General features: G+C 37.9%; 1 protein-coding gene across 1 annotated transcript; it reads right to left on the bottom strand.

The window, feature by feature from the left end:
* Positions 1-525: 525 nt before the first annotated feature.
* LOC132142371 (E3 ubiquitin-protein ligase HECW2-like) lies at positions 526-53,761 on the bottom strand. The gene is made up of 29 exons (XM_059552180.1): positions 52,833-53,761; positions 26,467-26,574; positions 25,157-25,251; positions 22,671-22,746; positions 21,816-21,985; positions 21,172-21,314; positions 20,909-21,009; positions 19,871-20,550; positions 18,883-19,198; positions 16,408-16,509; positions 16,066-16,216; positions 14,844-14,944; positions 14,565-14,689; positions 14,039-14,224; positions 13,337-13,471; positions 10,182-10,281; positions 9,910-10,006; positions 9,746-9,829; positions 8,723-8,832; positions 7,580-7,700; positions 7,385-7,498; positions 7,018-7,170; positions 6,723-6,821; positions 5,024-5,153; positions 4,792-4,938; positions 4,271-4,385; positions 3,950-4,035; positions 3,757-3,869; positions 526-2,505 (listed from the first exon to the last, which is right to left on the bottom strand). The coding sequence occupies exons 1-29, from the start codon at positions 53,164-53,166 to the stop codon at positions 2,394-2,396; spliced, it is 4,404 nt and encodes a 1,467-aa protein (XP_059408163.1). The 5' UTR covers positions 53,167-53,761; the 3' UTR covers positions 526-2,393.
* Positions 53,762-72,089: the final 18,328 nt, after the last annotated feature.

The following is a 72,089-nucleotide window of genomic DNA, read 5'->3' on the forward strand; positions in this document are numbered from 1 at the left end:
TGTAATTCCAGTTCATTGTGCAAGATGATTCCAAAGATTCATAAAAAGGAAACAAGTTACAATTATATCTCACAAATCATAATGCAGATGCAAGTACCATTTTGGATGCATTTTATATTCAAATTGCATTATTGATTTATTAAGAATATTGTTTGAACTCATGCTCACAGAAAACATAAACATGTCATTGGTCACTGTGAACAGTGGAAACTTAAAAAGAGCCATGTGATTAACAAGATGATTCACTGAAAAAAAAAAAACAGATTTATTTTTAAAAGTTTTCTTTTCTTTTAAATCAAATTTTGCATTTGCCATGAATGGGTTAAGACCGTTTGTTAATAACAATAAAATAAATACATAAATAAAATAAAATAAAAAACTTACATGGGGGAAAAAATAAAAGGAATGGAATTTTTATATGGTTTGACTACTTGGTTTGACTAATCTGAATACACTGTCATTTAATCAAAACAAGACCAAAAACAGTAATAACCCATCTGATTATGGAATCAAGACTCTGAGGCATTTTCTGTGAGATAAACAGCTTTATAACATCATCTGAGCTGAATCAATAATAATAAAAAATAATAATAATAAAAAAAGAGAAAAACCAAAATGTGGAGCTCTGAAAGCTGTTATCCAATCAACAGTCACCGGTTTCAGAGCACGTGAATGGTGCAAAATTAAAGTGTTACAGAAAGTCAAAAGCAGCAGCTTTCTAGTAATGAACATCAGCAGAAAGCCAGAACTTAAGTGTGATCTCTGTCTGAAGCCTCTGGTCTTTAGAAAGGCAGGGTACATTTTAAAGGAACAGTTGACTTAGAGATGGAAAATTAATTTACTCCCCCTCAAATCTACAAGTCTATGGCAGCCTTAAACCTTTGGTACATTCAGCACAAATACGGTATCAGCATGGCACTGCAAATACCTTAATACAAAAAAGAACGAAGATCTATCTGGTATGTATTAATGATCTAGCCAGCTATAATCAAATTCTTCTGTTGCAATTCCAAAATTTGATGGCCTTCATAAAGCCCCATGGCAGTTTTAACTACACCAGTTTTCACTGGAAGCAATATTCATTTCTTACACAAAATTTAGGTTACAAAACATTCAGAAATAGAGTACAATCCAGCATCCCGCAGCCACGGCAGTGTTTTATAAAAGGCTGGGTTGAGTTAACGCAAATGGAAGTCTGGAATGCCTTGATATGCTGTTGTGGGTTTGATATTCAAGTTTCACATTATACAAGAAAACACTGTCAGACTCGAGAAGAAAGTGAAAAATGAGAAGGTAAGGCGATGGGGGAAGTAAAAAAAAAAAGCTGTGTTCATATCAGCAAACATTAATGTCACAATAAAGATATATAAGGATATGGAAGACAACATGAAATGGCAACAAAAGCCACCTTACTTCATGTTATTAAATGTGATCATAACATATTGAGGCATATTAATAACACAAATCGGATCCGTTTTAATTTCATGTTGACTTTGTTTCTATCGATAGCTTTATTTACTAGGTATGTGACCATTCTCTTTCGAAATGTCATCAGAAATAAAATTAGGTTATCCGAGGACAACAGAAAGGCCAAGGTTGGGCTACAAAGTCAAAAAATCATCTGTTTGTCATTTTTTTATCATTTGCACATAGTAGTCACATTCATGATGTTGTAGTACGTCTGCGAGTGCACTTCAGTCTAACATGCCCTTTGAAAACATTGCGTGTGGGAGTATATAAACAACCAAATTCATTCAAAAGTGTCCCAAATCTGACATGACGGCTCCTTGGATAGCATATGGTGTCAAAACAAACATGACATGGACTAATGTATGAATATGATGAAAAGAAGAGAGAACATATACGGTACATTTCAATTCAATACAGAGGGCAGCGCAGTCATGTGATGTGTGTGATAGTGTTTGAGGCGATCTGAGACATCTGAAAAAGATTTCACAACACAATATTTGTTCTTTCATGTTGCATTTCGATGCTATGTAGAAAAGTCTTTTTTACAGATAAAAAGAGTATGAGAATATCAAAGTCCTTTGGGTTTGTTTTGTTCTTCAGTGGAATCAGTTAGTAACTCATCCTTTCATTTGGATGGTCACATCCTCCTCGATTCAATCAGAGCCGATCAAGTTGGCGTCATCAATGTTTTCGCCTGAAACACATTCAGTGAACATCCACACTGTCAATCCAGTTCAACTCACGTGTGTGACTGACTGTTTTCTGTTTGATTCTTTCCAAGGGAGTATATTTAAGTGATCCGGTGTACAAAATATACAGCTAAGTGCTTCTGGTGTCTGTTTAGATGGATACTTTCTTTGCTCTTCTAGACAGGGGGTGGAAATTAAGTATATATGCTCAGCTCAAAGTGCAAAGGTCAGCATTCACTCCAAACCGAAAGTGCTGGTCTCCTCCACTGCTGTCAGCATCTTCTCATACAGCATGGAGAACGAGGGGTACGGGGGGAGGTCCAGACGATTGAAACATGTGTGAGCTCTACAACGACAAATAAACACAAGTTAAGTATGAATCTTATTTTCTGATCACATAAATTTCGCCCCATACAATTTTTGAGTGACTGTTTTATGAATTGCCAGATTGTGCCATCTTGTGGATTACATAAGCAATGAGATCTGTGGGGGGGGGGGGTTAATTTGGGACAAATGTGCCATTATTGGACTTCATACATTAAACATGAACTGTAATTTCTCTTTTTTAGATTGTTTGTACAATCTTAACACAAACTTTCCCATGTAAGATGGATTTAACAAGTGATTTACATCAGAAATCATTTTCATCAATGAGACCTAATAGATAAATGTGTGCCATTTTTATGTAACACTGGATACATCAGGCTTTTATGCATTTAATAGATTAAAAGTGACATTAATGACATTCATAATGTGATTTTTATTTCACGTGAAAATGCCTTTTGAACTTTTCTATGCATCAGTTTTCACAAAAATATCAAGCTGCACAACTGTTTTCAACATTGATAATAATTAGAAATAATAAGAAGAAATGTTTCTTGAGCAGCAAATCAGCATATTATAATGATTTTTTAAAGATCATGCAACCAAAATTCACAAAATGTGACGTCATGCGCGTTCTCGTCTACTTGGGCTTACAACCGTACGGCACGCCAGCCATTATAGTAAGCAGCGGCAATAGTGTTTTCAAATGGACTCTGTGGATGGAAAGAAGCGACCAGCCTCCAGCACAATTCAGACACCCACGGACACTCCTCGTAAGTAAAAAAAAAAAGAGAGAGTGCGCACTGAGAACGAGCATGAGATTGGCTGCAGTTCCTCTAACGGCCACTGGTGTCAATAACGGTTAGAAATTTCAGAACCTACGCAATGCTCCTTTAAATTGTAATAATATTTCACAACATTATTGTTTTTACTGTGTTTTTGATCAAATAAATGCAGTTGATGAGCAGAAATGAATTTTCAAAGGCATTAAAAAAACTTACAGACCCCAATCTGTTTATAGTCATTTATATGTATATTACATATATTATATATTTTTAGATTCCTATAAATACGTTTTGGTCAAATGCTATTTGATTTTTTTGTAGTTGGCATGATACATGATGAAATGCATTACAAGATGATTGATTTAAACGTGGACGTTAAATATAATACTGGCAGACATAGACTAGTTATGATTTCATGGGATCATAAAGGGCTCTGACATCTATTTAAAACTTTTATAAAACGGATCTTGAATTGAGAAGTACATTACCTGGGCAGAGATGTAATTTTTCCCCATTTCTCTACACAGAAGCGTCGTGGTCCATTGCTGCCCCTTAAGGAGGCGAAGCCCTCGTACGGGATACTGGACGTCCCCGTCACAAACTGAGACAACACAGACATTTCAGCCACAGGTTAAGTGTACAGCTTATAAAAAGAGCTTGCGTTTCTCTTTCATCACTCACTTGGAGCAATCTGAGTCTCTGCTCATTGTTGAACCGCTCCACTGCTGCCCAGAACCAGCGAATCACGATGTGGTTGTCATGGTAACCTGGAGGGAAAACCAATAAACTTGTTCCAATAAACTCCAAATGTGACCTGTACGCCTAGCAGAGGCTGTAAAATCCCACTGTCTATCTGCTGGATAATATTTCAGCCATAAATCATTTGCTTCACATCATGATACCATGGTTGTACCACAGTTTTGGACACCATGATGGTAATATCATAAATATGGTAATCATTTCTTCCATAATTAGTGCTGTAGTGAAGCTGTCAGCCTGTACCTCCTCTGTACTCGGTGTTGTTCCTCCAGTCTGCCAGATCGATCTCCGCTGTTCCAGCGATCACCAGCTCCAGCTCCCGAGCATCAAACACAGACACCAGCCGCGCATCTACAACCTGCAGCCATAAACACAGCCATAAAACATCAGCTTCCAGCTTTATATCTTTTTGGATGTTCTAGTCAATACAGCTGGATAAAACAAAAAAATATATTCTATACCCACTGTATTTGTATAGTAATGTCTTTACTGTCACTTTTAATTGCTGGATAAAAATAATAATTTCTTTAAAATTAATTCTTAATGACCCCAAGTTTTTAAATGGCTTCGTAAAGTCTTAAAGTATTAAAGCAAACAAAAAATTTGAAACCAAAACTGTACATTAAACCAATTCTATCAAACAGAAATCCAATAATAATAATAAAAAAAGACATTCTGTAATATCTCATGGCAACTCTACATGGCAGAAGTGGGATGTTTTTATGTGACTGAAAGCTTCCGGAGTGTTGATTTGATTTCAGTACCTCATAAAAGCCTCGCACCAGACTCTCTGTCTGTTGGACGACACCACGCTCTATACGCCACTTCACCATGCACTCGATGTACTCTTTCTTATTCTTCTCTGACACTGGGATATTTGCACCGCCAGGCTTTAGCTCACGCTCTGTGATCTAACACACACACATACACACACACAATTCTGTGAGCCAATGGCAAGAGCCTGTGCAAGCTTATAAACTGTTTGTGTACACTGACCTGTCCGAACACTTCCTCATTGACCGTGAAGGTCAGGTCCAGCATGTCCTCTATGTCATTGTCCTTCATCCACTGAAGACTCTGATGAAACTCCTCATCAAGATACTCCAGATCACTCAGATCACACGGACTACACACACAGGTAACACACATACAAACATGAAATAATGCTCATGGTCTAGGTAATCACACAGAAAGTCTAAAGTCTATTTCAAGTACCCGCACATGTCAAGTTCACATTAGTATCGGTTAAATACACACACAAAAAAAAGCTGTGGTTGCCGGAATTTTACTTTTTACTGTGAAAAATATGGTAGCAACATTTGAGGTTTTAAGGTTTTAACTTACATTTACAGTTAAATACCATAATTTCATTAATTCATTTAATTTAATTTATGCATTTAGCAGACGATTTAATCCAAAGTGACTTACAGTGCATTCAGGCTATCAATTTTTACATATCATGTGTTCCCGGGGAATCGAACCCCCAACCTTGCGCTTGATAGCGCAGTGCTCTACCAATTGAGCTGCAGGAACACTAACTGATATAATGTTTTTATATCAACCTACTGAAGTACTGAAATCTGTTTTGTACCTTTGTAATACACTGATAACCACCAAAAGCAGGTGGTGATGAGAAAGTCACATGATGAACCAAAACCCATCACAAGCAGCTTTTAAATAATAACATATATAGAAGGTGCACAGTGTTATTCACACAAACACTAAAACCATCATGGTAACACACGAAACCGAAATAATGTTTTTAAAAAGAATGTTTATTGCAGTTTATGTATAACCCTAATGTACAAAACTGATAAGAAAAAACTAAGAAACATGGGTATTTCAACAACAACAACAAAAAAAACATTACATTTGAAATGTAATGCAGGGAATTCTGGGAATGTCAATTTACAGTTATTCACTGTAAATTATACATTCTTTTTCACTTCCAAAAATGGTACACTACCGTAAAATTACATGTAATATCCAATACAGTTTTTTACCGTATATATTAGGGGAATTTACAGTTAACCATTTAACAGGTTTGTACTGTAGCATTTTTACATTCTTTTACCGTTAAATTCACGGTCATTTTTTACTTTTTCTCAATAAAAAATATTCTCAATATTAATATAGTTAGAGATTCATTCTTTTAATATTTTCTATGTTATTTCACACAGTATTTTATCTTAAGCACTGCAAGCCATGCTCATTTTCTTTTGTCATCACTGTATATTTGTTTAAAAAAAAATACAATATATACTTATTAAAATAGTTTTAAGGCACAAATCTTGACACCTGAACAGAACACTTGATTCTAAATAGAGTTGTGCTACCAAATGTCTACCAAATTGGCATCAGACAATGTCTACAGTGAAACATCGCAACGGACAATGACATCGTGGGAAGGGGGGATATCAGTTAAATAGATGGCCAAGTGGCAAAAAACTGAAAACAATTACATCATTAAAATGTAATTCTCATTTTCATATATTTATTTTCATTGATGATGGATGATGGCATCATCTATCGGTCCAACCCTAATGCTAAAGGTTAACTATATATATATATATATACTTTCAACTTTATGTAACTCTATATAACGTTTTTTATATTTTTGCTCAAATTATGAAAAATTTATAAAAAATCTATTTCTAAAAAATTGACAAAAAAGGGACATAAATGCTTAACTTACATTCGAAGTAGGCCTTTGTAAAAAGGTTGTGTGAAGAAGGCATCCAGTAGGTATTGATGGATAAGAGTGAGACCCAGAATACGGCCACTAAACCGAAACCTGACAACAGAACATGTTGAAAAACACATGGGATACATTTCCGCTAGTTTGGTCTATTAAAAGATTTTGTAGGCACAGATCGAGCCAAGCACCTTTTAAACCTTACCTTCAAAATATCGGATGTGCACTGATCAAATCAAGCTTCACATGTAGCAAAAAACTGTAAGCACAGACTTAAAAGCAACTGTGCACTCACCACTCATGATGGTTGTCAACGAAGGCAGACATGGGGCTGATCTGGACGGTGTAAGTGTCATTTGCTGAATACTCAAACAGACCATAGTATGGGTTAAAAAGCTCCCGTGACACCAGAAAGAAAAACTCTCTTGAGGGGCCACTGTAGTCAAGTCTGAACGGGAGCAAAATTTTATAAGTTTAGAATCAAAGCAAAATAAATCAACTCAGTTAATATTTAATTTTTAATTACTTCATTAATAATCATTTTAAATGAAGATAATTACACAATATTTTTAATTTATTTTTTACAATTTAACCTTCTTTATTTATTTAACTGTTATAAAGGGCAAAGTCTGGTTATGTTTTAACATTGTGGAAACACTGACCCTTCTTCTCCAACAAAGCTGACATAGAGTTTACTTCTCTGTAGATCTTTGCGAGAGTAGCACATGATTTGATTGAACGCATCCTCCAGGAGATGATCTCTGCGGATTATCAACCTAAAACAAGGACAACAAGTCAGCGGGAGTTTGACAATGTGTTATAAAACAAGACCTCAGGGTACCTGTACAGATGCTTACTTCACTTTGCCTGGACCCTGACCGTAGCCTTTAGTCTCCAGTTTGCGACAGAAATTCCGAAGTTTGGCTTCAAAGTCCCGTTTGTATGGTGCGGGTGCCCGTGCGTTGGCTCGCTGTGTACCTAATAGGAAGAGATCATAGTTCCAATACAGTACATCTAAAAAAGTGAGAATCTTGTAATCAAACATAAATAAATGTGCAGAAAATGTATAGATAATGCAGAACAATTCCGGCTTTATTTGTCAAATTTGATGACAAATGAGATCTCTTTTATATATCAGTCATTTTTCTTAGACTCAAAATATTTTAATTAAACATAAAAAAATAGACTGAAATTTCCATTATATCTCCTCATATATATATATATATATATACTGTATATATATATATATATATATATATATATATATATATATATATATATATTTTTTTTTTTTTTAGGTTTTTTTTTTTTTTTTTAGGTTTTTTTTTTAATAAATAAAACAAACAAAAATAAATTAAGCTTTAAAAATGTAGACAATATGTAAATAACAACAATAATAATTTACTATTATTATTACTATTAGTAGTAGTGGTAGTAGTAGTATTGTTGTTGTTTCAATGGGGTATGGTCCAAAATTATGCTATTCCTCAGTATGAAGTCCAGCAGAAGTGTATAAGAATGCTTTCTATTCAACCAAAAAAGGAGTGTAGAATTCACAAAACCTGCTATAACCAGCGAACAGTGTAATGCCAGAGTGTCAGCGGTGACTAAAGTCAGATCATGGTGAATTAGACCATGATTCCCTCTGGCAAAGTGATGTCCGCCACTTTCCAAACAGACTTGTGAAAATCTGAGTGTCAGCGTAACGGTTAAAAACCAGCATGCAGAGATTAGCCAAAAACCCTGGACTCCAACTACACATCAAATCCCACTCAGCGGATTTGATGCTTTGGCAGCCAAAAAATACCCAGGAAATCTGGTCGACTGCATGTCAAGCTCTACGACCAAACTAAAGCAATGCTGTGGAAAGATGAGCAGGACCAGAGAATCAGAGACTCTCTTATATTTGCCATTATGAAATGTAAAATATGAAATCATTTTGCAATCCTATTAATAAATGTTTCTTGAATTTTTTTCCAATGTGACTGAGAGGAACGGACCAGGAGAGCTCTGAGGGGAGGAGACCGGAGACCCTCGTGGTGATTGACAGTAGCTGGGGTGCAGTAAGGCATGAGGTGGCACATACGACATCACTTCCTCTTCAAACAAGCTACAGCAAGAAAAAGAGGCAAAGATTATTAGTGTTTGGAGGTAAACACATGTATCCTGGAAAAGAAAAAAAGATACATTTACCTGAGAAGCCAAAATATAATAATTATACCAGATGCATCATATTTGCTGAATGAAATTCAATACATGTTTTGTTTTTTTGTACTAATTTTGGAGTGCTGATTCCAAAAATAGTGCATGTTTTGCTAGATGCTAGACACTTGCTCATGAAACATTTGTATTTTGTAGCATTTTTGCTTTTGAAAACCATCTGTAGGGTGAAGACATCTTGTTGTATCCCTCAATCACAAGAAAAACTGCCACAAAGGCATGATTCATATCTTCCTCTGAGTGACATTTCGACTATTTGTTCTCTATTAATTCTCAGCACATTTTCGAATATGAATGATCTTGCAGACAATATTTAATGCCGAATCCTGATTTTAAGGATAGAATTAAGGCCAGTGACAGAAGAAAAAGCCAACATGGCCCAGATGTTTTCCACTACATCTTTGGGTGATTCACTCAATCCAAAAAGTGACAGACATTTCCAAAGGTTTTTTTTGTGTTTTTTTTTTTTTTCATTAAATTGACCATTTGAACATATTTTTCCACTCCGTTTCAGATTTTAAGTAAAATTATACTGTTTTAAAATACTTATTTCTTTGTCATTAAAACAAAGTTTTAACATATGACTGCTTTTTTATTGGCACTGTAAATGCATTAAAGCTGAAACATATATACTTTGAAAAATCTTCATTCTTTTGTTATAAAAAAAACTATAGGTCATGTAAAGTTTTTTTTTTTTTTTTAACAATATTATTTTGCCAATATTAAACCTTACAAAAATGTGATATTCCTAACATACATTTTTTGCAGGGTAAAAAAAATCATTGAAGTCATTGGACAAGTACCTGAGCAAAATCACCAAGTCTGCATCGCTGGAGAGGCGAGCTAAACCTGACACTCCTTCATTACGAATAAACTGCACCTTCTCCCTGTGGATTAGAAAATTCTACATTTCATAATCAATAGCTCAGGACTGAGGTTTGTTTTGTACGAATTCTCTGAGTCTCACCTGAGTGAGTGATTCCTAATGAGCTCAGACTGCCTCTCCTGAAGGATCTCAAATATGTTCGGCTGCCGCAAAAATGCCACTATTTTATCATTATAGGCTATAAAGAGAGGAACAAAGCAATTAGTGAAATGTCAAATGAAGACTCTTCAAACGTTATAACTTTTGTGGCACCGCATTTTTATAAAACAGTGCATTATGATGGATTTAACAAGATGAACAAATCAAATTCTGTCTAAAAACTTGCTGATGAAGCCTGGCTTGAAATGACTCACCAACAGGAACTAAATCTTGACACTGGTTGCGACTGGCTGTGAAAGTGTTTGAGGGGCGTGGCAGTACAGGGGGTCCAGCATGCCGAGGGTCATCGCCCACCTGAAGCACAGAAACAGAACAGGAAGTGACCACTATGTACTTCACATCCACATCAAGTCACACAAGAAAACACCAGTGTACTGCAGAAATACTGTATGAGTATCACAGAATTAAAAATGCCTTTCCATTTAATATGTATACTGATATGAATATAAAATAAAATAGTCAACTCAAATGTTTAACAATGTTTAACATATACATACATAATAGCTACAAGGAAAGATGTTAATCAATGTATTAATAAACGTATCAAGATACGGATTATGAGGCTTTTGTATAATTCGCTGTGTATTTGCTCCCTAGTGAGTGTACTGTAAAGATGAAAGCTTCATTAAGGGCCCTCTGACTTAAGATCTGACAGTGCTTCTGCTAAAGCTAAGTGGATTGTAAAACTTGAGAAGTGGGACTTTTTTTAATTAAGTGGGTTAATTTGCATTTTTTATGTAATAAGAAAAGATCATTTTAAGATTAGTGGAATAATATTTAGACACAATATGTTTACATGCATCCACATATGGCCCACTGGCTGTTAATAGTGTTCATCGTCGGTTTGACTATGTCTTTTATAAATTTTTCCGAAGATTTCTGCCATATGCACATAAACTGACAGCCACCACTGATAAGCTACTATTAAACAGAGGTGGAAAGAGTACAAAAATATTCTACTCAAGTAAAAGTACCATTACATTAATGAAATTTTACTTAAGTACAAGTAAAAGTACCAGTCTAAAAAATCCACTCAAGTAAAAGTAAAAAGTAGCTCATTTAAAATTTACTCAGAGTAAAAATTACTTAGTTACATTTTAACCAGTGGGAGGGAGTCAAAAATGGGACAGACCAAGGGTGTCAAACTCAGTTCCTGGAGGGCCACAGTCCTGCACAGTTTAGATATAACCATAATTAAACACACCTGATCCAGCTAATCTAATCATTTAGGTTTATTTGAAAACTACATGATATGTGTGCTGGAGCAGGGTTAGGGCTACGGCCCTCCAGGAACTGAGTTTGACACTCCTGGGATAGGTCTATCAATCTCAAACTAGTTGTTTTTAATTAAAGGAATCAGTTATTTAGAATAATAAAACATTTGGGCTGTTATCTGGCAAATCAGTATCAACAAACTCATCTTTTCAATACAGAGGAAATGCAAAAGCTTCATCGGACGTGGCATTTAGATGTATTACACTGTTTAATGCAGGACAAGAATGCATTTAACCTGCAGTTACAAATGCATGAATAATGTTTTGATATGCCAGACATAAAATGTTGAATACTCATTTGAAATTATAAAAACTTAATTATAAAAAAAAAAAAAAATCAAAAGATACTTTAAATGTGAAATTAAAATGGCCAGTATGTGTCAGCAAGTCACTGTTAATCAGTGAGTCATTGCGACTGAACCGAATCATTTAAACGGTTGATTCATTCAGGAACGAAACACTGTCATGTTGCTCAGAGATGCAAAATTTTGCTTTGGTGGCTGTGTTTGGAATAAATTTTTGTTGTAGAAATAGAGCAAAAACAATGGCAATGTGGTGTCTAAAACGCAAGTGTCTTAGTTTACTGTCCTGTTGTAAAAAAAAATATATATATATATATATATATATATATTTCATTTCATTTCATTTTGTAATAGTAAAATATTTAAATTTTTTACAAATATAATTTTACTCTGTTCATTTATGTTTTTACTAAACTTTGTACAGTTTTTGGAGGATTTAAATCTTTTACATTTCTATAAATAAATAAATATTTATTTAAATAGGCTTTTTTTTTTTAACAAAAAAAGAAAAAAGCATTTCAGGTTAAATTCACTTCATAAAAGACCCAGATTTCTAACTTTCAAACATGGGGATACCATGGATAATTTTATAAGGTTTAATGTAAGATTCTTGCCCATTTTTGGGGAAATTCAGTTTAAAAATTTTAATAAATCACTTTAACCACTAGATGGCTATAGTGTGTGTGTGTGTGTGATTATGATTTTTAGAGGAAAAGACAGCATTCTTTGTGTGATTTTGATTCTAAATGATTTTGATTGATTTCATTCTAAATGCATTTCAACAGACTGAATCACACAGTGAAAGAACACTCTAAATGCGCGCGTACATCATTAAAACAACAATTATGATATTATCGCAGACAATATATATCGCACACTCCGCACCAATCTTTTTGGCTAATTTGTGCAAAACCTCTTGCTAAAATGTCAAAGCATCATTTTAACCACCAATGCAATGACGCAATTATTTAGCTCACCTCTATATGCTTACGTGGGGTTGATGTCTTGTCGAGATTTTATAAACTGCTAGTTTGGTCTCCCTAGGCAAGCACAGCATACACAGCATAATAGAGCATACATATGGCCAGGGGTTCACTTCATTTCCTTGAGTTCAACTTCAGAATATGACGGGGTTTCGTTTTCAGCGGTGTCTGCACCACTAACGCCTGTTTTGTCCGTCTGCATCTTTCTTGTGATTTTAGCGCCAGTTTGCCCTCCTGCCCATTATTTACTGACATAGCTTCCAGGGAGCGATTTTTTTTTTTACTCAGTAATTAATGTGTTTTAAAATGTAGCGAAGTACAATACTTCAAACAAAATATACTTAAGTAAAAGTAAAATTACAGATTTAAAAAAATACTTAAAAAAGTAGAAGTACACAAAAAAGCTACTCAATTACAGTAACGCGAGTAAATGTAATTCGTTACTTTCCACCTCTGCTATTAAATATTGTAGAAACTTAATTTTCTCTGAAAGTTGCTTTGCAATCATTTGTATTGTATAAAGCGCTATACAAAACAACTTGAAATTAATTGAATTGAACTGGCAAACATGTTCACACAGGGGACTTTGGATGATGTGAAAATGACACAGTGCATGCTGGGACACAGCGAAAGTCGACGCTATACGAAATTAATCAGCATATCTAAAGAGCCCTGAGAGGGCGATATGTTCTCCACACAACGTGACAGAAGATCAGATTCCCTAATGAGAAACCTGGTAAGAACATTTTAAAACTATCCTTTGCATTTAAACCAGGCATCATGTGCTCACCTCCCCTGCGCTGTGGCTGCGCTGGCGGCTGAGGTGCTGGCAGTGGGCGAGGATGCTGCTGGGACGGGCGCTCTGCAGCGGCAGTCGTGGGTCTATGAAGGTGGTCACCCTGCAGTTATGGTCCACAAAGAAAGGCTGAGGAGAAGACATAATCATGTCAAGCAAGTGGGTCGAAGGATTTAAAAGCACAAACGTAATCCTCACATTCATGTTAAAGCACTTACAAGAATGTATCAGTAAAACACTAGCACATGAAATATTTACATGAAGTGTTAAGGTTGTACTTATTTTAAACATTTATCTGCAGTACCACCTGCTTTGCTGATAAGTGTCCATTATAAGTGTATAACTCTAAAGCTCTTCGCCATAGAAAATAATGAATGTATAGAAAATTAAATAAGAGTGTATAACAATAGTATATTAAATTATAACATTTTACATTTTATTAATATTGTTTGTTTCTTATTTTATAGCGAACTGTTGTTTATATATATATATATATATATATATATATATATATATATATATATATATACTTACTGTAAAATATAAGGTACTAAATGTGAAAGGAATCAAACTTAGAAGAGAAAGTCAGACAATGAATGGCATATAAGAAAAAAAAAAAGCATATAAAAGCATATTTTATTTAGAAATGCACTGTAAAATTAAAAGCAAGGGGAGGAAAGATGGCTGTTTCCAGACCTTTCCCATGTGGTCGTGTTTCATTTCCCAGCCTCGCGGGAGATCTAGCTGTTTGTTGGCGAACATGTTGAGGAAGGCAACCAGGTCTCGATTGTGCTGGTAGCGCTCAAAGTGGTGCGAATCCCGTCGCACTTTACTGATCATGTGTTTTAGACATGTGTTACTTGTAAACATGCGATAGGCACTCTGAGAAAGAAAAAAAAACAGACAAGAGTGTTTCTTAGTCTTTAAGTAGTACTTGTGGCCTTTTAAAAAGTAAAAATTCAACAAAAATTAACAACAAATTCAACAAAAACTTCAACAGTCAATAACAATGATTTATTATGTAACAATATATCACGTGACATTTAAAAGAAACTTTTCAACAAAATTAATGACAGAACCAGATAAAGGGTTTGTGAGAATCAGTTGTTTTTATGGCATGATTTACCACATATTTCTTTCAAGGGTCTGAAAATCGGCTTGTGCTAAAAAAAAAAAAAAAAAAAAAAAAAAGTGTGAATAATTAATGTGTTTGGAGACTAACAGGGTTGGAATGCAGTACGGTAAAGAAATCCGGGCTGATGAGAAACTTGGCGCTGGGGGACTGAAGCAGCAGAGACAATCGGGAGCGAGAGCTAGTAGGCCCAACCACACCATCCCGACGGTACTCTGAAAGAGAATACAACTATAGTGTGAAAATTATGTTGGGTTAAATCAAAAGATCTTTTATTTCTATTCTATATTTACATTAATCTAGATGAACCAGGCTCATCTGAATGCAGTGCATGTACGTGGTGTGTGTATTTCTGTTGTGAGAGAGTACCAGGTATGGAGAGAAGCAGCAGGTCAGTTTCGTCTGTAGGCATCTCTGCAGCCTGTTCGTCTGTCCTCTCATTGGTTATTGTCCTCCGAATACTCTGATACCTGAACAAAACAAAAAGGTACTTAAATTCATTTGCATTTTTCATGTAATAATCTTTTCACAAGGATAATTGTGTTTTATCATTCATAATCATACATTTTTGCTTCTGTAATGTATATGTTATTGCTAAATCTTGGCTGGCAGTAAAGAAAAAAAAACATGTTAACACACAGACACAAAAATGTGAATAATAAATATATTATTAAATTTTATTATTATTATTACAACAGCACAACTGTTTTTAATATATACGTTTTATTATAAGACATATTTCTTGAGCACCAAAACAGCACATTACAATGATTTCTTCAAGGAAATTCTAATTAATTATAAATGTATGAATGTAATTTAATGTAATTTCATTCAATTTCATTTAAATAGTATAAACATAATATTTGCAAATGAAATCAAATGAATGATGCTAAATGAAATTTAATTCAATTAAAAACCTGTGAATTAAAAAAATGTATATGCCACAAATAATTCCTGCCAGGCATGTGTCATGCCCCTGGACTGTTTCGTGCTGTGTTTTCCTTCCCCACATGCTTGTTACCAGATTTTTCCCGTGTTTCCTAGACATATATGGGTTTCCTGTTCCTGGTCTCGTTTTGTCTAATTAGTTATTATGTGCACCTGTGTTCCTCCAAATGTTCCTTGTTATTCCCTTGTATTTAGTTCCAGTCTGTGTGTTCCTCCTTTGTCTGGTCTACCAGTTGTGTACGTGTTCCTTCTTCCCTTCCTCGGATTTGCCCTATGTGCTGGATTTAATAAATGACAGTTTAATTTATCCACGCCTCCTTCGCTCCTTTCCGGCAGCGTACCATGACAGTGTATTTTGGATTATTTTCAGCTGTGAAGGCAATATTCACATGTGTTGCCACATACTGTTCTCAAGGGCTCAAAGAAAGAAAAAAACTTCATTTAAAAAGACTGATTTGTTTGATAGAGCATGATAGTGGTAGAAGAGATTAGGTTGCTGTGGTGACTGCTGGGTGACATTTTTAAAGAGCTGTTTTTCCATACGAGTGAAGATTAACAAATGGCATTTTGGACTCCGATAAATCCCAAGATAAGGTCAAGTAAACACACTGATGTGTGAATATTGTCTTCATGTGTGACTGACCTTCGGTTGAGCTGCTCCATCTGTTGAATGGAGTTGGATCTCTGTAGGACCTGAGGTGCAGGTGGAGCAGTGGGCCGCTGCCAGGTGGTGGTCCTATTTACATGATCCACATAGAAAATCCTGCCGTGGCTGTCAATACGAGCCTCCCAGTCTACAACATACACATTTAAAGTCCACTTATAATGTTAAAATAGTCAATATAAAAATACAAATGTTAATAAAGTATAATTACGTAAATACCCTGATTTCAAAAGAGCAAAAAATAAATATAATTTTCGATGATTATGTCCCGTTTAGGACAGGTTGAGGAAATCTCATACGAAGACAAAAATATTCCCTCACTTGGTGGAAGAGGCTCGTCCACTCTCTGATAGCGGCTGATATCATGACGCACTGAAGGAACAGATCGCATCAGCTGATGGCCATTCACTTGAGCACTGGCTCCTTCAGAAAGGCAAAAATGTGTTGTTTGTGTTATAAATATAAAAAATATTGTAAATATTAATTTATTATATACTAATTATTTATAAAGTGTCCTATTATCCCTAATATATAAAGCCGACAATAGGTTATATTTTATTTGAATAGAATTAATATTTTTTAATATTAGTATATATAATAGTATATGTATATATAATATAGCATTATTTATATTTATTATAATAACATTATTTTTATATATTATTAAAATATTTTCTATTTTGAAATTATACGATTATTATACTTTTACGATTATTATTCATTTACTTAATATGTATATAATATATTTAAATAATTAATAATTATTTTATTCTTTATTGCAATGTTTATTTTTGATGTATTATTATCATAATTATTTTTTATTATTCATATTTAAAGATAGATAGATAGATAGATTAAAATGCATTAAAATGTATTGTATATATACAGTACAGACCAAATGTTTGGACACACCTTCTCATTCAAAGAGTTGTCTTTATTTTCATGACTATGAAAATCGTACAGTCACACTGAAGGCATCAAAACTATGAATTAACACATGTGGAATTATATATGGAATTATATACAATAAAAAAAGTGTGAAACAACTGAAAATATGTCATATTCTAGGTTCTTCAAAGTAGCCACCTTTGCTTTGATTACTGCTTTGCACACTCTTGGCATTCTCTTGGTGAGCTTCAAGAGGTAGTCACCTGAAATGATTTTCACTTCACAGGTGTGCCCTGTCAGGTTTAATAAGTGTTTCTTGCCTTATAAATGGGGTTGGGACCATCAGTTGTGTTGTGCAGAAGTCAGGTGGATACACAGCTGATAGTCCTACTGAATAGACTGTTAGAATTTGTATTATGGCAAGAAAAAAGCAGCTAAGTACAGGAAAACGAGTGGCCATCATTACTTTAAGAAATGAAGGTCAGTCAGTCTGAAAAATTGGGAAAACTTTGAAAGTGTCCCCAAGTGCAGTCACAAAAACCATCAAGCGCTACAAAGAAACTGGCTCACATGCGGACCGCCCCAGGAAAGGAAGACCAAGAGTCACCTCTGCTGCGGAGGATAAGTTCATCCGAGTCACCAGCCTCAGAAATCACAGGTTAACAGCAGCTCAGATTAGAGACCAGGTCAATGGTACACCGAGTTCTAGCAGCAGACACATCTCTAGAACAACTGTTAAGAGGAGACTGTGTGAATCAGGCCTTCATGGTAGAATATCTGCTAGGAAACCACTGCTAAAGAAAGGCAACAAGCAGAAGAGACTTGTTTGGGCTAAAGAACACAAGGAATGGACATTAGACCAGTGGAAATCTGTGCTTTGGTCTGATGAGTCCAAATTTGAGATCTTTGGTTCCAACCACCGTGTCTTTGTGTGACGCAGAAAAGGTGAACGGATGGACTCTACATGCCTGGTTCCCACCGTGAAGCATGGAGGAGGAGGTGTGATGGTGTGGGGGTGCTTTGCTGGTGGCACTGTTGGGGATTTATTCAAAATTGAAGGCATACAGAACCAGCATGGCTACCACAGCATCTTGCAGCGGCATGCTATTCCATCCGGTTTGCGTTTAGTTGGACCATCATTTATTTTTCAACAGGACAATGACCCCAAACACACCTCCAGGCTGTGTAAGGGCTATTTGACCAAGAAGGAGAGTGATGGGGTGCTGCGCCAGATGACCTGGCCTCCACAGTCACCGGACCTGAACCCAATCGAGATGGTTTAGGGGTGAGCTGGACCGCAGAGTGAAGGCAAAAGGACCAACAAGTGCTAAGCATCTCTCGGGGAACTCCTTCAAGACTGTTGGAAGACCATTTCAGGTGACTACCTCTTGAAGCTCATCAAGAGAATGCCAAGAGTGTGCAAAGCAGTAATCAAAGCAAAAGGTGGCTACTTTGAAGAACCTAGAATATTACATATTTTCAGTTGTTTCACACTTTTTTGTTATGTATATAATTCCATATATAATTCCACATGTGTTAATTCATAGTTTTGATGCCTTCAGTGTGAATCTACAATTTTCATAGTCATGAAAATAAAGAAAACTCTTTGAATGAGAAGGTGTGTCCAAACTTTTGGTCTGTACTGTATATATATGTATGTGTATATAATATAATTTTATTATTTTTATTATTAATACTTATGTTCTTAATAGTTAATATTTATTTAAATGTTCATAATACAATGAAAATAAAAGTTTAATATTATTAATTATAATATGACTTTTTATTGTCTTATTCAATGTGCAGAAAAGTAAAAACTGTTGGGAAAAGCTGATGAAAGTTTGATGACAACTCATAATATTCTCCAGATTTACTAAATAAATGAGGTAGCATCACACAGGAAGTTACCTGTCTCTCCTTCTGTTACTGCGGCAACCTGTGCTGCATCAGCTGACCTCCTCACTTCATTGGTTAATTCCATCCCTTCAGCCTGTGATGAGTTCCCTGATGCTTGCAGACTCTGCCTCCTGTGCCAGATTTTGGCATCTTCCTCCCCCTCATTGGCTGCCTCACTGGAGTTCCCCTTCTCCGACTGCTTAACTGCTGTGGCTCCGCCCCCTTCACCAGCTGCATTGTTGACAGACGCTGAGGACTCTGTGACTGTAGCGACCTCTGAGGATCCTTCTTCCCCAGTGATCGCCTTGGGTGCAACTCCTTCCTCATCCTGTAAGAAAAGTATTAGGTGAAATGATGCAAAGGAAGAACTACATAATATAAATTGGGAAAATGATGATGACGATGATGATGATCATCACAAGAAACTGCTCAAGTGATTTAACACGCATGAGGTGTGCTATGAAATGTAAAATAAATTATGAGTTTGTCATAAAATATGATAAAACATTTTAGTCAATAATTTAACTTGGTTTTAATAAGGTACTAATACTTCAATAATACTAATACTTCAGTTAACACTTCATGATTAACCATACTTTAGCCATATATGAGAGAGAGACAAATATTATCAGTAAACAATTAATTCACAAAATTAATGTCAAAAAATATATATAAAAAATATTTTCGGGGAAAAAAATACATTTTTTGTAAAAAACAAATAACCATTAACAATTTAAAACGTTAATGAAAACATATTTACATAACAGGTCATAAAATGGGTATTAAAAGTCCATAAAAATTACAAAATACAAAATAATTACAAATTATAATTGTATTAAAATTTTATTTTTACTACACACACACATGCCCACCCACACACACACACACACACACATATATATATAACCTGCATGGAAAATAGGCTGATAAAACGTATTCCCATAACAGGTAAAAAAAAAAAAAAAAAAAAAAAAAAGGTGGTAAGCCAATCCCTACAGACCTGTATTTTGGGAGCTGATTGCTGAGTGCTGCCGGTGCTCTGGGGCGAGTCTCCAGAGGCAGCAGCTCCATCCTGACCATCCTCAGCACCTCCATTTTGGCTCTTTGTGGTGCCACTGCTCAACCCTAATGCTGTGGCCACCGTATCTGTGGCGCTGCTCGCTGCTTCTGCTTCAAGCCTCTCTTTCACGGGACACTCCCCTTTGTCCTGTTCAGAGGAGGTGTGTCCATCAGGCCGATGAGCGCCATTGGTCAATGTCATATCCCTGGAGGCGTGTCCTTCCTCATCTTCATCAGAATCTATATGTAACATAGCATTGAGCCGCGTGTCCGTGGGGAAACTTGAGCGTAGTTTAGGGGAGGCGGCCCCAAGCGGTCTGTCTCCGGGGCCTTTAGGGGCTTCAATAGCATCCAGGTAGTCGTTAAGCAAGGCCTGCCGATGAGTGTGGCCCGGGGTTCCTTCAATAGACTCTGGAGCTCCATCTCTCAAGAGCTGACCCTCATTAGGGTCCATCATGCACTCGTCAGTCCTAAAGGCGTCACCTTGCAGGGACCCTTCAGAGCCGGTGGGCGAGGGGCCCCTGGCAATGCAGGATGAAGGATGCAAAACATCCTCATCATCTGATGGGCTCCCAGGATCTCCGTTCATTGAGGAGGCTCCCAGCAGTGATCCCATGGCATCTACAAAAGCATAATACTTTTATTCAGCAAGGATACATTAAATTGATGAACACAGACAGTGAAGACATTTAAAATGTTACAAAATATATCTGTTTTTGAAATTTCTGTTCACCAAAGAACTCTGAAAAATGCTATTTTGAGGCATGGCTTGAAGGGGACCCATTAAAAACCCCTTAAATTAATAAATATATATTTCGACCAAGTAATATACTTTATTAGGCTGGTTATAAGTTACAAGAATTACATTAATGGTAGTTCAACAATTCTGAACATGGCTCATTAAATGGCTGAACATGGCTCATTTATTGTAAAAATAAGAATACTGTACGTTTTACTGTAAGCAAACTGTAATCCGTACCTTCATGTCCGTTGGAGGTGATCTCCGCCCTGAAGAGAAGCTGTCCGCTCACATGTTCTGTCGGTAGACGACGTGAAAGGGTGTAGCTCACATGTTGATCCCTTTTTTCATATAATAAATTTTTGTCAATGAAAATATGACCACATACAGTATGTACCGCTAAATGTAACATCTTCGGATGCAAAAAAGTTATGTTTAGATAAACATCTGTAGACAGAAATTAACAGCAGGTGTTACTGATGATACTGATAGGTGATACTGACCCGGCTGTATGTCTCTCCAGCAGTCTCTGCACCGGTATTGTCAGCTGACCTAAAAAGCGTTTGATGATTGGGCGACTTTTAGCGAATTTGTCCTTCACCTCAATTTCCAAAACATCTGTCATCAGAGCAACAAAAGTGTAATTCTGTAGGAGAAAAAAGAAAAGAAGTATGAAAATGAAGGTTTACAGTTATGTTTCTGTGCAGTGGAGGTAAAATAATATTCAATCCTACAATATCAGTCTCATTTATGGTTACAGAACTTTACTCTTATTTACTTTAAATACAACATTTATATATGTACCATGGTAGTATTCTTAAAAATACCCTGGAGTACCATGTAAATACATGGTATTATTCAATAAGTTATATATATATAAAAGAAAAATACATTTAGGAAATGTTACCAACTTAATTTAACCAACAGTAATTTCTGAAGAAATCTGAAGGGAACAATGCATTTACTGAAAACTTCTCGTTTCAGAGTCACCCCTGTTTGATTACATCCCATTAACTTTTCAGCTCCTCACAGTGGACTGACAGCAGGGACGTCACCCTGCAGCCGAGGTTAAGCGCTGAAGAAGTGAACGCAAACAGCACACATCATTATCTGGCCCAGTCTGGGATCACATATGAATAGAAATTACCTCTCCGTGCCACACAGGGTTAGTCGTGTTTGATATGATGGAGGTCCGTCTCTCCTGGCCGTGGTGGGTGAATGTAGGGAAGCCTTGCCTCTTACCAGGGTGAATGCTCATCTTCAGATAGGGGTCCGGATTAAAAAACATACCCTTCTTCAGACCCTGAGCCCTGATGTCTGCAATATAAACACACACAATGTGATCTATCTATCTATCTATCTATCTATCTATCTATCTATCTATCTATCTATCTATCTATCTATCTATCTATCTATCTATCTATCTATCAATCAATCAATCAATCAATCAATCAATCAATCAATCAATCAATCTATCTATCTATCTATCTATCTATCTATCTATCTATCTATCTATCTATCTTTCTTTCTTTCTTTCTATGTGCACTAGCTGCTCATAGCCACAAGAGGGCAGATATATAGAAGAGCTTTAATTAAAAAGACAACACATTGCTTTATATGTGAGATTTAAGGTAGGATAAGACACATTTTAAATCATTGTAAATTAGTCTATAATATTGAATACATTGAGCCAAATTAACTATATTACTTGGTGCATGAATTGTTTTTTGTTAGTTAAAAAAGGTTATTATTTATTGACCATTAGTGTTGTTATAATGTATCCATTGTTGGTGTTTTTTTAACAGCAAAGATATCATGCAATATCAGTATAAAGATCAATATATCAATATAAAGATGGTTTTACCATGGTTAAGGATGGATTGGGTGGGAAAATCATAGTGCTGCCTCTCAATTTATATATACGTAAATCAGTTTCATTAAGAAATCTTCAGTCTCTTTTACTAAAGTGAGAGTAGATGTTGTAAATACCAAGCATTGTTACCTGACAGAGTAAAGCTGACCAATTTCCTGCAGTGTTCTGTGACAGACTGTCCATCCATCTGCCCCTCCGCCCCGACCTGTAGAACACACAATAACACACTATTACACAACATCACACAGAGAAATACAGCAGTGTTATTTCAGGATCACTGAGAAACTGTAAACTATTACAGCTTTTATTCCTATTTTAAATTTGATTTTATTTGCTTTTTTTTTCTTTGTTTTAGTAATTTTGTTGTTTTTCCCAGTTTTATTATTTTTTTATTGTATTATGTTGCTTTATCAAATATATATATATATATATATATATATATATATATATATATATATATATATAAATGTATTTAAGTTAATGCCTATTTTATTGGTTTTAGTTATTTATTTTATTGGCCTGGTTTTAGTTTTTTGTTTGTGGTTTACAATGCCCAGAGAAGCCCAGACCTGTATTAATATTTGAAATCATATCAAATAGTTTCTGCAATAGTGATTACAATAAAACTGTGTTAATCTGGCATTAACCCCTATTTCAATGCAAAGAAGAGATCTCATGTATTTAAAAATGATTTCGCATATTTATTCAATTTAATACATTACAGCTGCATTTTGGTTGAAACTATGTAATATATTAGCAAGAGAGGGGTTCAGGATCATTGTCATGAATATTTAAATAGCATTATAATGTTCCTGCTCATTGATGTGGCAGTGTGTGATTTATGATTAGAGACTCTTGTTCAGCTGCAGAGCCCCAGCTTGACGGCTTCTGAATGATGGTGAGACTGAGATATTATAATTTCCATATGTTAACCATTGCACATGAAACTCTCACTTAAGTCAGTTGTTTGGGGTGTGTTTTCGCTCAAAACGTGTTCTGCATCGATCCAAACCATACAAAGTAGCAACATTAATTTTACCTAAACATCAATTTTCAAAATACAAGTTAAAAAATCAGATCATAGAAAATATCTCCATCTCATGAGCTCATAAGTTCATCTCATGCTCTATTTGCTTGAGGAGTCACAGATCCTCATTTCAGCACGCCTCAGATCACAGTCACATGATCTGACATATTCAATCACTTCCATAGGACAAAAATAAGCTCAGTTCAAAACAGTAGTTCAAACAGTAATAGTAATGTTTTGCGAGTGAATCGGTCCATTAACTTAGGGGTTTAAATTCAGGCTCATGTCACAGAGGGTGGAACGTGCCCTTTGCACTAGTTCTGTGGCGTTGTGTCGGAAGCCAGGCACTAAGCATATCAAAGAGCTCTCTCTACTTCCTGTGCATTCCCTGCATGCCTGCGAACATGATATGTCTCTGTGGAGTTTAGTCAACTCCAGTGCCTGATAAAGCACATAAAGCAGACCTCTGCTTGCAGACACGCACTTGTGCACCATTTCGAAGCATTATAAAATAACCAACATCAACAAACATCAAATTATTATTATTTTAATTTTTACTTTTAATTGTCTTAAATGCTGGTTAGGCTAGTACATTACTTGGAATTAAATTACACCTCCATTGTTTGGAAATAAATTAATATTAAATTCATCAAAAGTGACAGTAAAGTCATTTATAATATTACAAAAGATCAAATAAATGCTGTTCTTTTGAACTTTAATTATCAAAGAAAAATAAATAAAACAGTATCAGCATTAAGCGTCTCAGCTGTTTTTAACGTTGTTAATAATAATAAATGTCTCTTTAGCAACAAATCAACATATAAAAAATTCAGCTTTGCTATTAGAGAAAAAACTATATTTAAAAATATATTCAAGTAGTAAACAGTTATAGTAATAATATTTAACAATATCACCTTTTTCTTGCATTTTTTTTCTATAAGTGCAGCCTCGATGAGCATAATAGACTTTCAGAAGCATTAAAAATCTTACATCCCCCAAACTTTTGAACTGCAGTGTAAATAAATCAACATAAATTCTATTTAAAACACAAAATGTGTAAAAATGCTATTTAAATATCACATTTAAAATGATATATCAAAGTATTATTAGCTGTTACATTTAACTACGCATATTTTTTAAACATGTATATTTATTAGTCAATATGAAAAGTTATGTATTTACATTTTTTTTTATTAATAAACTGATAATTGATTTGTAAGGGGAACTCCATACTTTCTGTGCTACTACAAAATAATTATACCCCCCCCCCCTTTTCATTTTTTTGTTGTGGTGATAGGAGAGGAATAGAATTAGGAAATATTACAAACATGATTTCATGAAAAAATTAACATGAAAGAAAAATCTACAATTTTTTCTACAACATGCCATTTTCATGAAAGATGCTTTCATGTTTCTCATGTGACTCAGTCACTTTTAAAATGCATTATGAGTAAAAATACTCCTTTTGAGCAAAAAATGGTGACCGGTCATCAAAAGTAATTTTGCAGCATCATCTGATGCCAACAAATCAGAGTTTTAAATCCTAATACTTTAAAGTCAAATACGTAACACAGACACACACACTTACTGTAACTCCAGGGTTCTTGACAGTAATGCAGGGTGTTATGGCCCTCAACGCTCCACTCACTCCATGGTAATATTTGAAACAGATTTTGGTCTCCGCTGTGAAATATAAACATAGGATCATGTTTCTAAGAGCTCAAGTATTTGAAATATAAACAGCACATCCAGTATCTCCATTATTATTATTCTCACATTATAACAAATTTGATCACTGTTTAAATCTCAGACAGCACGCTGATCCATAATCTATAATCCACACAAAAATGGCAAAGCTTTCTCAAAAGGACAAGCTGAAATCTGTTTGGCTGGCTTCATGTAATTCTCAGGAATCAATATGCACAGGATTTATCAGTCTGCTGAGAAACAAAGTGGTGTATACAAGTTCCAAGGCTGCTACACTGAAAAATTGGAAACTATTTTGACTCAGTTTTGAGGTTGAATTGAACATTCAATTGTAAAGTAGAAAATGTAAAATAGTGTTTTCTTGTCAAACTTGTTTACAACTTTGAAAAAATATTTTTTTACAGTGTACACTGAGCATTTCAAACAAGAAATAAGAAATTAGATTCAAGGCATCTAATCCTTAATATATTCAAAAGTTTTTTAAACACATTTAGTAATAAGTGCATATGTTATCGGTGATCACAACTATTTTGCTTAAATTTGCATCTGATTTCAGCTTTACTTGTTCTTGAACAATACAAAAAATACAACACAATACAATAGAAATCTATATTGCAGAGTTACAGGACAAGCTTGTCTGACCAACATGTAAAGCATTCTAGCATTGTTTGTTTTGTTTTTACATACTGTAAAGAGGCAGATTAACATTAACAGATTTGCATGAAAAAAATTATTCTAAATAATTAATTAATTATAAATAATTATTCTAATTATTATAAAGATTTCACATAATATGTTCTTTTACTGTTGGATATCTAGTAAGTTTTTCGGCAAAACTCAAGGCTGCATTTATTTGATTAAAAAAATATAATAAAAGCAGGAATACTGTAGTATTACTATTTAAAACAACTGTTTTCGATTTTAATATAAAAAAAAAAATACAATTTATCCCTGTGATGAAAATGTTAAAATTTTCAGCATCATTACTCCAGTATTCAGTATCACACGATGCTTCAGAAATCATTTTTAATATGCCAAATATTATATTTGTTACTGACTCCAAACTTTCGAATGGTAGTGTACCAAACATTTGACACCAATAACCTTGCAAACTTAGTCAAACCCATTTTTCAACAAAAGCCCAGATCCTTGAAAAAGGAAGTGCATATGATTTTCAAAACTCTCGCTTACGTTCCATAAAGTACGGTCCGGGCTCCAACCTCCAGACGATCTGTCCCCTCTGAGTGCCGTTCACCCCGCGGTTCTTCGAATCCCAAACGTTAGCGAGACACGTCTCATCTGGGTCGGGAAATATCATGTAAATATTTGACATTCATAAATATGACTAAGAAGAAAGGCCTCCACCAGGAGTCAATAGATCTCATAATAAACGCACAGCTGTGAAAAAACATAGGGTGGCTGATCGATTGTGCCACACCTCAGGCCTGTTCTCTCAAGGGCTTAAAGTCTTTTCTAAGGGTCTTAAGAACAAACAAATGGTAAAGGGTTTGTCTTGAAGGTAATGGACCTTAGTTGTTTAAGTGCTCAACTCAACATGCCCCTGATCATACAAACAACCAGCTTCCATCTGATTGGGTCTTTAAAAAATCCTATTTCATACAAAAAAACAGAAACAAAGCTCAGTACAGTCGTGCATGCATAATAAATATAGAATAGTCAAACACAAATGCACCATAAATGTATTGGTAATGTTATGCATGGAGTGGCATATAAATGTTACATTTATTATATTAATTGTAAATAAATAATAATACCAATATAGCCAGTAAAATTAAGATATGAAAAATTTAAGCGAGTTAGCACTTTAATCGACAATTTACGAGGTACAAACTAGCTCAAGCTGTGATGCTCTTTCTGCTAGCCAGTTTTCTGTTATCATACAGAAGTACAGTACTGGTCAAAAGTTGGAAACATTACTATTTTAATGTTTTAAACATTGCATATATTTTGCTCATCAAGCTTTCATTTATTTGATCAAAAATACAGAACAAAACAGTAATATTGCACAGTATTACTGGTATTACAATGTAAAATAATGGTTTTCTGGTTTAATATACTTTAAAATATAATGTTTTCCTGTGATGCAAAGTTGAATTTTAAACATCATTACTCCAGTCTTCAGTGTCACATGATTCTTCAGAAATCATACGCTTTACAATCAATTTTAAAAACATTTGTGACTACCTTTTTTTCAGGATTCTTTGATGAATAACGAGTTAAAAAAAAACAGCATTTATTGAAAATAGAAATCTTTTTTAACAATACACTACCGTTCAAAAGTGTGGGGTTAGTATTTTTTTTAAATAAATCAATACTTTTATTCAACAAGGATGTGTTAAATTAATAAAAAAAAGTAATAGTAAAGACTTATATTGTTAGAAAAGATTTCTATTTTGAACGAATAAACACTATTCACAAGTTTTCCTTCATCCATAAATCCTGAAAAAAGCATCACAGACCCCCCCCCAAACAAAAAAAAAATTAATTTGTACTAGTTTGCATGCATGTGAGCTATGGCTGAACAATTAATAAAAATTTTAATCGCGATTACAATTATGGATGCCACAATCACGTAATCGTTCAAAACGCCAATTAATCATTCAAAGTCCACTTATGTTATTCTGTGTGCTTAAGATGCGTTTTTTCTTTCTACATGTTATCTTAAGGATTTTTCCCATTATTTTAATTTAAGTTCCTCTCCAGGAACTCGAGCTGTGTCGAAAGCGCTTTGGGGAACGCGTCCAGCGTGCGCGACTCTGAATATCGTGTGTAATCAGTCCAATGGAAGAGCGTGACGTCACCAATGGGTTGACGTAAGCGACCAGGAAGCTATAAAAGCACGTGCCACGCAGCTGGCATCAGCTTCGAGTCTTTCAGCAAGCGCTCTGTATGTGAATGTCATTTTGTCCGTCTTGTGAGTCTTATTTACTGTTGTATGTCCAGTTAAAGAGCTCCTAGACATGCCAAAAAGCAAGGCTAAAGTTAAGCACTCTGTTGGCGATTCCAAATCGCGTTTTAGGTCGTGTGTTCCTCCCTGCCCGAGATATATAATGGGTGGGGATACACACAGCCTAATCCCTAGAGTCGGAAGATCCCTAATCCCTAGAGTCTACATCCCCTCGTCTGATTATTATGGAAATGTTGTGTGGATGGGAGAGCACGGTTATAGAGCGATGCCCCGGGTGGAACAGAGCATCGGTCTCAGTATCCTCCGCCCGTGCGCGTAGCGGGGCTGGGACGCTCGCCACCCCTGCGGGGGTCTCTTACACCAGAAGTCAGTCTCGAGAGACTGATTACCTTAGTAGATTATTTAGCAGCATGGAAGCTACTGCCAAATGTATCTCGTTGGGTCCTGCACATAGTAGAAAAAGGCTACCGCATTCAGTTTGGCTCCGCGCCACCTATATTCAACGGGGTCGTTCACACGATAGTGGGCCCCAGGCAGGGTCTGGTTATGGAACAGGAGGTGAAAACCCTATTAGAGAAGGAGGCCATCGAGGTTGTCCCTCCTCAGGACAGGGAGTCCGGATTTTACAGCCGGTATTTCATAGTTCCAAAGAAGGATGGGGGGCTGCGTCCGATTATAGACTTGAGGGTCTTAAATCGTTCAGTTATGAGACTGAAGTTCAGAATGCTCACAATCAAGCATGTTGTAGCTCAGATCAGGTCCGAGGACTGGTTTGTCACAATAGATCTCAAAGACGCATATTTTCACATCTCCATCCTTCCACAACACAGGAAGTTTCTGAGGTTCGCTTTCGGGGGTGAAGCCTACCAATATCGAGTACTTCCCTTTGGCCTTGCACTCTCACCCCTTGTAGATGCGGCTCTGGTCCCCCTGTGCATGCAGCATGCAGGGCATCCGCATTCTCAACTATATCGACGATTGGTTGATTTTAGCTCAGTCAGAGCAGGTTGCGGCTCGGCGTCGAGATGTCGTTCTCACACATATGGGGGAGCTGGGTTTGAGACTGCACGTCAAGAAGAGTGTACTTTCTCCGGTTCAGAGAACCACCTATCTAGGCGTAGTATGGGATTCGACCGCGATGCAGGCACGATTGTCCCCTGCTCGTATCGAGTCGATCATCATCTCAGTCAAGAGAGTCAGAGAAGGCCAGTCACTCACTGTCAAACAATTTCAGAGATTGTTGGGTCTGATGGCAGCTGTGTCCAACGTGATACCTCTTGGCCTGCTGTACATGAGACCCCTACAGTGGTGGCTCAAGACCAAGGGATTTTCCCCGAGGGGCAATCCACTTCGCACTATCAAGGTCACGCGGCGCTGCCTCCGTGCCTTAGACATGTGGAAGAAACCTTGGTTCTTGAATCAGGGCCCGGTGCTGGGAGCTCCTTGTCGCCGTGTCACACTAGCGACGGATGCATCTCTCACCGGCTGGGGTGCAGTCATGAGTGGCCACCCTGCCCGTGGTCTGTGGAGCGACCGCCATCTAACATGGCATATCAATTGTCTAGAAATGCTAGCAGTTTATCGTGCACTGAAGCACTTCCTCCCAGACCTTAGGGGTCACCATGTGTTGGTGCGCACCGACAACACATCTGTGGTCTCTTACATCAACCACCAGGGAGCCCTGCGTTCGCGCCCTTTGTACAAGCTGGCGCACCAGATCCTGGTGTGGTCCCAGAGCAAACTCCTCTCATTAAGAGCAGTAGATATTCCTGGGAAGTTAAATATGGGGTCAAGCATTCTGTCGAGGCAGGGGCCGAGGCCCGGGGAATGGAGACTTCACCCACAGGTGGTGGAGCAGATATGGAGAGTATTTGGCAGGGCTCAAGTAGACCTTTTTGCGACTCAAGAGACATCACAATGTCCCCTTTGGTTCTCTCTAGTTCATCCAGCTCCCCTGGGACTGGACGCTATGGTACAGACCTGGCAGAGGCTTCATCTGTACGCTTTTCCCCCTATTGCTCTGCTCCCGGGAGTTCTGGCGAGAGTACGCCGGGACGGGGCCCGTCTGCTATTAGTAGCCCCATCCTGGCCGGGCCGAGTATGGTTTTCAGATCTAGTCTCGCTCCTCGACGGCTCTCCGTGGGAGACACCGATCAGGACAGACCTACTCTTGCAGGCGCAGGGCATGATAATTCACCCTCACCCGGAGTTGTGGAAGCTGTAGGTGTGGCCCCTGAGGGGGCAAAACTGTTAGCGGCTGGTCTCTCAACTGAGGTTGTTGAGACCCTTCTCCATTCCAGAGCTCCCTCAACGAGGAAACTGTACGCCCTGAGGTGGAAACTCTTCACCTCATGGTGCAGAGACCGCCAGTTAGACCCAGCAAACTGCCCAGTTGGTACAGTTCTGCAGTTTCTACAGGCTAGGCTCTCTGCAGGGTTGACCCACTCCACGCTGAAGGTCTACGTGGCGGCTATTGCGGCCTACCACGCCCTTCTCGACGGCCAGTCTCTGGGAAGACACCCCCTAGTTACACATTTCCTCTGCGATGCACTGAGGCTGAGACCTCCAGTACGGTCCCGTATTCCCCCTTGGGACCTGGTTGTGGTGCTAGAGGCAATGTGCAAACCCCCGTTTGAACCTATCCAAGATATCTCAGACAGACATCTCACACTTAAAACCTCCTTTCTGTTGGCTATTACCTCTCTGCGGAGAGTGGGAGATCTTCAGGCCCTCTCTGTGGCCCCTACTTATCTTGAGTTTGCACCGGGCATGACCAAAGCGTTCATATACCCTCGAGCGGGATATGTTCCTAAGGTTCCCTCTGTTACACCACGACCTGTAGTGCTGCAGGCCTTCTGTCCTCCTCCCTTTCAGGAGCCTGACCAGGCGAAGCTAAATTGTATGTGTCCAGTTCGAGCGCTGGACGCATACGTCCACAGAGCTGCCCTGTGGAGAAAAACTGACTAATTGCTTGTGTGCTACGGTCCCCCCAAGAGGGGTTCTCCTGCTTCTAAGCAGACTATTAGTCGTTGGATAGTCGAGGCTATCAACGTCACCTACGAGTCCTCTGGTCGTCCCCCGCTGTCGGGAGCCAAGGCTCACTCTACTCGGGGTATGGCAGCCTCCCATGCTGGACATCTGCAATGCTGCGGGGTGGTCCACGCCCTCTACATTCGTTAAGTTATATGGCCTAGATATGCCAGTCCCTCCAGTATCTACGTTTGTATATGATAGTTTTATAAATTTCCCCAAATTTCTAATGAATGCCCATAAATTCCTATAAACTCCTGGTAAGTTTCAACTTTTGAATATTTCCAAAATTACGAAGTTCCCATGGAAAGTTTTTGTAAAATTTCCGGAAATTTACCAGACATTTTTCGCCCCTTTGCAACCCACAGGACACACTGTGGGAGAACTGAGTCCTTGACATTAGCCTCAATTTCCAGCCTGAGCCTGTATGATCAATACAGCCACAGAAACCAGAGACCTAATGACCCACTACTGATTATCCTCCTGTGACACAATCTATTTCTCCTTTTCCCCCTTTGATGTAGCACAAACAGTGTCTGAAAAAAAGAGTGAATAACCTTTGATGACAAAACGAATTAATCAATTCTACCCATTTCAGGGAGAATTAGGCCTTGTTTGGACAGGCGCCAAAAAGGTGGTCAAATATCAGTTTTTGTAGTCTGACCTTCCTACAAATATATCTACCTACCTAAATAAATAAATTAAATTAAATAAATGCATTCTTAAGACTGTTGTATATGGTTTGAAATTTTTGGAACATTGGAACAAACATTTTTGGAAAATTGGTTCAGATTTGATATGAAGTAGTTTATTCAGCATATGGCATGCTTTTAACATCAGATATACCAGATGGACCACTCCATCTGAACAAACAGATCGCATTTCAGGACTTGCAAAATTACATTCCAGACAGTATATCCTAAGGACTCAATGTGAAAAGTGAATCCGAATTGAGTGCAGTGTGAAAACATCCTTAGAGACATAGGGCTGGAAAAAATGCAAGAAGATGGGAGTGAACCTCTTTTAACTTGAGCACCGTGTTTTTAGACTGCCGTTTCATGCATGAGATGCTTCAAGAGACGTGAGTGCAACAGTCCAACAATTCACGGAAAACAATGGAAAAGCAGTGCAATCGAATAAAAAAAAGAAAAAAAAAAGATTAAAAAATGATATTTCAAGTTTGCATAATGGTGACAGACTGAAAGCTGCATTTAAAAAATATATGTATTATATATTATAGTTAATAATAGTCTACTTGTGCTATAGTTCTAGTTCTATAGTTTTAGTTCATGCATTTTTTCTGCAAAAATATCAAACAAGTGATTTGTTTACATCATGTTGACAATTGGGGTGTCGCGATATACCGGTATTGACGATATACTCAATACTCAATTGATATTGTGTTAATTTAGTGTGTGACGATATACCGGTGTTAGTGATAACCATAATATTTCAAATGAACAGTTCTCTTATGATAACACCACATTTAAATCAGAGATGGGACCAAGTCACACATGTGCAAGTCTCAAGTAAGTCTCAAGTCTTAACCTTCAAGTCTCAAGTAAGTCCCAAGTATTTTTTTCTCGGGCAAGTCAAGTCACAAGTTATGTCAAGTCAAGTCAAGTCAAGTCCTGTAGTAAGTCAAGTCAAGTCCAAGTCAAGTCACCTTATTATTGTAATTTTACCTGCAGAATCTGATCTTAATAAAGTTAAAGACAAGATATAAGTAACAGTAAATTAAAATAATTTGGATTTGCATTGTAAATACTCATGTTCAGTAAAATACATCATGGAATCAAACAAAATTGTAACTTCATAAAATTATTTATTTTTCACTTCTGCCAACAGAAATGTTTTACATTTTCAACATTGAGTCCATAAAACAAATAACAGCTAAACATCCAACAGACTCCTCTCTGAACACCCCCCCCCCTCTCTCTCTCTCAAACGATGTGACGTGACATGACATGACATTCGGCCAAGTATGGTGACCCATACTCAGAATTTGTGCTCAGCATTTAACCTATCCGAAGTGCACACACACAGAGCAGTGAACACACACACACACACACTATGAACACACACCCAGAGCAGTGGGCAGCCATTTATGCTGCGGCGCCCGGGGAGCAGTTGGGGGTTCGATGCCTTGCTCAAGGGCACCTAAGTCGTGGTATTGAAGGTGGAGAGAGAACTGTACATGCACTCCCCCCACCCACAATTCCTGCCGGCCCGAGACTCGAACTCACAACCCTTCGATTGCAAGTCCGACTCTCTAACCATTAGGCCACAACTTCCCCTCAAACACAGTTTACATACAACATTAAACTTTCTTACATTTCTCCTCTCTCTCTCTCTCAAGTTCAAGTTCAAGTTGCTTTATTGGCATGACATTTGAGTTACAGTATTGCCAAATTTAGCATTTAGATACAGAATAAAATATGATTACAATAAAATACAATAAAAATAGCAGCAGCAGATAATATTTCTAATATTAATAATAGTAATTATATAGAATTAAGAATATAAAATAAAACAGTTGAATACAATAAATGATCCCTTTCGTATGGTGTGTATGGTGTATATGGTGTATAAATATTTAGCAGCTATTGTGACTGCCGTCTCATTCTCTCCAAGTATATAGAGTAGTTTCTCCGAGTCATTTAGAGACAAGAATGAACGATTCAAAGCTTCAAACTGTGGGAAGAATGTTTCTCTTGTAGTGCTGTATTTGGGGCAGACAAGAAGGAAGTGTTTCTCATCCTCTGTTTGATTCAGCTCACAGTGTTTGCCTCTCTTCTCTCGGTAGCCAGGATCTTTTATGTCTACCAATCTCTATTTCCAAATCATGATCACTGAGTCGATATTTTGAAAGGATTTGTCTTTCTTTTAATTGCTTGAGTGATAAGTAATTTGCCAGTTTTGTGGTTCTGTTTAGGGCCGAATAACACTGGAGTTTGGTTTGGAGCTCAAATTCCTTTTTTCATTTTTCATCATAATTATACTTCAGCTTTTTGTCAATTAGTTTCTGAATGTTGGGGTTGTGATTGGAGTCAGACTCAGTTTGGGTTTCCTTCATCAGGTGAAGCACGAGTGTGTTTCTCTCTCTCTCTCTCTCTCTCTCACACACACACACACACACACACAATCTCTCTCTCTCAGAGTACATCCGTAAGTCATTACCTCTATTACAAGGTATTGCACTTGCAAAATATAAGATTCGAGAGTCTTGTCTGCAAGCCGAGCACGATGTTGCCTATCCCACCATGTATGCGCCACCTGTATGCGCGCTCATAATGGAAGCAACGCGGTCGCGACGCACACGCGGTGCGACACGCTCGATGCCTCAGGGGCGCAACTGCCCGAGCGCTTTGGAAACAATGAGAAAGCGGCGCGACTAGCGATTTCCACGCGTTTTTAGGCGCGAATTATTGACGACAAAAGCGATGACCCTCAGTACCCCTCAAGCTGAGATGTTGATGTGATATCTGATCTAAGTGGGCGTAGTCTGCGTAAGGTAGAGAGGGCATGACTGATGATGTCATGACATGACACTTTATTTCTTTGTTCAAATCTATTAACATTAAAAAATTTACAAAAATAAATAAATACAATTTTCTTTAACCCTCTCAGGCTCAAATCAAGTCTTAGTAACTTAGTAACTTTAGTAACCTTTAGTAAAGTTTTTAGTACTACATAAAATATGTATCTGGAGTAATAAGGTTTTTAGTTTTTAACTGTTGCAAATCAGCAACGCCTGCCTTGAGAGGGTTAAATACAGGGTTACTGAAATGCTAGCAGTTTATCGTGCACTGAAGCACTTCCTCCCAGACCTTAGGGGTCACCATGTGTTGGTGCGCACCGACAACACATCTGTGGTCTCTTACATCAACCACCAGGGAGCCCTGCGTTCGCGCCCTTTGTACAAGCTGGCGCACCAGATCCTGGTGTGGTCCCAGAGCAAACTCCTCTCATTAAGAGCAGTAGATATTCCTGGGAAGTTAAATATGGGGTCAAGCATTCTGTCGAGGCAGGGGCCGAGGCCCGGGGAATGGAGACTTCACCCACAGGTGGTGGAGCAGATATGGAGAGTATTTGGCAGGGCTCAAGTAGACCTTTTTGCGACTCAAGAGACATCACAATGTCCCCTTTGGTTCTCTCTAGTTCATCCAGCTCCCCTGGGACTGGACGCTATGGTACAGACCTGGCAGAGGCTTCATCTGTACGCTTTTCCCCCTATTGCTCTGCTCCCGGGAGTTCTGGCGAGAGTACGCCGGGACGGGGCCCGTCTGCTATTAGTAGCCCCATCCTGGCCGGGCCGAGTATGGTTTTCAGATCTAGTCTCGCTCCTCGACGGCTCTCCGTGGGAGACACCGATCAGGACAGACCTACTCTTGCAGGCGCAGGGCATGATAATTCACCCTCACCCGGAGTTGTGGAAGCTGTAGGTGTGGCCCCTGAGGGGGCAAAACTGTTAGCGGCTGGTCTCTCAACTGAGGTTGTTGAGACCCTTCTCCATTCCAGAGCTCCCTCAACGAGGAAACTGTACGCCCTGAGGTGGAAACTCTTCACCTCATGGTGCAGAGACCGCCAGTTAGACCCAGCAAACTGCCCAGTTGGTACAGTTCTGCAGTTTCTACAGGCTAGGCTCTCTGCAGGGTTGACCCACTCCACGCTGAAGGTCTACGTGGCGGCTATTGCGGCCTACCACGCCCTTCTCGACGGCCAGTCTCTGGGAAGACACCCCCTAGTTACACATTTCCTCTGCGATGCACTGAGGCTGAGACCTCCAGTACGGTCCCGTATTCCCCCTTGGGACCTGGTTGTGGTGCTAGAGGCAATGTGCAAACCCCCGTTTGAACCTATCCAAGATATCTCAGACAGACATCTCACACTTAAAACCTCCTTTCTGTTGGCTATTACCTCTCTGCGGAGAGTGGGAGATCTTCAGGCCCTCTCTGTGGCCCCTACTTATCTTGAGTTTGCACCGGGCATGACCAAAGCGTTCATATACCCTCAAGCGGGATATGTTCCTAAGGTTCCCTCTGTTACACCACGACCTGTAGTGCTGCAGGCCTTCTGTCCTCCTCCCTTTCAGGAGCCTGACCAGGCGAAGCTAAATTGTATGTGTCCAGTTCGAGCGCTGGACGCATACGTCCACAGAGCTGCCCTGTGGAGAAAAACTGACTAATTGCTTGTGTGCTACGGTCCCCCCAAGAGGGGTTCTCCTGCTTCTAAGCAGACTATTAGTCGTTGGATAGTCGAGGCTATCAACGTCACCTACGAGTCCTCTGGTCGTCCCCCGCTGTCGGGAGCCAAGGCTCACTCTACTCGGGGTATGGCAGCCTCCCATGCTGGACATCTGCAATGCTGCGGGGTGGTCCACGCCCTCTACATTCGTTAAGTTATATGGCCTAGATATGCCAGTCCCTCCAGTATCTACGTTTGTATATGATAGTTTTATAAATTTCCCCAAATTTCTAATGAATGCCCATAAATTCCTATAAACTCCTGGTAAGTTTCAACTTTTGAATATTTCCAAAATTACGAAGTTCCCATGGAAAGTTTTTGTAAAATTTCCGGAAATTTACCAGACATTTTTCGCCCCTTTGCAACCCACAGGACACACTGTGGGAGAACTGAGTCCTTGACATTAGCCTCAATTTCCAGCCTGAGCCTGTATGATCAATACAGCCACAGAAACCAGAGACCTAATGACCCACTACTGATTATCCTCCTGTGACACAATCTATTTCTCCTTTTCCCCCTTTGATGTAGCACAAACAGTGTCTGAAAAAAAGAGTGAATAACCTTTGATGACAAAACGAATTAATCAATTCTACCCATTTCAGGGAGAATTAGGCCTTGTTTGGACAGGCGCCAAAAAGGTGGTCAAATATCAGTTTTTGTAGTCTGACCTTCCTACAAATATATCTACCTACCTAAATAAATAAATTAAATTAAATAAATGCATTCTTAAGACTGTTGTATATGGTTTGAAATTTTTGGAACATTGGAACAAACATTTTTGGAAAATTGGTTCAGATTTGATATGAAGTAGTTTATTCAGCATATGGCATGCTTTTAACATCAGATATACCAGATGGACCACTCCATCTGAACAAACAGATCGCATTTCAGGACTTGCAAAATTACATTCCAGACAGTATATCCTAAGGACTCAATGTGAAAAGTGAATCCGAATTGAGTGCAGTGTGAAAACATCCTTAGAGACATAGGGCTGGAAAAAATGCAAGAAGATGGGAGTGAACCTCTTTTAACTTGAGCACCGTGTTTTTAGACTGCCGTTTCATGCATGAGATGCTTCAAGAGACGTGAGTGCAACAGTCCAACAATTCACGGAAAACAATGGAAAAGCAGTGCAATCGAATAAAAAAAAGAAAAAAAAAAGATTAAAAAATGATATTTCAAGTTTGCATAATGGTGACAGACTGAAAGCTGCATTTAAAAAATATATGTATTATATATTATAGTTAATAATAGTCTACTTGTGCTATAGTTCTAGTTCTATAGTTTTAGTTCATGCATTTTTTCTGCAAAAATATCAAACAAGTGATTTGTTTACATCATGTTGACAATTGGGGTGTCGCGATATACCGGTATTGACGATATACTCAATACTCAATTGATATTGTGTTAATTTAGTGTGTGACGATATACCGGTGTTAGTGATAACCATAATATTTCAAATGAACAGTTCTCTTATGATAACACCACATTTAAATCAGAGATGGGACCAAGTCACACATGTGCAAGTCTCAAGTAAGTCTCAAGTCTTAACCTTCAAGTCTCAAGTAAGTCCCAAGTATTTTTTTCTCGGGCAAGTCAAGTCACAAGTTATGTCAAGTCAAGTCAAGTCAAGTCCTGTAGTAAGTCAAGTCAAGTCCAAGTCAAGTCACCTTATTATTGTAATTTTACCTGCAGAATCTGATCTTAATAAAGTTAAAGACAAGATATAAGTAACAGTAAATTAAAATAATTTGGATTTGCATTGTAAATACTCATGTTCAGTAAAATACATCATGGAATCAAACAAAATTGTAACTTCATAAAATTATTTATTTTTCACTTCTGCCAACAGAAATGTTTTACATTTTCAACATTGAGTCCATAAAACAAATAACAGCTAAACATCCAACAGACTCCTCTCTGAACACCCCCCCCCCTCTCTCTCTCTCAAACGATGTGACGTGACATGACATGACATTCGGCCAAGTATGGTGACCCATACTCAGAATTTGTGCTCAGCATTTAACCTATCCGAAGTGCACACACACAGAGCAGTGAACACACACACACACACACTATGAACACACACCCAGAGCAGTGGGCAGCCATTTATGCTGCGGCGCCCGGGGAGCAGTTGGGGGTTCGATGCCTTGCTCAAGGGCACCTAAGTCGTGGTATTGAAGGTGGAGAGAGAACTGTACATGCACTCCCCCCACCCACAATTCCTGCCGGCCCGAGACTCGAACTCACAACCCTTCGATTGCAAGTCCGACTCTCTAACCATTAGGCCACAACTTCCCCTCAAACACAGTTTACATACAACATTAAACTTTCTTACATTTCTCCTCTCTCTCTCTCTCAAGTTCAAGTTCAAGTTGCTTTATTGGCATGACATTTGAGTTACAGTATTGCCAAATTTAGCATTTAGATACAGAATAAAATATGATTACAATAAAATACAATAAAAATAGCAGCAGCAGATAATATTTCTAATATTAATAATAGTAATTATATAGAATTAAGAATATAAAATAAAACAGTTGAATACAATAAATGATCCCTTTCGTATGGTGTGTATGGTGTATATGGTGTATAAATATTTAGCAGCTATTGTGACTGCCGTCTCATTCTCTCCAAGTATATAGAGTAGTTTCTCCGAGTCATTTAGAGACAAGAATGAACGATTCAAAGCTTCAAACTGTGGGAAGAATGTTTCTCTTGTAGTGCTGTATTTGGGGCAGACAAGAAGGAAGTGTTTCTCATCCTCTGTTTGATTCAGCTCACAGTGTTTGCCTCTCTTCTCTCGGTAGCCAGGATCTTTTATGTCTACCAATCTCTATTTCCAAATCATGATCACTGAGTCGATATTTTGAAAGGATTTGTCTTTCTTTTAATTGCTTGAGTGATAAGTAATTTGCCAGTTTTGTGGTTCTGTTTAGGGCCGAATAACACTGGAGTTTGGTTTGGAGCTCAAATTCCTTTTTTCATTTTTCATCATAATTATACTTCAGCTTTTTGTCAATTAGTTTCTGAATGTTGGGGTTGTGATTGGAGTCAGACTCAGTTTGGGTTTCCTTCATCAGGTGAAGCACGAGTGTGTTTCTCTCTCTCTCTCTCTCTCTCTCACACACACACACACACACACACAATCTCTCTCTCTCAGAGTACATCCGTAAGTCATTACCTCTATTACAAGGTATTGCACTTGCAAAATATAAGATTCGAGAGTCTTGTCTGCAAGCCGAGCACGATGTTGCCTATCCCACCATGTATGCGCCACCTGTATGCGCGCTCATAATGGAAGCAACGCGGTCGCGACGCACACGCGGTGCGACACGCTCGATGCCTCAGGGGCGCAACTGCCCGAGCGCTTTGGAAACAATGAGAAAGCGGCGCGACTAGCGATTTCCACGCGTTTTTAGGCGCGAATTATTGACGACAAAAGCGATGACCCTCAGTACCCCTCAAGCTGAGATGTTGATGTGATATCTGATCTAAGTGGGCGTAGTCTGCGTAAGGTAGAGAGGGCATGACTGATGATGTCATGACATGTCAACGCGATTCTCAGCCTGTGCTCCAGCTGAGTAATCAATTTTATTTTTTAAAAATAATTTATATATTTTATATTCAAACTGAAAACATAATGTGATTAACACTCAAGTCATTCAAGTCATCCTGTCTCAAGTCAAGTCAAGTCCCGAGTCTTTAACTTCCAAGTCCGAGTCAAGTCTCAAGTATTTTATTTTTTGTCAAGTCAAGTCACAAGTCTTAAAAATAGCGACTCGAGTCCAAGTCACCAAGTCACAAGTCCCCATGTCTGATGTAAATACTCCAGCACCGGTACCTGGTTGAGCTCCCAGTTGGCAGTATTATGCCTTAGAGCTGTGTTTTTAAGAGTAAATTGCCATTATTTTACTAGTTAGCCCAAAAACTTACAAAAAACAGATACGACCTGCCAAATGCTGGCCAAATCACACAGATGCCGATTCGCACGGGACTAATATTATCACAGGACCTCGGTTTTCGGCTAAATGTGGTACGTCATTTGTGAGGGAGTTTTTACTTTACAAATTACAGACATGGCAGATTCACACGGGATTAAGATCACAGACAACCTCCGCAATTATTACAAATGACTGGAGGTCACCAGGTAATACTAATCCCATGTTAATAGGGCTATAGAATGGGAAACGTTATATTAACCTGTTAACTGCAGTTTTCTGAGTTCATATATTGAAGTAAAGGGTGATTATTTTAATAAGTACCACATTTTCTTTACTCGTCTTATTTTTGTATTTGCAATCAATACAGCCTGTGCGTAGAAACACTTTATTTCTTTGTTCAAATCTATTAACATTAAAAAATTTACAAAAATAAATAAATACAATTTTCTTTAACCCTCTCAGGCTCAAATCAAGTCTTAGTAACTTAGTAACTTTAGTAACCTTTAGTAAAGTTTTTAGTACTACATAAAATATGTATCTGGAGTAATAAGGTTTTTAGTTTTTAACTGTTGCAAATCAGCAACGCCTGCCTTGAGAGGGTTAAATACAGGGTTACTGAAGAAAAGTTAAAAATTGACTAGTTAAAAAAAAAAAAAAAATAGAGAATCAGTCAAATGTCCCAAAAATTTGAGATTTAAATTTTTTGTTCCATACTATGTCAAGGGCTACAGTCAAGTGTTTGGTTACCAGTATTCTTTCAAATATCTTCATGCATGCTCAACAGCTGAATGAAATTGATGATTGAAACTACTTGAGGGTAATTAAATGATGAAAGAATTGTAATTTTTAGGCGAACTATCCCTTTAAATTTCTGGAGCTATGAAAGAGAAACCTTTGAGCGACAACATTTTCTTTAAAGTGAGTGTCTATTATAAAATGCCTCTTCCAATATACCACTTGTAATTCCAAACAATCATACAATGACTCCATGAAGAAAAATCAGACATTCAGAAGTGAGTTTGTTCTTAGTTTGTTCTGAAATGTTTACAGCCCCTGTTTCTTGGTGTGACGGCAGCCTGTGTTCAGTAATTGTGGGATACTCTTTATTCTGTTAGAAACCTAACTGAATTGACCAGACTTGTCTACTGTGATCGTGTGAATGCGGCGTGTGGCATGGAGTCGATCAGTCTGTGGCAGTGCTCAGGTGTTATGAGAGCCCAGGTTGCTCTGATAGTGGCCTTTAGCTCTTCTGCATTCTTGGGTCTGGCATATCGCATCTTCCTCTTCACAATATCTGTGGGGTTAAGGTCAGGCAAGTTTGCTGGCCAATTAAGAACAGGGATACCATGATCCTTAAACCAGGTACTGGTAGCTTTGGTACTGTGTGCAGGTGCCAAGTCCTGTTGGAAAATCTGCATCTCCATAAAGTTGGTCAGCAGCAGGAAGCATGAAGTGCTCTAAAACTTCCCGCATTCCAATACGTCTGCGTTGACCTTGGACCTCAGAAAACACAGTGGACCAACACCAGCAGATGACATGGCACCTCAATCCATCACTGACTGTGGAAACTTTACACTGGACCTAAAGCAACGTGAATTGTGTGCCTCTCCTCTCTTCCTCCAGACTCTGGGACCCTGATTTCCAAAGGAAATGCAAAATGCACTTTCATTAGAGAACATAACTTTGGAGCAATCAGCAGCAGTCCAGTCCTTTTTGAAGTGAGACCTTTACTGATGCTGTCTGTTGTTCAAGAGTGGCTTGACACAAGGAATGCGACAACTGAAACCCTTGTCTTGCATACGTCTGTGCGTAGTGGTTCTTGAAGCACTGACTCTAGCTGCAGTCCACTCTTTGTGAATGTCCCCCACATTTTTGAATGGGTTTTGTTTCACAATCCTCTCCAAGGTGCGGTTATCCCTATTGCTTGTACACTTTTTTCTACCACATCTTTTCCTTCCCTTTGCCTCTCTATTAATGTGCTTGGAAACAGAGCTCTGTGAACAGACAGCCTCTTTTGCAATGACCTTTTGTGTCTTGCCCTCCTTGTGCAAGGTGTCAATGGTCGTCTTTTGGACAACTCTCAAGTCAGCAGTCTTCCCCATGATTGTGTAGCCTACAGAACTAGACTGAGAGACAATTTAAAGGCCTTTGCAGGTGTTTTGAGTTAATTACCTGATTAGAGTGTGGCACCAGGTGTCTTCAATATTGAACCTTTTCACAATATTCAAATTTTTTGAGATCCTGAATTTGGGATTTTCCTTAGTTGTCAGTTATAATCATCAAAATTAAAAGAAATAAACATTTGAAATACACCAGTATGTGTGTAATGAATAAATATAAAGTTTTACTTTTTAATAGAATTAGTGAAATAAATCAACTTTTTGATGATATTCTAATTATATGACCAGCACCTGTATACTATACATTCATTTATATTTGAGAAGAAACACAAGCAACATTTAGCCAACAATGAAATCTTATGCAAAGAATATTTTTACTATTTCTGAATAATACATAAGTAATGACTGCATGCTTTTGTGGGTGCTTGAGTGGTTTTATGATATCAATATTCAGCTCCCTAGATACAACTCAGGGCCCTTCAAAATACTTTTCGACTGGTTTATCTATTGGAAATCGAAAGACATATCACAGATAAGTAATAGTACACCGAGCTGCACAATTCAAGGTATCATACCATTGCACACACCATTAAATTCCCACTTCCAAGAAGCCACATTTATAGAGATTGTATTTCTGAAGTAGCCTTGATTCATTTGATTAAGTTTAGTGCTTTACTTTAGCTGAGACATTTCTGTGAAGTATAAGTTTTCTTTCTTAAGCAAGAAGGAAAATTTCACTAGTTTACATTACAATTCTAACAAAAATGCATGTTTTGTGTGTGTGTGTGTTTTCCACATTACCACTTGCTAACAACTTTTAAGCTTGTAAACTAATAGCTAAAGCCATTAGACCTAAGAAGACCGATCCCAAAACTAATTTTTAAAATGTATTTTCTGTAACTTACAAGAACTCCTAAAAATTGTCACTTGTATTGTTTAAAAATATGATGTCAAATGGCTTTGCCCATCACACAATACTATTTTAATTATTAAAGATTTTTAAATAGCTGAGTATCACTATACCTTATGCAGAGAAATCAGGATGAAATATCAAATGCAACGTGTCCCCCTTCACATGCAATTATTGCAAATTATAGTAATATAACTAAACGTAACAAATGTGTGTATAGTTCACTGCAAGTCAGTGAATGGTTAATTGTAATGCAGTTGCTCTTATAGTCTGTATCTAGGGATACTGGTGGGTTGAGCTTGTTCATGTTTGGTTGGTGTCTCATGGGACACGTTTCTGTAATGAAGAGGCTGAGGCAGATAGTGAATCCATTTGCAGTAGTTTATTAAGGGAAGATCTTACAATCAGAGTCGTGTAACCAGGCAAAGTGTCAATACCGTAATGGCAGTCCGATCCTTCAACATACACAGGAGTAATCCAGTAGGCATAGACGAGTAGGCAGGCAAACAGGTCATACACAAACATAAGTTCAATCAAGCAGTAAATCCAATGGGGAAATCCAAGAGACGTGAACGAGGAAACAAGCAGAGTCGTGAACAAACAGGCAGTCAGAATACTCACAAGGATAACGCTCAGTAAGGCAGGTAAACTGGCAATACTTCGCAGTGAAGTAACATGCTGACACCTGTTAAATAGTCCCAAACAGGAAATGACTGTAGAAGCAGAGGGAGTGGTGAACAGTCAATACTCCGGTGAGAGCTCCCTCTGCTGGCATGGCGTTACAGAATCCCCTTCCCTAGGAGTGCCTCCTGGCACTCGGCGTGGACGTCCCCGTGGTCGTGGCGCTGGTCGATCGGGTCTGGCTCGATGGAAGTCCTCCGTGAGAGACAGATCCAGAATGTCGCTGGCGGCTACCCATGACCTCTCCTCAGGACCATAGCCCTCCCAGTCCACAAAATATTGGAGCTGACCCCCTCTCCTTCTCGAGTCCAATAATTCCTTGACCTTGTAGGCCGGTGCTCCATCAATGTCCAGTGGCGGCGGTGGCTCTTGAGCCTCATGATTTGGGTCAGCATCCGTGTGGACCAGTTTCAGCAGTGAGACATGGAAGGAGGGAGAGCTACGGTAGTTAGCAGGAAGCTCTAATTGGTACGTGACTTCATTGATTCTTTGTAGAATTTTGAAAGGGCCAACGTACCTTGGGCTGAGCTTCCTGCTTGGTAGCCGCTACTTGAGATCCCGTGTAGAGAGCCAGACCCGTTGTCCTGGTTGGTAGGAAGGATGTGGCTGACGTCGCTTGTTAGCCTGGAGTTCATGTACTCTGACAGCTCATTGGAGGCAGACGTGAGCACTGTCCCACACCCTCTCGCTCTGACGAATCCAATCATCCACAGCGGGGACTGATGATGGTTCGCCAGACCACAGGAACATAGGAGGTTGGTATCCGAGGACACACTGGAAAGCGGTCAGACCTGTAGACGAATGAGTCAGTGAGTTCTGTGCATACTCTGCCCATGGGAGGAATTCTGACCATCAATGCTGTTCTCTGCTACAATAGGACCGTAAGTATCTGCCTAGTTCCTGATTCAATCTTTCCACCTGAATCATTGGCTTGTGGATGATAACCAGAGGTGAGACTGACGTTGATATCCAGCTTTTTGCAGAATGCTCTCCATACTTGGGATGTAAACTGTGTACCTCTGTCACTGACGATATCCTCCGGGATTCCATAGTTCCTGAATACATGGTGGAACATAGTCTGTGCTGTCTCCATGGCGGTGTGGAGTCATTTTAAGGGGACTAACCGGCAGGACTTGGAGAACCTGTCTATGATAACCAGGATTGTCGTGAAAGCATGGGACAACGGTACGTCTGTAACAAATTCTATTGAGAGTTGAGACCAGGGACGTTGTGGAATGGCCAGAGGTTTCAGGAGTCCAGAGGGTAATTCTTTGGGGGTCTTAGATTGAGCACAAACCTGACAAGCTTCGACGTAATTAGTGACGTCCTTGGACATTGAAGGCTACCAGAAGGAGTTACGTAACAGGTGTAGAGTGCGGGAGATACCTGGGTGGCCAGAGCTGACAGAGGAGTGGACCCACTGAATGACCCTGGGGGCGCAGACCTTGTGGAACATAATGGAGGTTAGGGGGGCAGTTGGTAGGAGCTGGATCTTGAATCTGTTCCCGTTGGATCTCCTCCATGATATGCTAAGTAATTGGGGCAATGATTACAGATGGAGGAAGAATGTATTCTGGGGTTTTGTTGTTCATGAGAAGATCAAACTGACTGGATAAAGCATCTGCCTTACTGTTTTTACTTCCTGGGCGATAAGTCAATGAGAATTGGAATCGTGTCAAGAAGAGGGACCATCGAGCTTGGCGAGGGTTAAGTCGTTTTGCACTTTTAATGTACTTCAGGTTTTTATGATCGGTAATCACCTGGAATGGGTGGACTGCTCCCTCGAGCCAGTGCCTCCATTGCTCTATCGCTGCTTTCATTGACAGGAGTTCCTTATTCCCCACATCATAGTTTTGTTCAGCTGCCGTTAACTTCCTGGAAAGGAATGCACAAGGGTGCAGTTTACCCGGTTGACCATGGCGCTGGGAGAGTACGGCTCCAATGCCTGAGTCCGAGGCATCGACTTCCACGATGAATGGTAAGTTGGGGTCAGGGTGCTTGAGGATAGGAGCCGTAGTAAATTTAACTTGTAAGATGGTGAATGCTTGAGTAGCCTCCTCACTCCACCTGAGTTTGGAAGGTTTTCCCTTGAGGAGTGATGTCAGTGGTGATGCAACCATGCTGTAATTTCTAATGAACCTTCTGTAAAAGTTAGCAAATCCCAGGAATCTCTGAAGTTCCCTGACAGTGGAAGGTTGGGGCCATTACGTTACTGCCTTGACCTTGGCCTCGTCCATCTTAACACCCTGATGACTAATATGATAACCCAGGAATGAGGTCTGCTTGACGTGAAACTCACATTTCTCTGCCTTGACGTACAGGTGATTCTTCAGGAGCCGAGTGAGGACGGTCTTGACATGGTTAATGTGTTCTGCTTCAAACTTGGAGTAGATGAGAATGTCATCAATGTATGCAATTACGTACTGGTTCAGCAAGTCACGGAAGATTTCATTTATGAAGGACTGGAAAACAGCGGGTGCACTGGCAAGTCCATACGGCATGACCTGATCCTCATAGTGCCCTCTAGTGGTGAGGAAGGCAGTCTTCCACCTGTCGCCCTCCTTGATGCGAATGAGGTTGTATGCACTTCGTAGGTTTAGTTTGGTGTAAATCCTCGCTTCACGGAGCTGTTCCAGAGCTGAAGGGACCAATGGCAAAGGGTAGCGGAATTTTATTGTGACATTGTTTAATCCTCGATAATCAATACAGGGCCTGAGTCCTCCGTCCTTTTTCTCCACAAAGAAGAACCCTGCTGCAGCTGGAGACGTGGAAGGTCGGATGAGTCCTGTACTCAGGGCCTCCTCAATATAATCCTCTATGGCTTGGGATTCTGTACGAGATAAGGGATAAACACGACTCTTGGGAGGCATGGCATTGGGGAGTAAATCAATACTACAGTCCCATGGACGATGAGGTGGTAGTTGTGTTGCCTTAGTTTTGCTAAAGACCTCTGCTAGGTCATCGTAACAGGGGGGAATATTAACAGTCTTCGTACTCGAGGGACTTTCAAGACTAGTGATACAGCAAGGCTGGGGAACTGACGAGAAAAAGTGACTTTCACAAAAGACTGACCACTTGGTCAACTCACCCTGATGCCAGGACAGGACGGGGTCGTGAATGGACAGCCATGGGAATCCTAGGATGACTTCATGCTTAGGAGAGTTCACGACATAGAGGGATATGGACTCTTAGTGAAATAACCCCACTTGCAATGTAAGAGTTTTGGTTTGTTGAATTATTCCAGTTCCGATTGCTGTGTCGTTGATGGCCTTGATCTTAATGGGTGGGTTACTTCTTGATGATATCTTCATGAATGAGATTTAATGCAGCTCCGGAATCGATCATGCTGTCAATGAGATGGACAGTTCTTCAGTTTTCAAGGTAAGGGGAAGTTTTAAGGATTGATTATTAGGTAATGACAAGTGTTCCATATTTACCAAAATGGGTTTCTGGGCCTTGTGTGGACATCTCTGGCAACGATGGCCTGGTTCACCACAGTAGAAACAGAGATGGAGATGGCATCGCCGTGCTCGTTCACTATCAGAGAGTTTGGTAAAGTTGACTTGCATGGGTTCTTCCCAGAACTTGGCAGTATCGGTCGTTATAGTTTTAATTGCAGTTGGGATAACAGGCGGTATTTCCTTCATATACCTTCCTCACGGAGTCGGTCTCATCAAGTTATCCATCTTGATTGCATGTGACGAAGTCAGTAAACGATGAATTTTCTCCTTTACATACTAGCTCTGCCTGAAGATCCGTGTTGAGGCTTCTCTGGAATATGGCTTTTAGAGAAACATCATTCCACCCACTCTGAGCAGCGAGGGTGTGAAACAAGATGGCGTACTCTGCGGCTGTTCTGATTCCTTGCGACATTTGCAGAAGTTGAGTTGATATATCCTTGCCCCCTGCGGGATATTCAAACACTTTTTGAAGTTGTTGCAGGAAATAGTCAAAGGATCGTCTGAATCTCATGTCAGTATCCCAAACAGCTGCAGCCCAGTCAATCGCCTTCCCAGACAACAAAGACATCATGACGGCACATTTCTTTTCGTCAGAGTTTCGTCAGAGATCAGAGAACTTGTCTTCCTGATTGTCTAAATAAATCTTCACTTGACGAACAAAGACCCGACATCTATCAGCAGAACCATCAAATTTATCGGGTAGTGCAAAACTCACCGCTCTAGACTTGGTTGATGGAAGTGACTGGATGTAGCTCGTCAAGTGCTTGTTGACTGCTTGAAGTTTACTCAACTGATCTTGGTACCCCTTTAAGACTTCACTTTGATAAGCGAATGCCGCTTGCATATTAGTAACTTCTGCTGGATTCAGTTGAGGCAAAGTATTCTGTAATGAAGAGGCTGAGGCAGAATGTGAATCCATTTGCAGGAGTTTATTAAGGGAAGATCTTACAATCAGAGTTGTGTAACCAGGCAAAGTGTCAATACCGTAATGGCAGTCCGATCCTTCAACATACACAGGGGTAATCCAGTAGGCATAGACGAGTAGGCAGGCAAACAGGTCATACACAAACATCAGTTCAATCAAGCAGTAAATCCAATGGGGCAATTCAAGAGACATGAATGAGGAAACAAGTCGTGAACAAAACGGCAGTTAGAATACTCACAAGGATAACGCTCGGTAAGGCAGGTAAACTGGCAATACTTTGCAGTGAAGTAACATGCTGACACCTATTAAATAGTCCAAAACAGGAAATGACTGTAGAAGCAGAGGGAGTGATGAACAGTCAATACTCCGGTGAGAGCTCCCTCTGCTGGTGTGGCGTTACAGTTTCACTCATCCTCCCACTTCTCCTCTTCAAATCAAAATCTCAAAGCCATCAGAAATAGTGCTGAGTATACAGAGACAACCATCAGTGCAAGTGCGGAGGAGAAGACAAGATAAAATGTAGCTAATAACACCATGCAATTCGCTCAGTGCATAAGAGTCAGCAATCCATTTGTTTTCATTTGCTCATTCACTTGCTTCATCAACATGGCTTCTAGAGATGCACCAGTCGACCAGCCATAAATCAGAACAGATTTTTAGTTTTATTCTGGCCTGTCTTTATTTTCCGGAATTGCAAACAAAGTGCATTGCAATAATTTCCCAAAATGTAATTTGTGTCTGTAAGTCTGTAAAGAGGAAAAAACACTGTACAAGGCAAATCAAGCTCACTGTTGAATGCTCGAAATAAAGACAAACATGTGGTTTATATGAATGTATCTCTGAGAGAAACTGACCATCTTCAGAAATGTTTTAATGGCATTTTCTTTTCCTCTTACCTCCATATAACATGCAAATATGTTTACTAGCATTACTGTTTGCATGTAAAATGTTGTAAGCTAAATTAATAATGAATTTAACCACCGTTTAAATAATTACCTGCTTCCAAATGAATGATGTTAACGAAATCATTGTTGAAACATTTGCACTTAGCACCGAATTACGTATAAAAACACTATAACAAAATGATATAAACAATGAATAACTTTACAAGGCAAATAAAAGTATACAAAGCATAAATCTTTCTTCAGATTTCAGAATGAGCACTTTGTCATTTGTTATATATATGTTGAGGTTGTGTCCATCTGATGTTTAACATGTTCATGATGTTTGCTACTGTAATGAACATAGCTTTTTAACGCTGACTTGTGCTGTGATGTTTTCTCATTAAAATCATACAATTTCCCATTAATCAAATAGAATGTTTACGCACACTAGGGATTACCATTATGGCGGCGCGGTGGCTTCACTTTCATGACGTCATGAGCAATCCAGTTCTCTATTATAGATCAGTGGTTTTTAGCCATTTGAAAACAATTTTACATTGGTTTGAGTCTAATCAAATGACAAAGCACCATTCATTTGTTAAAATATTTAATTAACTTAAATATCAATAAATAGCCTTTTGTGTGCATGTGTGGTTCAGGTATAAACTTTGGGGAACAAAATGTCCCCACAAAGATGGCAATATTGGGGTAGGGAAATAGAAAATATAGTTTGTACAGTCGAAAAACCATTATGGCTATGGAATGTCCCCATTAAACATGGATACCCAACATGTGTGTGTGTGTGTGTGTGTGTGTGTGTTTATTAGGGGTGTAACGATACGCGTATTCGTATTGAACCGTTCGGTACGAGGCTTTCGGTTCGGTACGCGGTACGCATTATGGACTGAACGGTTCATTGGACTAATTAATTATATTTGGAAAATAAATAAAAAATTGTGAAATATAATGATATGCGTTCAACAAGGTAGCCCAATAACCCAAACGACGTAACAGGCAACGCCCCTGACACCCCCGAAGAAGAAAAAAACACCAACTTATATGTTTATGTTAGGCTACTCAGTCAGGCGCTCGCTCACTCAGTAATACACGCTGAAGGCTCGTTGCAAAATGGCCAATGCATTTAACAGACCAGAAATAGAAGATCCTCCAATAACCAACAGGTCTGGTGTTTGGGTGCACTTTGGAATCCCTGTAAGCTATAATGGTGATGGCAAGAGAGTGGTGGATAAAAAAAACAACGATATGTCGCATCTAGGGTATACCAGCGGGAATACAAAAAAAAAAAACACCAGCGGGAATACTTGAAACATGTCAACTCATTTACGCCGACATCACCTTAGTGTGTCAGTATCTGGGAAAAGACGAAAAAAAGGCGAAAATAACACGCAACAAACTATCCCCGCAGCATTTAGACAGACGGATTCAAACAGGGCAAAAGACATCACCACGGCGATTGGTAGGCAACATTTACGTTATAGCCGCGGATATGAGACCTTACTATTTACCATTCATTCTATCATCACCATTATAGCTTACAGGGAATCCAAAGTGCACCCAAACACCAGACCTGTTGGTTATTGGAGGATCTTCTATTTCTGGTCTGTTAAACGCATTTTAGCCATTTTGCAACGAGCCTTCAGCGCGTAGGCTACTGAGTGAGCGAGCGCCTTTATGGGCCTTTCACACAGGACGCGGTATGCGCGGCGCTGCGCTATAAAACCCATTCATCTCAATGGCTTGCTCCGCGCAAGGAAGTTTTGTTGCTGCGTCGACCAAAGCGCAAGCGCAGTGGTGCGCATCATTTGCGTGCTTGCGCGCACGCCGCGGTCAAAGTTCAAAATAGTTCAACTTTTGCCGCTGCGCTCTGTGACGATTACCAGCGCGACCAATAGGATCCAAAACAAGCACGGAAATCAAAATGAATGAACGGCTAGTACAGTACTGTGTGTCAGAATTTCCTGAGCTGTACGATACAAGTTTGAGGTAGTATAGGGACATCGTCAGGAAAGCTGTGTCATGGAGACATATCTCCATTCAAGGAACAACAGACTATGATAGAGCTCCCGCTAAAAGTTTTTAAAACTCCGCCTACGCCATAGCGCAGCGCAAATCGCGTTGTATCTGAAGGGCAACGCTGGACCCAGCGGCAAGCGCCGCGCATACCGCGTCCTGTCTGAAAGGCCCATTACTCTGTAGTGGAAAACGTAGGTTTTAAGAACATGCTTAATGTAATTGAGCCCAGTTACAATATTCCTTCACAAGCCCATTTCAGACAGACCGTAATTCCTGCTTTGTTCCAAAAAACATAAGCCCTATAGAGGACCAATTGAGTAAAAACACACTCAATATAAAGAGTTATAGAGTTCCATATAAAAAGTTACATCTTTGTATTTGTTCATAACTACTACAATAATATAACATTTAAATTTTTTATAAGGAGCTGTTTTTGTTTTATACAGTATGCTGCTAAGAAAACACTATAGAAGATGGGTAAAGAATAGGTCCATCATTGTAAAAAAAAAAACATACTTTGTTAGTTTTAATAAATAAAGTTTTTTTAAAAATCAAGGAAATTTATCTGCCAATTTTTTCTTTTTGCTGTATTTAAAACGTACCGAACCGTTCCGAACCGAACCGTGACACCATTGTATCGTATCGAACCGAACCGTGAATTTTGTGAACCGTTACACCCCTAGTGTTTATATATATATATATATATATATATATATATATAATTTTATATTATAATATACCATTACCAGAATCACTCATGCAATGACTCATGCAATTAGTCATACAAAAACCTCTGGGTCACAGCATGTCTGTATTCAAATCAATGGAGCAGCAAAAGAGAATAATATTTTTTCCAGCATTCATCCACATTTACACCCCAGAAATGGTTTTCTCGAACTCTAATTTCGAGAACCTGTTCATATATCTTTCAAAACATAATTTAAACAGTTACTCAATTACCTTTAACCAGACAATAATGAACCCCTGATAAAAATGTAACAAAACATTCTAAACTGCACAACATCGATAGGCTACATTCTTTGCATGAAAAATTATTATTTTGGGACAACAAACCTTTACCTCCAAACGTAATTGCAATTTGCTTGCTTGAGTATCCTTAATTAACAACATTAGATCAAACAAAGCTGTACGTTTTGACCAGACTGGGGGAGTGTTGATTATTTTCTGTAATTCTGTTAGCTCCACATAAATCATGCATTGTAGCATTATAAAAGTCCTGCAAGGTGTGTTTCCAAAAAAAAGAAAAAAAGAAAAAGAGCCAGTGATAAAAATGAATGCAAAAGTAAATAACAATAAGTAAATATAAGTCTACCTTCCATAACAAGGAATTACTTTCAACAGAGAGTTTACCCAGACCCCAAAGCATCTTACCAATGTGGTACAGCCCAATCCAGTCAGTGGCATCCACCTCCTCCTTGATATCCCAAGAGATGACCAGGTTGTGCCCTCGCCCAAGCGTAAACTGGTATGTAGAGGAAGTTAAGGAGGAACGGCTATCCGATGTCACCAGGTCAGTGTCACTGTTGGCCCGCTGCAGGCCCATCGGTTCAGAAACTCCTCCTCTAGAGTTCACCCCATTCCCAGAGCCACCCTGTGCCGAAAGGCTGCGAAGGTTTTCTGGGCACAGTGTGTAACGCATGTGCGGGCTGCGCCTCCGCACCACCAGGAGATGTTCATGGGCGGTGGTGGTAGTACCTGTGGCCATGGTGACTTGATTGGAGGGGTGGGAAGTGTGGTGTTGGGAAGGTGTAGGATGATGAGGAGGAGGAGGGTGGGGGCGGGAACGGGGAGGGAGGACTGCCGTGGCAAGTGAGGGGCGAATGGTGAAGGTCGGGATGAGATGAAGGTAAGAAATAGGTTGCAAATGGCCAAAAAAGGAGAGAAAGGGGTTGGGATATGGGTTCACGGCCAAGAGGCACCAACAGCACTAGTTGGCAGAAATGTTCTCCTTCCTTAAGTTCTCTGAAAGTGGTGGTGTCATCTAAAACGATGAGTAAATGTACTTGATTTCCAAAACTCCTAACAATCTAGGGTGTATGGAATCTTAAACACAACTAATCCAGAAGATTGAAGGATTGCTGAGCCTCCAAAAAAAAAAAAAAAAAAAACTTTTCCAAGAGCATCCAATGCCAGTCAGATCTCTCAAAGGTTCACATTCAAAGTCTTTGAGGAATGATTGAAGTCAATCAGGCTTGTTTCTGTGTGCCAAGTGGCCTTACTAGCCCCGTAGTTGCCTTAAAAAGTGACAACATGCCCTTATTGGCAGAAGTTTTTTTCCTTCTGTAAGTTCACAAAAAAAAACCATCTAAAATGAAGAGTATATTTATATTTGACTTCTGAAATTGCTAACAAGACTGAATGGTACTTTCTGAGTCTCGAAGGGCATCCAATGCAAGTCAGATCTCTCAAAAGTTCATTTCCAAAGTCTTTGAGAAATGGTGGAAGTCATGCAGAGGTTGTTTCTATGTGCCAAGTGGCTTTAACTCAAGGTTGAGATTTGGATTGGCGCGGTTTTCTCTTTTTCCAAGTTCCGTGGAATTGGGCTTTGGCAACTAAAAAGACAATTATATAACCCACTTCCGAAATACCCAATATCCTTGCGTTTATGCCACTGAAGTATCACATAAGCATCCAATCCAGAAATGAAAAAGAAAACAAAGGCTGCTGGACACCAGTCAGGACTATCAACGGTCCATATTCACAGTCTCTGAGGGATTAAAGCATTGAAAGAAACAAATGAACTGATTATAGAAACTTTCTCCGTATCATAATAGTTTCTGTCTGAATGGCCTGCTATGGACATCACTACTTCCTTTCCTTTAATGCAGGCTGGATTGTTCCTGTCCATTTGTAGAAGCTAAATGTGGAATAAGATTAAGATAAGATTGGGATGTTAAGAATCTGATCTCCGCTTTGAATTCAGGTCCAAGATAGGGGTTGAGACATGGTGGGATTCCACGCTGGAGTTTGGTCAATGGGGGGAGCAGCAGACATAGAGGGAGGACGAGTGATGCCTAAAAGAAAAGGGAAAAATGAATGAATTGAAAAGGTAGAAACACACGCACACAAAATATTTTAAAATACTGCCCAGAAGCATCACTGGGTAATCCTTTTGTAATGCTCTTTCTTACTTGAATGATTACACTACCATTTTCCCTCCCTTTCTCTCTCTCTCTCTCAGTCAGCCCTGCTTTCTAAAAGCATAGAGGCTCCTAAATTAGCTGTTTCTGGTCGAGTTGTCAGTGCAGATTTCCAAAAGGGTGTGAAACACAGAGTGATGTGGCCTGCCCAACTTACCTCAGGACGTCCTGGCCAACAACCAAACGCAAGATACTTCTATACAACTGCGAAAATTATCCACGAGCTGTCTCACTGTGTCTATAGACCAGTTATAGATATTGCCCCATCCAAGTACGTTGTTTTGAAGTAAACACTACAGTAAATGATTGTGATGATTAATCAGTACCATTTTTCTTTTATGCCAAAAATCATTAGGATATTAAGTAAAGATCTTGTTCCATGAAGATATTTTTACATTTCCTACACTACATATATCAAATATATCAAAATGTAATTTATGATTAGTAACATGCATTGCTAAGAATTCATTTGGACAACTTTAAAGGTGATTTTCTCAGTATTTAGATTTTTTTGCACCCTGATTCCAGATTTTTAAATAGTTGTATCTCGGCCAAATATAGTCCTATCCTAATAAACCATACATCAATGGAAAGCTTATTTAGCTTTCAGATGATGTATAAATCTCAATTTCAAAAACTTGACACTTAAGACACATATAGTATATAAAAACAATTGCATCTAATACCATAATACGCCACTGCATTTTTTTGAACAGGGACTTTATCAGTTAGATGCTGCCTATAAAAAGAACAAATTCAGTTCTGCTTAATTCCAAAAATGGACAATTTTTAATTCAAATACACCACAAGTAGTTTGCTTTTGACAGAGTGAAGCCATTGTAATAAATCACAGTGCTCTGGTTTAATATGGATCCAATTACCCAGATATAGAGAAGTGGAGAGAAAAACAGATACAGAGCAAATAAGAAACAGAAGAGAAAGCAATGAAAGTCTGGAAAGAAAGTGTGATCAAGATCAGACGTTGCAGGGGAAGTTACATAACTACAGAGGAGACAGAGCAAATGATAGAGACAAAATGAAAACCATTTATCAGATATGACATATGAACACATGCAAGGCATAAGATCATAAACATAATACTTTAATGACTTCTGTAGCCATATACTGTTTACATGGTTAGATGACTCTGATTGGTGCAGAGATCTTTAAAAAATAGTTTACCCAAAAATGGCATTATTTACACATCATTTACTCAAACCTGTATGTCAGTATTTCTTTTGTGAAAGACAAAAGGATTTTTGAACATTCTGGATAAAATCCAAATGCATGAGGACTGGTGCTGTTAAACTTCTAACAGAGAAAAAATGTCTGTCATTATTTACTGAAAGTTTTGAAACACGCCTTTGCTCTCTTTTGTGCATTCATGATGACATTTTTTCACTCTACATTTTCACCCAAACTTCTGAACGGAAGTATACTAACATTTCTGATGGCAGTTTAGTTAACCATGTGAATACGCCGTTGTCAATGTGGCTTAAGATAAAAAAAATAAATAAAATGGGCAAGTAAGGCTGTCGAGCAGGAGTTGAGAAGGTCCCACTGGGCGGTCTGGTTCTTATGTAACTACCATGCTGTTCACTCACTCTCCCACACATCTCTGCTGCATTGTTTAAAAGTGTGGCTGCGAGAAACTTTCCTGGGAAATGTCATTATCAATGAAAAAGGGGAAGAAGGGCGGTTGAGGGGTGACAAGTGAAGTATGTTTACCTTTCCGTGAAGCATGCTTTAGTAATCTTACTCTAAAGAGCGCAGGATTGCTCATGCTGTCAAACAGAACATGCAAGCCAGTATAAATGTGCTGCATTACACATGTGCTGGATGTGGTGACATTCAAACGATTGTAAAAGACCTAAAAAAATCTCTTTTATTTAAATTATGTTTTCATAATGATAATTTGCTGAATTCACCTATTCATAAGTCAACGATGATTCACAATGATTAAATTACAAATTTACTATAAAAGCAGCAAATTTAATGTTAAACAACATTTTCCACCCTCTATGCTTAAAGTTATAATTTGCACAAAAATGAAGTTAATAACTACAATCAACTGTTTGGTTACCAACATACTTCTAAATATCTTCTTTTGTGTTCAACAATTGAAAGGAATTCATACAGGTTTGGAACAACATTATGGTGTGTAAATGATGACAGAATAATCTTTTTTAATATAGATACAGATTATGCTCACCACAGTTTTTCAGACGTCACACTAACACTTGCGAGGTGCTGTGCTCACCGACACCATCAGATATTTCAAGTTTTTTTCTGTCTTCACATTTTTTAAAGCTAAAATTAGCCCTCGTCACAGTTATACAAAGCTTCAAACGAAACTTTTCATCATTACTTCACCTGCGTACTGCATCTGTACGCCACTCTCAAAGAAAATCCTCAGAGGAGCAGCTGCTCTATTTTACAACAGCAGCAGCAGACAGTGAAAAGCATTGTAAGATGTAGCTTGTGCTCTTTCCAATGTCTTGTTAAAAATAAATCAATCAAATTAGCTGGGTGTTGGTTAGTTAAGCTTTTAGGAAACCAAATATTAAAACTTCATGGTTCTGGAAAGCACACAGTGTCTAAAAGTCTGCAATGACTAACTGGACCCCATCTTCTCCCATGTTCCCCGCTGCTTTAAAAGCTCCACTATCATTCCCCAAAAACCCAAATCAATGGACTTGATTACAATGATTAATGATTACAGACCTGTCTCTTTCAGGTCTGTGGTCATGAAATCATTTGAAAAACTGGTCCTAGCCTACCTGAAGAACGTCACTGGACCCTTGCTGGATCCTCTATAGTTTACCTACAGACCAAACAGGTCTGTGGATGAAGCAGCCAACATGGGACTGCATTACATCCTGCAACACCTCGACAGACCTGGGAATTATGCATGGATCTTATTTGTAGACTTCATCTCGGCCTTATCAATATCATCATGCCTGATCTTCTCTCAGCCAAACTGACCCAGCGAATAGTCAGAGATGCTGAGAGGATTATTGGTGCCCTCCTGCCTAACCTCAAAGAACTTTACACCTCTAGAGTGAGGAAAAGGGCTTGTAAAATCACTCTAGACCCCTCACACCCAGCACATTTCCTCTTTGAACTGTTGCCCTCTAGCCGGCACTACAGAGCACTTTGCACCAAAACTGCCAGACACAAGAACAACTTTTTCCCCCAGGCCATACTCAACCTAAACAATACATAACACATCTCGGGACTGTGCATCAAAATTTTTCATCTGTAAATAACACATATGCAAAAATCACAATTCTATCTATTGATATTTTTTTTCCTCTATATGTTATAACTATATTGTTATTATTATTATTATTATTTTTTTTTTTTTTTTTTAATTGATTGTCTATTCTCTTTATTATTAGTGTTTTATTACCTAAAATGATATGTATATCTGCTCTATGTCTGTACTTTCTGTACTGGAACCTCCTAATACCAAGACTAATTCCTTGTGTGTGTGTAAACACACTTGGCAATAAAGCTCTTTCTGATTCTGATTAAACACACAACAAAATATAAAACCAATGAAACCACAATAACACATGTAAGCAAAGTGGTAGCTGACTGAAACAGTGCAAGGGGCTCTGAAAAGCAGTGGCCACTACTTTCGCCAACAATATAAAAAAATATAAAAAAAGTATAAACTTTAAAATTTTATTCTCAAAACGGCCATTGTAAACCCATTAGTGATGTGCAAAACTACATAATTTCGAAATCAACTTCATTTAAAAAATCCATCAGTCCAAATCTGATTTTTGTGCATATCCAATTTATATCACATTTCTGGAAATCCAATTCAGTCTGACTGCTCAGATAAAATTTCACTTTCTCACGCCATGTAAAATGTCAGACGTCATTTGCAGAAAACATGCTGAATGTCTTTGCAGATACAAGGTTGTGTTGTTGTGAAGTAAAAGTCAGGCTGAAAATGATAATATAGAGCTGGTCTACACACCTCTTTGAGTTTTGATACTTACAGAGAAGGCAGCATGGAATAAATCTGCACATTCCAGCTTCCTACGTTCCTTCTAATGGCTCATAAGACCTAATATAAACCAGCACGACTTCAACATGCTGTCATATTCTAAGACAACATGTGTATTGCAAACTGTATTGCTGTTATTGTTGTTTTAAGTGTATGCATACCAACACAACGTCATTACCATAGAAACCAATGCAAACTGAAGCACATTTTAATCTTTTTAAATATTTTTGTTAACATTTTGTTTTCTGATGAAATTAAAAATATATATATATATATATTTCTGTTTAATTAATTTAATGCATAAAGATGAAGATGCATAAAGATAAATAAATTAATAATTTAAGTTAATTTAATACATCTTAATGTAATTTTGGTCCTCGGCCCTCAATCAAATTAGATTTGTATGCCCTTCATATAAAAATGTTTGGGCATCTCTTTTTTTATTGCATCACTGCAAAACCTAGAACCTTTATTTTTAGGAGTGGTGGGTTGGCTGAAAGTCTAGTTTACTATTGGTTATAAGTCCTGAACAGGCTGGTACTTCATGTTGACCTAACTCGGATAATATGCATTTTTTAGAGACCATATAATTAAGAACCTTGCTTTCAAAACAGGTAAATGATACTGAAAATAATTCATAAAGAATGCTGTGGTTATGTCACACTCTTGTGTACTCAAAACATTTACGAAGATGATGAAGGTAAAATTATCTTTAATATTGCACACAGAAGGTAAATCCACAAGAAGAAGTCTTAGCACACATGAAAACATAAACGAGATCCAAGGAACACTAACTGAACAGACAGGAGCTTAAATACACAGACAAATAAAGAATTAACTAGACACAGGTGAACAGAATTAACTAATCAGACAAAAGGGAGAACTAGGTCAAGTGAAACAAACTAAAAGTAGTGACAGGTTATTACACATTTAACTATTTTTACACTGACATAGGACATTAAAGACACTACTCTCAAAATCGGATGCTCAATAATAACAGTGCAAGGAATCCTCTAATATTGAAATTCATAGATGTTTTTTTTTTTGTATTTAATGCTGTATAAAAGACAAGACACCACATGTGAATAGGGTAAACATTAACAAAAAAGATATCACCATACTTTCATTATTTGAATAATCTTTTATTACAAGTATTCCTAAATGTTATGTTTAAATATGCAAGTTATGCATTGTCTAATTTAATATGCACTAATCCATACATTTCCAAAACAGAAATCTGAACATTGGATAAAGCCAGGATTAAATTTAGTTTCATTTTGTGGAAATATTAAGAGTTTTTACAGAGAGAACTTTTGATCTTTTTTTATCACTCCATAAATCTGAGAAGAAAAAAATCCACCACATTTTAGGAAAAAAGTGTTATATAAATCAGGCAAAGTATATACTGGGTGTGCAATAATGAAAAAAAAAATCTTGATATTCTATGGAATTTTGTTGATAACGACAATTAGACAAATAGACTATATTTTTTATTGTGTTATTGTGCTGGTACCTTGGCAGGTTAAAGGGATAATTCACTCAAAAATCAAATTTATGTCATTAATAACTCACCCTCATGTCGTTCCAAACCAGTAAGACCTCCATTTATCTTCTGAACACAGTTTATCCCTTATACGTTGTTGGGGACGTTTTCATCCACTAGGGGGTAAAGTTGAGTCTTATTTTGGCCACAACTTTCTCTGTGTTTGAGCTAATGGAATGATTTTTGGTGACAAATCTTATTTTGACCCAAATTTTGGGAAAATGCTTTGAAATTTTTAAAAAACACAATGGTACACTCTGGGCAAATTTACTACCTTTCGTTATGTTCGTGGATGAAAACATCCACTAAATTAAACTGCTGTAAAAATGTATCATAAATATTTTTTGCATAAATCTATTAATCAACCTAAATTCTGATCAAAACTACCAAATGTTTAAAAAAAATCCAAGATTTTAACTCTTTATTTACCAAATTAATAAATGATGTCACTAATTTGGGAAAAAAAACACACAAAATTACATATTTTTAATATAAAAAGTGATTGTGGACTGGATATTTTTTTACCTTTTATCACAGTCGTGGGCATGTCAAAGACTAGTAACAAGATTGGCTTTGAGGCATTGTTAGTTTTTGTGCAGCATTAGATTTTAATTTTTTCTCCCTCATTTACTGTTCGTGGCTGTTTTTGCCCCATTGACTTCCATTATAATGACATTTTTTGATTGCAAAGCCATGACACCATATAATAATGCATTCTTGAATGTTTGTGGTTTTCCCTTTTGGGAAGAGGTAAAATTTGTTATGTTTACAGTTGATCACTAGGTGGGACCATTAACCCTTAAAATAGGCCTGTGCAAAAAAAGGCTTAGTTTCTGGCTTGTATATGGAGTTATATGGAGTATAACAGCAAATTATAGTGTTTGTGTGTGTGTGAGATTCTTGATTCTTGGTGGTTTTCCCTGTTGGGAAGAGGTAACATTTGTTATTTTTTACAGTTGATCACTAGGTGGGACCATTTAACCCTTTAGATAGGCCTGTGCAAAAAAAATTATAGTGTGTGTGTGTGTGTGTGTGTGTGTGAGAGAGAGAGAGAGAGAGAGAGAGAGAGAGAGAGAGAGAGAGAGAGAAAGAGTGTGTGTGAGAGAGACCTTTGTCCACTTACCTTGATGTACAGTATCTGAAAAAATCAAAATATGCACCCCATGCTCTCAGAACTACATGGAGTAAACAATAAAAAAAGAAGTGTGTTTATGCAACTGCTGCCTTTTGATGGTGAAAAGTACGGATGGCCTATAAGTGAAATGCTCGTCTTTTCTTGATGGTAAAGTCAGTTTAAAACCTTAAAATCCTGAAAAAAATCTACTTTGCATCAAATTTATGAACATAATGTATTATGAACCAAAATGCAATACCAACTTCAAATAAGCTGCAGCTCGCTGGAGGGGTCAAGCTACATAATCATTTCTAAAACTTTGGTTCAAGTCAAGCCCTTTCTCGTGTTGCTTGCTGCTCTTCTCACCATTAAATGACCAGCACGATAGCATGCAAGTGTTTAAATCCACGTACTTTGCTTTTGTTTAGTCTATTCGCTTGTTAAGTCTGACGTCACGTAGCAGCGCTTCCGTGTCCAAACGCTCTATCAGTTACCACGAGAAAACAACAAAAGGTGCTTATATAAACTCACAATGTGATAGAATACAAGCGAAAAAGTTATAATCTTAACCTTTAACTCCATACCGAAGTCCCAGATAGCCAGACAATGAAAATTTAATAAAAGAAAATATATATAAAAATTATTTTAGTTTGGGACGCTGTGAGCACGGAGACTGTAGTGTATATCGTAAGTTTGAAAGCGTTTAGCTTAAATTATTCATATGAATAAACAGTGCTCATAAACGGCTGCTGAGGTCATATTCTCAAGTGAAGCGAGTTGAGGCCTGGACCCGGAAACAGCGCTTCTTAGGTCATCACTTAACAACCGAATACTTTCACCACCATTAAAAGGCAGCAGGTGCATAAATACACTTTTGTTTACTCCATGTAGTTCTGAGAGCTGAGATGTACATTTTGATTTTCTCAAATACATCAAGGTAAGTGCACAAAGGTCTCTCTCACACACACTCTTTCTCTCTTTCTCACACACACACACATACACTCACAATATAATATGCTGTTATACTCCATATAGCTTCATATACAAGTCAGAAACTAAGCTTTTTTTGCACAGGCCTATCTAAAGGGTTCCCACTGAGCAAAAGTACGTCGAAATGACATCCCCTGAAGAGCCAGAATGAAAGTTTTTATGACGTCTTTAGGACTTCCATATCGACGTCCACAGGACGTCTCTAGGAGGTTAAAATTGAGTTCAGATTTCTGGACAAAATAAAACCTCTTAGGCTGAATTCAATTAAATCTCATGTTTATTTCCATGCAATTTATCTTTTTACTTGTAAATAAACTTAAAGAAACAGTGTGTTCACACAAAAAACATAAAAATAAAATAAATTTCACTCATTATACAGTGGATAACAATTATGAACAAACAATTAAGTTTAGTTGGGTCCACACATTATGTTCACCTGTTGGAGCTTAACTTTTTAAGCTTTTTCATTTTTATTTCAACTGCAATTAGCATAAAATTCTTAAATATGGTATTCTTTATTCATGCAATAGTCAAGTGTTTGTGTGCCTAAATATTACCTGCATGCACAATAATAATAATAATAATAAAAAACACAATATACTACAATGCAAGGGTTTTCGATCTGGGATTCAGGACATTTACATTTTACATTTACATTTACATTACCATACAGGACCATAGCACATGGGTCCACAAAATATTTGATACCATATTTTCCAGACTCCATATTTTTGAATCTTCTGAGATGTGCTGAATTATTCCAAAGTAATTTATATAATGCATGTATGTCAAAAAGCCTAAGCACAATGTAAACATAAAAGTGGGCACTTAAAAGTTTCTATAAATATAGTTCTCACTCTCTCAAGTCTGTCTGTACACAGTAGCATTGTCTGTACCTCTGTGTTTTCTACATTTCAGGATGAGGTTCACAGAAACTGAGCTGGCAAGTGTATTTTTATTTATTTTTTTGGTTTCTTTATTTAACAAAAGATATACTGCTTGTAACTAATGGCACTAGAATTTGTTTATTTTATACATAGGCCTAAATATTTTTATTTTTGTTCTGTTTTGAATAGATTTAAATTTAAAGATTTGAAGTAAGCGAAAACAAAATCTTTACAGTGTTTATAGTTTCTAAGTTTCTTTACATTTGTTTTATTTATCAGTATTTAAATTATTTCTGAAATTAATAGTAAAATGTTTGTTATACACCGATGCAACTTATGTGTTTTTTCCTGACCTGGTGCAACCCTATATCGTGCTGTATTATTAAACAAATGTATTATTTAAAAAATATGGATCATTTAAAAAAAGTAAATGAATAAATAAAACAATCATATTATGTTCATTATAACCCACAATAATTTTAAGCCTTAAAATCTTGTAATTCTGAGGGTGTACTTGAAAAATCTTCTCTGCTAGGGGTCCCTGGCACCAAAATGTTGTAACTGTCCTGTCGTCACAACATCTCTCTGTCTTCACCAACTGCCCTGAACTTTTGCAACTTATAAAGCGTTAAAATTAGTATTCATTTTAAATATTAAAACTAGTGTGTGAAATGGCAAATGAAAATTATGTAATTTCATTTTCATTTTGCACCAAACATTGCACAAATGTACTGGAAAATGTAAATGTAAATACAGAAATGCATTGGCATTTTACATATTGCATTGTCATTTTGCATATTACATTCCAAATTAAATTATTGCTACCCATATGCTTCCATAGAATTGGCATTGGTAACGACGAGTACCAAAAATTTAAGTATCTGTGCATCCCTAATCTTTTCTGTCAAATGAAATTGTTATCAACAAAATTTGTGTTTGCAATAAAGAGATGGCACAAGAACCTGCATCTGAGGTGGCATTTATATATACATTTATACCGACCGTTTAATGCAGGAAACAAATGCATTAAACCTGCAGTTACAAAGGCAATAAGTAATGTTTTGATGAGAAAATATACTTTAACCCTTATCTTTTTACCTTTTATCTTGAATCAGTGGTTCGCTCAGTAGTCTAACCTACATCTCACAGTGTATGCGTGAAGTGGAGAGTTCGGGCTCCATGCAGGAGAAAATATCAATTAGTCTCAGATTGCTTTGAGAGCATCACAGTAGGTGATGGTAGGTGAAACTAAATAGGGTGAAGAGAAGTTTCACACTACCAGAGGAGCTGACAGGGAGTGTTAGATATCTAATTTATTATTCTCCTCTAATGTGAGTCCTTTATGTGATGGTCAGCAGGATATCGTCACACCAGAGCGCCCCACACAGAGATGATTGGGATAAAATCAGAAGGGTGAAGTACAAAGAAAAACTAGGTCAGTAATTTTCTTGATGTCCCACACACAGCAGAACTACACAGAGCAGGACTTTGAAACTATTTAAAAACATACCACATTAATGAAGTCCTTGGATTTGCAAACAACTAGAGATGTTCCGATACCCCTTTTCTCTTCCCGATACGATTCCGATACCTGGGCTCAGGGTATCGGCCGATCAGAGATGTATAGTAACGAAGTAGAACTACTTCACTACTGTACTTAAGTACTAAAAGGCGGTATCTGTACTTTACTAGAGTATTATTTTTTTCTCCTACTTCCACTTTTACTTCAGTACATATTTTCCATGAGTTTAATACTTTTACTCCGATATTTTTTTTATGTGCTGCATCGTTACTCGTTACAATTATAAAAATGTTACGAATCATTCCATTACAAACAGAACTGTAGATGGCAGGTTTGATGAAGCTGGCACATCATTGAGTGAATCAAGCGTTTAAGAAGACTGCGCGTGCTGACTGAACTGCTGTGAAGAGAGAGATGAACACCGAGCCGAGACAGATAATGACTCGTTCACGAGTCAAGAACCAGTTGCATCGGTTTTCGAATCACCAGTAGTTGTTTCTGACAGTTCGATTCAATAAACCGGTTGAAGAAAACAGTTCACCGGTTCTTTTGCGCTCGACGTAATGGCGTCATTTGCGTTGACTGCAAGCCTTCGGTTTACCTGGGCTCATAACATTAGCACAGAATCAGTTCAGAATCAATCATCAAAAGAATCAGTTCGGTTCAGACGCCCTGTGTGTCGGTTTGCTTTCACGCTGAATCACACATGCGCAGTATCATCAGCTCCTCGGTTCTCGAATCGGACACGTCTGACAGAAACGGTTCTTGACCACTGATCTATTATATAAGTTATATATATAGATCAGTGTTCTTGACTCGTGAACGAGTCAGTCTGTTGTTCGTTATCTGGCTCGGCTCGGTGTTCATCTTCTGTTCTCTCTTTACATCAGTTCAGTCAGTGTACTGTTTGAGTACATGAATTACTCAGGGATATTGGTTTGTTTTAACTCAGAGGGAGTGTCAGCCACATTAAACAAGTTAACAGCTTAAGTCATTTGTGGATTAATGCATATTGGAGACGCGAACCATTTAAAACGATTCAGTTCGATTTGGTGAACTGTTTCAAAAAGATCCGGTTACATCTGATTCATTCGCGAACCGGATATCACAAACTGCTTTGTTTTGCCGTACCGCACACACAGCTTCAATTGAGGGACTGAGAGCTCTCGGACTAAATCTAAAATATCTTAAACTGTGTTCCAAAAATAAACGGAGGTCTTACGGGTTTGAAACAACATGAGGGTAAGTTATTAATGACATAATTTTGCAAATTGGGCGAACTAACCCTTTAATCTGTTTTTTGTTTACAAAAAGTTACAGTCAAAGGAATTGTGATTGTCCTTTAGGTTAATCATTTGAAATAGTAAAAAAAACAATATGTTCAAACTTTTGACTACTTTCTTTAATAACTACATAACACAATACTTGTACTTTTACTTTCAGTACTTGAGTAGTAAATTTTCAAATAGACTACTTGCAATACTTAAGTACAAAAAATGTTGAATACTTTAGTACTTCTACTTAAGTGTGGTGCTTAAAGAGCACTTCAACTTCTACTCAAGTCATTTTTTTGATAGAGCACTTGTACTTTTACTCAAGTCTGGGTCTCTAGTACTTTATACATCTCTGCGGCCGATACCGAGTACTGATCCAATACCTGGGTGTGTATCTGTATATACAGCTGTATATACTACTAGCCCTGTATAAATTGCTAGAATTATTTTATTTTATTTTATAGATTATCTGCTCCAATATGCACAGGCCTTTTAGTTACTCTATACATTTTTTTGGGTTTGCAAACTACATAAAAAAAACTGAAGATAACAACTACCTGTAGGTCAATCTTTCTAAGACTTCTCTTATATATTTTTATTGAAGGAAGAACAAAATTCATTGATTCAGTTCATCTTGAAGAGAAGACAAAAATGTTGAAGACCTCAGCTGTGTGGGAGCACTTTAAATTGCGTGAGGACAAGACAAAGGCAGTGTGCCAGATATTCAATTTGAAACTGGCCTATCACAACAGCACATCAAGTTTGAAAAATCTGTTAGTTCTGTTAGTTGTACACCTATAGTATATTATTGGTGTAAAAAAAAAAAAAACAAGCTGCTTTTATCCTCCATATTAATCAGTAATTTTACTCATGATAAAAACGTGCACTTAATTTGCTTGGAAAATACTTGCGAATACAGCAGCCATAAAAAAAATACAGTAGCCCTGCCAAATAATAATTTGTCTATATTTAAAGTATTGCTCTTAACAGACCTGTGTGTTTTGTATCACTACTGCAGTGTCTATCTCTGAGCATATAAGCCCTGCCCGCGTGAGGCGCACAGCTCCAGGCTTGCGCTCTTCTGTAGTTTATTAAAAGTTGATCAATTCTGAATGTGTCATGTGTCAATATTGCACCAAAATGCGACACTGCACTTCCTTGGGTCTGCAGCAACACACCTGCCACACGTGAAGTCAATTGTTTGAACAGTTCTGACATAATATAAATGCAAACAGACAGACAGACACACAGAGATTCCTGCCTTTATTAGAGAGAAGAATATGTTCATCCCCTCCCTCCGAAGCTTCGAATATATGGTGTTGATTACTACCAAACCTTCAAAGGTCAAAAAATGGTATTTGGACCAGCCCTAGTATTTAATATGTTTCCACTGATGTCCTGAAGCACGCTTCAGCTTCCACTCTCCGCAGAAACGATTGGATATGCACCTAATAGTGCACATTTATATAGGTTAAATTTCAATGTTAACACTGTGATATGCTTTAAGTATTTTATATCTATAGATTTTATTTTCGGCTAGTCATAATTACAACATCGTATGACACTGTCTCATATGATGCTCATAAGTTTCTTCATATTGTTAGCATTTGATAACACCAAATCATGTAGCTCTATGTTCTTCGCCCCTAATGTTCATGTCAGTAAAATACTTTGAGTATCTTAACGGTATAGATAGGGGCTCAATATAAAAAGTAAAGGGCTAAGAGGGGGCTTCTCTTTTACCCCTTGATAGGCTAAAAGGATTTTGATCGTACTTTGTTTGTGATTACAGATGCTTTAGGGGAAAAGTATAATAACTTAATCAGTGAAAGAAGATGTGTTCCAAAGCCAAATCTTTGCAGTACAGAGAATAAATATTTCCACTCCACCCTGTCAAATGCTTTTTCATACATTTTCTACCAAACTTATTTGTAGAATTCTAATCTACAAAAAAAATGTATCCTTCAGTTCACCGACAACATGTCTGCTTCCACATGTGAAATTCTACACATTAGCACGCTAACTGGCCCACATACAGTAGGCATGCGGCTGAACGCTGGGCAGGGATTAGCTGCTGAATGGGTGGATTTAGCAGTGACAGAACACTTCTATTAATCCAGACTCATCTCATTTCTGTGGCCTGATCGCCCCTGCTTCTGTCTCTCTTCACAAACACAACTGCAGAAGCTCCAGTTTGCAGCCATCTCATATTTTATCTCTGCCTCCACCTGTCCTACTAAGATTTTTCATTACGCAGTAATTTCTTCCTAACATGTCTTTCCTAGACTACACAGCATATGCCTCTCTTATCTTTCAGAATTACAGTAATGCTTTTTATCATTCTCAAATTAATAAACAGTATATCCTCTTTTAAAACTTTCTAATATGCATTACTATTACAAATTTTTTTGTCTAACTATACCATACACATCCAAATTCGGTGTTGCATCCAAATTCTGTGTTACAAAGTTGTTTAAACTAATAATACTAGTTTGTACTTGTAAAACCTGACGTGACGTAGTTGTTATCGTTAACTAAAACTATAATGAATGTTTTTTCAGTAATTCATCTGAAATAAAATATTAATATTAAATGAAAGACTTGATTTCAGAAAATGTAATGAAAAAAATACCTTTGCAACTAACAGAACAAAAGCTGAAGCTGAAGTACTAAAGCTGAAATGAAAATTATTTAAAGCTATATAAAATAAAAGCTAAATAATTAAAGATATAAAATATAAGAATAAAAGCTGATTCGAAATATTAACAAATATTATAATGTTAATATATAATAAATAATACTAAAACAACACTAAGAATGTTGGTGGTGGTTGCTAGGTGGATTCAGAAAAGCATACGGTGCATCCAAGTACTATGATACAGTATACTGGAAACGATATGATCATATAAGATATATGGATCCCTCCATTGATGTCCGCAAGGTCTATTGTTTTGTGGTCTGAAGCTTTGCTAACTAATCCAGATTTGACTCAAAATCAAACTAACCACTCTCAATCACTGAGAGTAGAGAGAATACCAAGAATACCAACTACCAAACAATTAAGGAATTGTGGGAATGATGACTAGAATAAATTGTTTTTTCTATAAATTCAGTATGAGTTAAAGCCTTTCAAACAGAGGACAATTAAGTTTTTGTGTCCAGTAACACAAAAGGCAGAGACCATTGACAATGCAAATATAATAATAAAAAAAACAAGCAGAAACATGCAGTTTTCATAAATGTATCTACTGTATAAATGCAAATGTGCTGCTGTTTCCCATCCCCTTTCTAGAGTAGGGCTGTGCATTTACAGCTTGCACCCCAAATACACTGCCAAAAAACATCTTTTTTTTTTTTTTTTTTTTGCTTATCATGTATACTCCATGTATACTAAGTTCTCTTTCATGTCTTATTGTGCTTAAACTGTCAAATATACACAAGGTTATGTTAAAAACACATTTAAAAAAAACAGTCAGTTATGTCTTTGAAGATAAACAGCTGGGAAAGAAATCACATGATTATATTAGTTTATATTAGATAGATGCAGTACCTATACTGCTGTCTATGCTGTTAATGTGACCCAATAATAAATTAAAACAGAAAATCACTAATTGCTCTTGACCAAATAACTTCTTTTGCTTTAATAAGAAGACATTTCTAGCTTGAATGCTGCTTTTAAATGCTCTAGCATAAAGTTAAACATGGCGGATTGTGTGTGACTCAGTCTGCTAATACAGCTGTATCAGTCAGATGCTGTTGGGGGAGCCTGAGCAATGTGACATCACACTGCTTTAGTTATCTATTAGTTATCAGAAAACTAATAAGAAATAAGTCACTGGAACTTGCCCGATCACAAAACGAGCATGATAAAAGTGGCTGTTTGTTTGCATGCTTTGTTAAATATTTAAATCCAAGTGTTGATGTTTTACTATAATAAGTGATACATTGATAAAAATGAATTAATTTATCAGGACTGAAAATTATTCACACAGAAATAAAGCGTTATGAACATAGTCTGCTATTCAGTCGAGTCTGTTTCTGTTTATTTGAAGTCACTCCCGAAGCTTCCGAACAAAAACCATTATATTTTTATGACGTAGGCTATGCAGAGCTAAACTCTTGAGATGAGACTTATGACAGATAAAATGTGTTACTAAATAAATACATGATTGTGATCGAAAATAAGCTCACGTTTGATTTCTTCAAATAGTCAAATTTACCATGTTTACTATGGTATCGTTAATGCCTAGCATGCATAGTATTTTGCATCGCTTATAAATATTTCTGTCTTGTATGGTCATCATAATCCATATCAGATCAAGTTATTTAAAACACTCGCTGCTGACTGAAAGTGGGTTTTGAGCACAACTTATTTAAAAAAAATTTTAATGCTGGTGTTATAGGCTAGCTGTTAGCTTTAAGGAAAATGATCAGTGGCGCTGACACTCTCCATATGCTGAGAAACTCCGTCTTTGTTTATAACCACTCCTCTAGCCCCAGCTGATCTGCTTTGGCTGAAGGTTTTCATCGGGCCAAAAAACCCAGGCCATTGGCCCGAAGAAGCACCGTCGAGGCACGATCAAGCACCCGAAGTGACAGTGGAAAGCACGCCCACTTTTGGCGACAGTGGAAACGCGTCTCATGGCAGCTTTCAATGGCCAAGGCCCAACCATGAGGCCATTTGACCGACATGTCAAACAACCAATCACAGTTCATTTCGTTCAGCATCATGTTTCAGGGCATGGAAATGTCCCCACAATAACAGACTGGTGTGTAAAACTCTCGAACGTATTTAAAAGATCACTGCAAACTTTTTTTTTTTTTTTATATTTCACATACTTTTGAAACTTCAGTGTTTAGTTGATCCTGATAAGTGCTCGTCATCACAGTTGTAAACACTATGGCTATCTTCTTTCGTGAGGGGGTTTGGCGTCACGGCATCTTTGTTTCCAGACAGAATGTTAAAGAACACGACACACACATCTTCAGGAAACCCTGTAGAATTCAACCAATCCAATGACGACTTCGACACTCCAGAAATGTTTACACTTTTGTGTCCCATATGCAACAGACGTTTAGCCAACGGTCCGTGGGCATGATGTCTGAGGCTGAGACTAGTTAAAAGGTAACAAGAACACAATGTATTTCATACTTGTGTTGCACCACCGATTGCATTCAGATCTATAATGATTCAGATCAACAACATGAAATCAAGTTTGAGTATGGTGTGTTTAAGTCCTCCCCTATATTTACTAGATGGGAAATCATAATTAAGTGCGTTCAAGTCACTTTGGCCGCAGCAAGACTGCACTGTACTTTTCTACAAAATGATTTGGCCCTACAAGCCTATAGTGTATAATATAAATGAAAATTAGAAATGTTGCCTTTGTGACTAACTGAAAAAAAAAAAGTTGACAAATGACAAAATCGAATGACAAAATGACTAAACTAAGATTACAATTACAGTGTAAGTTGCCTTTATGATATTCATGAAACTTGATTATCATATAAATATATGGATCCCTCCATGAATGTAATTTATGTTATTTGCAAAGTGAAAGTACATTGTTTTGTGGTCTGTCAGTTTAGACTTTCATTTTTTTTTCATTCAAACCTTTATTTAACCAGGATAAAAAACTCCTTGAGATTAAAAATCTATTTTACAAGAGTGTCCTGGCAAGTGGCAGCAACGTAGTTTCAAATAAATACATAGACAATAACAAGTAAGTACAAAGACACACTTTCACTCATCATATTCAAACAACTATGTCATAAAAAAATAAAATAAAAAAAAACCTGGGTCCTAAATCTATTTAAAAACAATGACAGACAGACTGGCTTTCTGCAAGGTCCTTTAAAAAGCCTTTAAAAGAATTAAGTGAGACCAACTCCTTAAACTGTAGTTCCTTCTGAAGCTGATTCCATGCAGATGGTGCTGCAACATTAAAAGCTAATTTGCCAAAGTCAGTGCGGGCTTTAGGGACTGTCAATAAAAACAGATCCTGTGACCGCAAGTGATATGCAGACCTCGGGAGGATGTACAGTCGTGGCCAAAAGTTTTGAGAATTAAATAAATATTAGTTTTCAAAAAGTTTGCTGCTAAACTGGTTTTAGATCTTTGTTTCAGTTGTTTCTGT

This window comes from Carassius carassius, chromosome 6, assembly GCF_963082965.1.
Source record: "Carassius carassius chromosome 6, fCarCar2.1, whole genome shotgun sequence".
In the NCBI taxonomy this organism is placed as follows: domain Eukaryota; kingdom Metazoa; phylum Chordata; class Actinopteri; order Cypriniformes; family Cyprinidae; genus Carassius; species Carassius carassius.

What these genes read in the sequence shown, in the direction of transcription:
- LOC132142371 (XM_059552180.1), bottom strand. Translation starts at nt 53,166, where the DNA reads ATGGCCACAGGTACTACCACCACCGCCCATGAACATCTCCTGGTGGTG. An exon ending in GATTGGGCTGTACCACATTG is followed by an intron (nt 26,575 to 52,832) that starts GTAAGATGCTTT and finishes TTCCCGACCCAG; the next exon opens with ATGAGACGTGTCTCGCTAAC. An exon ending in AATCAGCTCCCAAAATACAG is followed by an intron (nt 19,199 to 19,870) that starts GTCTGTAGGGAT and finishes CTTTTCTTACAG; the next exon opens with GATGAGGAAGGAGTTGCACC.